General features: G+C 39.0%; 2 protein-coding genes across 7 annotated transcripts in view; one reads left to right on the forward strand and one right to left on the reverse strand.

The window, feature by feature from the left end:
- The window catches only part of LOC122649902 (anthranilate synthase alpha subunit 2, chloroplastic-like), an 11,629-nt gene extending 4,356 nt beyond the window's left edge, over positions 1–7,273 (reverse strand). Inside the window, exons 1-5 of one of the 5 annotated variants that reach the window (XM_043843159.1) lie at positions 7,163–7,273; positions 6,895–7,079; positions 6,594–6,783; positions 2,091–2,278; positions 1,434–1,623 (exon numbers count right to left, since the gene is read on the reverse strand). In XM_043843159.1, the coding sequence (XP_043699094.1) occupies positions 1,434–1,623; positions 2,091–2,278; positions 6,594–6,666 (451 nt within the window). In that variant the 5' untranslated portion in view covers positions 6,667–6,783; positions 6,895–7,079; positions 7,163–7,273. Of the gene's footprint in view, positions 1–1,433; positions 1,624–2,090; positions 2,279–6,593; positions 6,784–6,894; positions 7,080–7,162 lie in introns of those variants that run through there. The other 4 variants (XM_043843157.1, XM_043843158.1, XM_043843160.1 and 1 more) reach the window with 4 other exon arrangements.
- A 36,661-nt stretch (positions 7,274–43,934) lies between these two features.
- On the forward strand, positions 43,935–60,363 carry LOC122652626 (2-dehydro-3-deoxyphosphooctonate aldolase). 2 transcript variants are annotated; one of them, XM_043846417.1, is made up of 13 exons: positions 43,935–44,034; positions 44,558–44,655; positions 44,788–44,884; positions 45,133–45,198; positions 45,456–45,515; positions 45,647–45,721; positions 46,595–46,679; positions 54,717–54,775; positions 54,909–54,953; positions 59,032–59,130; positions 59,404–59,451; positions 59,624–59,671; positions 60,077–60,363. In XM_043846417.1, exons 1-13 carry the CDS (start codon positions 43,999–44,001, stop codon positions 60,137–60,139), a joined length of 879 nt encoding a protein of 292 aa, XP_043702352.1. In that variant the 5' UTR covers positions 43,935–43,998; the 3' UTR covers positions 60,140–60,363. The 2 variants fall into 2 exon arrangements, with proteins under 2 accessions (XP_043702352.1, XP_043702353.1); XM_043846418.1 differs by lacking the exons at positions 59,404–59,451; positions 59,624–59,671; positions 60,077–60,363 and adding an exon at positions 59,222–59,377.
- The last annotated feature ends 585 nt before the right edge of the window (positions 60,364–60,948 follow it).

Consider the following 60,948-nt stretch of genomic DNA (forward strand, 5'->3'; position numbering starts at 1 on the left):
CAATATCTTGCAACTAACAAGTACGTATATTTATTTGATTATTTATACTCTTGTTTCGTACTGCTTTTTATGCTTTTATTACTGTTTGTATTCTTATATTGTTCTGCCCATAGTCTGGTGCTAACAAGATTTTAATATATGTCACCAGTTAATTGGAAAAAAAAAAAACTACTCTGATATAGGTTGTCAAAATCATTTATAATTTTGTTATCTATTTAAATTGATTATGTATATTGCTGAACTATGAAGCTGTAAACTAAAAATGTAACAATGTATGAGAAATTTGAAAGGCAGAATTGCTTATAATGTGTTTGATAAGAGACACTTTCATACATTAATGAGGATATATGGTTTCAACATTTCCACTTTATAAGTAGAGAACATAGCACTAATCAGCTCTTCCAGAAACAGCAAATTCTATTGTTGGAATCAATTGATCAGGCCTATTTAATCTGATCCCAAACTAAATAGGGTCAGCTCCATGGATCCTTGCCCTCAAATCAGCTCTATTCAAGGTCATACTTGATAAAAGGCCTATGCAACGCATGTTTTTCCTCACCACTTCTCCTAAGGTTATTTTAGGTCTGCTCTTAGCTCTTTTAATTAGTTCCTTCAATCTGAATCAAATCACTCTTCTATACTGGTGCATCCTAAGGCCTCCACTGAACATGGCCATGCCACCTCAAACGACTTTCTCGTAGCTTATCATGTATTGGAGCTACTCGCAAATCAGCTCTAATATGATCATTCCTTACTTTATCCTTCCTAATTTTGACACTCACCCATCTCGACATCTTCATCTTTGCTACATTGATTTTATCAATATGATAATTTTTAACTGCCCAACATTCCACATCATATATCATAGTCAGTAGTAGTATTATCCTATAAAATTTTCTTTTAAGTTTTAAAGGAATACGTCGATTATAAAGCACTCCGAACATACCTCCACTTCATCCATCTTATTTTAATTCTTTGTGAAACATCATCCTCTATATCACCTTCTTTATGGTTTCTTGTTTCTCTAAGATAATTCCCTTGTGATTGAGTTTTCCCACACCCATTGTCAAGGGAGACCAATAGGTTGGTATCCAAAGGATATGGGCATAGTGAGGGGTATTATCTACCATTCGTAAATAGTGGGGCACATATTTATGACCATTTGATGGTTGTACTTTTCCTACACCCACAGTGCTGGAAAACTTTCTTCATTCCCTTAAATTATTAGTTAGGGGAGAGGATTTCCACGCTACCAATGGATCCCATATTTTTTTAAATAAATAAAAATAAAAAATACATGTATGGGGCCCTCTCTTTGTGCGAGAAAGCATGAGAAAGACTCCATACATGAACAGTGTGCAAATCTTTCCCCCTAAAAGCTATTAGAGGTCGACTTGGATTGCAACAAATTGATTGAGGATTATTCTCCTTACCACAAAATGCCCCGGGTAGCTCTTCGATCAATTGTGGTTTCCAACTTTCCATGATCCTCTGAGGAATTACCATTGGATCCTCAGTGATCTCCTTTGTCTTAGTCCCATTCTCATGATCCATGACTGTAATTGAATTCCCTGTAGCCACCAGTTCTAGCGTTGGCTGAGCTCCAACCACACTATAACGTCCCTAATACAATTATAATACTCAAAACATTAAAATACACAGAAGAGAATGGAACAAGTTGGAGATGTAATGGGAGGAAGAAAACAAACAAAATTTAGGATCCGTTTGATTGCAATTAAGGGAAGAAAAGTGAAAATTTTCAATTATTAAAAAAAATATATAAAAAAAATTTTTACAATCATTATCCAACATTATTGGAAAAATTAGATATGTAGTAATGTTTTTTTTTTTTAATGTAATTTTTAATTTTTTTCTTTTAAATCCAAGGGATTAAGATCCAAAGTAAAGTGATATTTAATAATCAAACATGGAATGATATGAAATTAATGATAGACGCATGTGGGCTAATAATTATTACAAAAATTTCTATATTATGTTTGAAAATTTCACTTCAATTCCCTTTAATTTTCCCCGCAGTCAAGCGGAAGGAAAGATGAAAAGAAAAAGGGTATTACGAGAGGAGGGCGTACCGCGGTCGGAGGTTGGTTGTTTTGGTCGACTGATTCGAACAAAAAGCTTGGATCGTCTCGATCATTCTCTCCGACCAAACACCGGTAAGCCAGTACCGGAGTCAGGTGGTCGGAAAATATGCAGCGATAGAGCGGAATTATGTTTCCATTCTTAGAAGCTTCTGCAAACTTCACCGCATCGTTGTGGGCTGGAAGAATTGAAACAGAAAAATCACATCAAAGAAAACGAAATTCAATGTTGGAGATTTCAGAAAAGCACTGTGTGTGTGTGAGAGAGAGAGAGAGAGAGAGAGAGAAAGTAAGTAAGAAAGAGAACGATATCAAGAGATACCCAAAGAAGCTGAAGCAGTGAGAGCAGAGCATCTCAGAGTACGGAAACACGAGCGTGTGGTTGTTGAGCTTCTGGTAGAGAAGGAAACTAGAGGAGTTAAATGGGTACTTAATGACGGAACGAAATGGGATGAAAGGGATAGCGAATCGATCTTCAGAGAATTCATTAAAGAGAGTGAGATAGAAAATTCCTGCTGCTCTGTTTTGGATGTTGGTTCTTCTTCTTCTCCAGAACCACCGAAGGAGTTCCTTATAAACATTAAGGGGAGGGGGGAGTGGGATTCTCGCCATGTTTTCCGTCTGTAATGTCTATTTCTGGATTACTCAGTTTCATAGTCAAACATTTCTCTAACTTTTGACATTCGAATCCACAGAGACTTTTGAGTGAGTGAAAGAATGCCAGTTCTTGTTACATAGCGGGAATAACTATAAATATAAGAGCTCAACTGCTTGACCAGTAGGAACTATTGGTTTTCACTTTTACGAATCCTGTCATCCCTAACTGTTAAGCTCTTCCAAACCAGTGGATTTAGAGGTTACCTGACAGCCTTACACCATGTTTCTCACCTAATTTTAGAGTGATCGGTTGGAGTTCAGTTGCTCTCATGGTTTTAGAGCACAGTATCGGAACAACACAACGGGTATCATCGGTCAACTCGGAAACCGGTAAAGTATCGGATTGGTTTCAACAAGGATCGATTGTGTCGGACAAATTTGCCTTTATCCTCTCCTTTAAAAATAGATTTTTGAACGATTTACCCCCTTGTCCGTACCATTACACCTATATGATATCGGCACAATATCAAGATCAGCAAGGTGCAAAACCAATACGGATCGCCTAATACTTAGAGTGCTGGCATAGGCCACACTCCTGGACAGAAAACTACCTCCTATAAAATAAAACATTGGTTTTACCATTAATAAAAAAGAAAAATTTTACAAACACACCCCTGTATGTATATCAAATATTATAGACACCTCAAGAAAATAATAGGTTACAATCAGAAAAACCCCTATACACTAGGGCTACAACAGGGTCGGATTGGGCCAGGCTTTATTAAACCCTTGTCCAACCCTCAGTCCCCTTAGCTAGGCCCAAGCCCGACCCGACCCTAACTCAGGACCTGAAAAATCCAATCCTGACCCGCCCTCAGGGTCGGATCGGGCTGACCCTGATTGGCCCTAATCATGGGGAGGAGGAAGGAAATGCATGGGCTAGAATGGGCCGGAGTGAAAATTATCATTTTTATGTAAAATAACACTATAATAAGATGTATTATATCACTTATTATCTTCATATATAATATATATTGTATAACAAAATGTAAAATAACACTATAATATATATATTATATCAGTATATATTTTATATTGTAATTTAAAACAGGATCAGACTGGGCTGGGCCAGGCTTAACCCAAAGCCTCAATCCTAGCCCGACCCGACCTTGACTCAGGGCTTGAAATTTCCAACCCTAACCGGCCCTCAGGGCCAAATTTCTCAACCCAGACCCTGTTTAGGCTCAGGGCGGGCTGACAGGGCCAAACTTGCACCCCTAGATTTACCATTAAAAAAAAAAAAAAATTCACGGACACAACCCCTTATAAGTATATCAAATATCACAGACACCCCAAAAACATAAAAGGCTGCAATAAAAAAACCCCCAATGCACAGGTAAAACTGTCTCATTTGGATACTCTCTGCCCCTACCCTCCCCAACCACCACCCTTTCTCAGAAAGAGAGAGAGAGAGAGAGAGAGAGAGAGAGGGAAAGAAGAAAGATGATTGTGTCTCAGCAGTGGATGACAGATTAACCTCCCAATTTTTTGAATTAATCAACAACATGTCTAGCTATCTGTTTGTTCTTACAAAACAAACTCACAGAGACCCATCCATTACCTGAACGTAAAAGAAAAACTCAATTAACCGATTTGAATCACAAGCTGGTGTAATAATTATTTGTAGGGCTCATGTTCTCTGTGTCACAGCGCACGCTGTGCTCAGACACATGAGCCTGCCACGTAGGGGGGCAAGGTGATCATTGTGCCCACCCCATGTGTCTGGGCGCAGCCTGCGCGCTGACACAGAGAACATTGTCCCTTATTTGTAATCAGAAACAAAAATTAAAGAAAGAATAGAAGAGAATCAGAGAAGAAACGACGACTAACCTTAAAGAGTCTCTTTAAGAATCGACTCTTCTGTAGGATTAATGAATAAGGCTTTAACCCCAAAATCTCTGAAGGGTGTCTGTTTCAGTGATGGCAAGACGTTTCTAGGATTCAACTTCCACTATAGATAATTTACCGAAAAGGGAAGGTGAGGGGGGGAATCAAAGGGATTTTGTAGGTGGATTTTACGAAGACACATGAAAAGAATGGTTTCTAATTTGGGGTTTTACCCTTAAGGGTATTCTGGGAAGTTCATCCTATGACAAGGGTACTTTTGCCATTATAAAAGAGTTAACAACGATTTAACTGCACAGACCTAACGGAGTGGACTAAGTCGAAATAAAGTCATAAAGTAAGACGTGTATATGATATTTTGACATTTTTTACGATGTCCATGATATTTGAAATACTTACAGGGCGTGTTTGTGAAATTTTCCCTTAAAAAAACAGAACGAATTTTATATCCTATGAAAAGGATCTTTAGAGCAGCACGCATATAAACAACATGGAAGATTTGATGGGAGTGAAATTATCCAGATAAGGAAATCCCAAAAGCCTATGCAAAAAGGTTCTGCATATGGCTAGTGTGCCGAACACTTTTGCCCATCAACACACAAAACACTGTAACTCGTCTTACGTCGCATTCTCTCTCTCTCTCTCTCTCAAACCTTCCATTGAAAGATTTGAAAGGGGAACCCTCCTTCACCCAAATTAGTACTTGAGCGTCGGAGGAAACCCTCTCCCAAAATGGGAGGTAGTTTTCTATGCAGGAGTATGGCCTACATCAGCCCTCTCATGTGTCTATCTCTCTTCTCCTTAAAACAAGGGGGTAGAGATGTCTTTTATATAGAAAAGAGAGATATAAATTCATGGGAGTGCGGGCGTAGGCCACACTCCTAAATAGAGTTCTTTTTTCCTTATTTTATTTATCACAAATATGCAATTAGATGATAGAGTGCAAACACACTAAAAATGTCAATTTCGGACCAAAATCAAGAACTATCCCAGAACCGACTCAAAATCCAAAACTAATCCATCTTGTTACTAAATGGGAAGATTCTTTGAGCTGATTTCGAGACTCATTATTAAATGGGAGAAGGCAGTTTCTAAGATGGATTTTCAACATGTCCAAAACTAAAAGACCAATAAGGATTCAGCTAAAACGGAAACTACTTGGACTTGTTTAGGATTAGTTAATATTTAATAGTTATAAGTTATATAATTGTTGTCTAAATTATAAAAAAAAAAAAATAATGATTATTGTGATTTAAGTTCATTACCCACGAATTAGATTAATTTCATATCGTTATTTGTATATTTTAAAATTTTGGACTTAATCGAGTGTTAGAGATTTTGAGTGCTTAAAATCATTAAGGACTGTACTGTTATTAAGAGATCCAATCGTAGTTTTGAGACCATTTAATAAACAAGATGGTTTTTTTTTTCAGGTAACGAGATGGTTTTGATATTAACCCCCTTGGTACCGAATGACCAAGATCCTTTGCAGTACTGGTGGGGATGACGATATATATCTGACGGCACAGCAGAGGCCAGGTGACACTTGGAATCCTTAATTGATGGGTTCGAGTGTTAGTAAAGTATAGGGGACCAGGGGGAGTTGGGGGGTATGGGCAGACATTTATGGCCATATGGTTGTACTTTTTCTACCTTGTCCTCTAAAAAAATTTTCATTATATATGAAGGGAATTTCCTAACTTGTCATGTATTAATGCGTCAAATTTCAACCTCAAATTCAATCACTTACTTACCCTCTAATTCAACCATTTGAGTAAATATTTATCGATCAATTCCAAAACCAATATGATATTGATTTGTATCAACCGATATCGGTTGAAACGGACAAGAATTCAAAAAAAAAAAAAAAAAAGAGCACCTTTTAACGATACCAGTGATACATATCGGTGTCGATCACGGCCGATATGATACGATACCTAAAACCCTGTATAGCAGTTCCTCTATAGCAGTTTTTGTATAGAAAAAACTTACCACAAAACGTATCAGGAAGCTGGTGAATAAGCTGGGGAGTCCATCCTTCCATAATCCTTTGAGGAATCTTCATCGGATCCTCCGCGACCACCTCCGTCCTCCGCCCTTCCCGGTGGTCCGTTACGAACACCTGATTCTCCTTCGCCACAATTTCCAACGATGGTTTACACCCCAACACACTGTAACGTCCCTAAACAGAATTAATTGAAAAAAAATAAAAAAAAATTGAAGCTGATGACACAACAAAACCCAATAAAAATGCCGTTTTTTTTTTCTTCTTAAAAGCGTGTGTTAATGTTACCAAAATCGAAGCTTGGTAACCATGTCCAAACGAATCGAACAGAAAGCTCGGAGTTTCCCAATCGTCTTCTTTCACAAGACATCGGTAAGCGAGAACCGGAGTCAGGTGATCGGAGAATATGCAGCGGAAGAGCGGTACAAGGTTTCCGGTCTTCGAAGCCTCAACGAACTCTGCAATATCATACGCTAGAAAGGAAAAAAAAAAATCGAACAGATGTGAATGCATTGGAACTTGGAAGGAAAAGAGAGAGATGAGAGTTAGTAGATACTTACGAAGTGATGGAGAAGCAACCAGGGAGCATTTGAATCTGGAAACTGAAGAACGGGAGCTGAAGAGACAGGGGAAGCTTCTTCTTCTGGAAAAGGTTTTGCTGTTAAAAAATGGATATTGGGGTGAAAGTGAAGCATAAACAGGAAGGTATTCCACCATTGGTTCTATCTGAGTAGGAGAACAAGAGCAGAGATTTTAGAATTTAGAGTGGAAGGAAAGGAATTGGTGATTCTTGATCAATGATTCCTCACTGTATTAAATCGGGCAAGGCGCTCGGGAGGGGTAAGGTGATCATTTCATGTTTTGTTGTGTCTGCGCAGCATGGCAAGACGGGGTAACTCGATAGTAGAGGATCCAAAACTCGAAAGCAAGAGCAATAAGACAGGTTTCAAAGGTAAGTCGCCATGGAACCCTAATCAAAACTTGAAAGCAGCTGTTTTGATGCTCACTCATTGTCGAGAATACTGTTGGTGATCATAAACAAGAATAATCTCTTTGCATTGCAACCAGATTTTTTAGAATTGGGAATGGATAAATGAATCGGCCATGATTGATCCTGATTTTCACTGATTCGGTTTGGTCAATTCACACCCAAAAACCCTAGAATTTTTTGTCTTTTTTTTTGTTTGATGTGAGAACTGATTCTAGGGTTCTCGAGCACTGATTTGGATCTGATTCAAATCCGATCCAATCCAGGTTAGAATCACCAATGACTAATTCCATCCCTGATTCCGTGTTTAAAAACCTTGATGCTAGCTAGCTATGAAGGAACTGCAGGTAGCCCCATTATTATTTCCTTGTGATGTTTGGTAGAAGGATAAGTCTACCACATGATTCCTCTTTGAGCATTAAAACCGCACCTAGCAGGAAGAAAGCATTTAACACCTTAACTTAGGGGGCGTCTTTTTTCAGTTTTTTTAATTTTTGAAATAATTTATAGAAATAGTTTGGTGGTTAAAAATAAAAATTATTTGATTGCTATTGATGAAAATGTATCACCCCAAGGGGTCAGCTCAGTTGATAAAAGATCGACCAACTCCTCAAATAAGAGGTCACGAGTTCAAATCACCTTGGGGCCTATGCCTGTCCCCTACGCCCCGGATCTTTATCCTCTCAATTATACACTGCTTGTACTTGACGTCAAGTACATCTAACAGAGGAGGCAGAAATGACTATCCTACCCCCTACTTAAGGTGGGATCCACCTCCCTCTATTAGATGTACTTGACGTCAAGTACGAACAGTGTAATTGAGAGGATAAAAATTCTACCCCCTATTAAATCTCTCCAATTCCAAAAAAAAAAAAAAAAATGTATCACAAAATGAAAAATAGATTTGGCATTCCTATTTTTTAGAAAAATTTCTGCAACCAGTGGAGATCTACATGGTTTTAGTTAGGGGTGTCAATAGGTCAATTTGGGCCGGTTTTTTTGATTTCGATGTGGTTTTTAGGGAAACCGAAACCAAACCAATAAAGATTGTTCGATTTCAATTTTGGTGCAGTTTGATTTCATATCGTTTCGATTTATGATAACGGGTTGATAGCGATTTGGATACGATCGGTACTGGATTTTTTTAAACGGATTAGGTTCGACTTTGTTGTATACGATCTCAGTATAGGTATTTGACTGATTAAAGAAAATGAAAAGCAGCCTCTAAATAATCCTTGCACAAGTTGTTGCAGAACAGAAAATTAAAAAAGTAAAATACTTGTTTCTTCCGTAGTAGGTCAATTCAACCTGGAAAATATGATAGTGAAGTGTGACTGGGCCAAATTTCAAACTAAAACTAGGGGGAAAACACATAGCTTAATCATACAATTTTCTAAACCATGTGCAGTTCTAATCAGGAGTATTAGAGAGGATACACATGTAAGAATCAAGAAATGTTGGAAAAGCAATTTCTATGGATCTAATTAACTTGAACAAAACCAATGCCGATTAAATATACCAGAGAAACAAAAAAAAAAAACAAAAAAATAAAAAATAAAAAATAAATAAAAACCTTAGCCCTACACCTCAATGAGAAACTCAGAGATCTTCTAATAACTAAATAAGAAATAAGATGTAACCATGACAATATTAGATTCCATGATTAAAAAACCGAAGACATCAGAGTATTCATCTTGAAATCTCACATTCCGGGTGTAAAAGTAAAAGGTTGAGATGGAAAAAAAGGGAAATCAGAACTTGTTTGTTTCTATGATGATACTTTGGTACTATCGAGTGTTGCTGCCGGTTGCCTGAGTGCTGTTGAGAGTCGTGAGTCGAGAGTCAAGAGCCGATTGTGCGTGTGTCGTTGCCAGTTACCTGAGTGTCGGTGCCTCTGAGAGTTAGATTCGAGAGTTGAATCTTGACTCCTGATTGCCGCTGAGAGTCGAGAGTCGAAAAGATGAAAAATGAACCTGGAAAGGGATTAGTTGATTAGGGCATTTAGTCTTTACTAGGGTTTGTACCAGGTCGGATTGGTTTGGTCCGGGTTTGGGTCTATCAATCAGGTTCAGCGGTGCACCGTTGATTTAGACCGAACGGAGCCAAAATCGAATGACCCCTAAACACACAAACTGAAGTCAATCCAATAAGAGGTCGGTCCGACATGGTTCGGTCTCGTTCGGGTCAAATCGGTTTAACCGGTTCGGTTTAGGTATTGACACCCCTAGTTTTAGTAATCGGTATCAGATTGGTTGGACTGGACAATTCATATTGGTATTGACTGGGGCCGATACCAATTCTTATTCAATCCAATATTGGTGGATCGGTATGGACCAAGGGTAAAGTGGTAAAAATTTGATTTTTAAATGAAAATAGGGGCTAATCCGTTTGATATAGGACAATGATCGGTATCAACTAAGACTAATACCAGTTACTAAATTCCTTGTAGGTAGATATAGGGGTGTCAATTGGTCCGGTCTTGGACTATCAGTCCGGATCCTTAGCAATTCCGGCTCTAAGGTGTCAAGATCATAACCGGACCAATAAGCTTACCGGATCCAATTCTGAGACCCAGGACCATTAACTAATGGGTGGTCCGGTTCCAGTTCCTAATCGGTTCCAAACATTATTGAACCCTAAACAAGGATAATGAGAGTTTCTCTAGGAAAACGGAAATAAAGAGACAACTTTAAGAGTACATAATTTCTATTTCAAACTCAACTCATTTATTGATGACTTAACGAGCAACAAAAGAGCGCCAATTAAAAGTCCCAAGCAAGGTAATAATATTAATAGGTTAGGGTTTGAAGCCTTTTAGGGTTTTAAAATTCTGATTTCCCATTCAATTTGTTTACATATCATCTAATTCCAACGGTTCCGGTGCTACCAGGTCCTTAATGGGTTATCGGTTCTAGAACTGTTGGGAGACTGGGACCAGAAACAGTCCAGACAATAGTATATGACTGGGATCAGATCCGTCTCAAGAAGCTATTGGGTGGTCCAGTACCAATTTCTATCGGTCTGGATCAGTTCCAATTTCCAATTCTGGTCCTAAATTGACACCTCTAGGTAGACAGATAAATAGATAGAGAGAGATAGAACATATTCTAGGGATGCATTTGCAAGATCATTGTCCCTAATAAGGAGAGAAAGAGATATATATATTGGAGAGAACCATTAATCAAGCATGACAAACTACACATGCTCATTAAAAGTATCAAAATGACAATTATATCCTCATTAGTTACCCTATATACATATGTCCATTAACAGGTTTGAGGAAAATAAACAAAAACAGTTGGGGAAGGTTTTTGTGCACAGCCGTTTTTGATGAATGGACGATGATGATGAATCAAATAGAGGGGTCTTAATCATTTCGGCCCTAATTTATCCTCATCGTTCGAACGCCCATGAAGCCGGTCGTGCAAGTGCACGTCCGTGCATAGAAACTTTTGCCAAAACGATTTATGGCTGACAAATAAAATAAGCTCATAGTTATTTTTTTGTTAATAGAATTCAAAATAAACAAAAATACGAAAATAAAAGGCAGAAATCATACCGACCATGGGGGTACAGAAATAGAAAGAGGCTAAAGAATCAGAAATCTGAATTCCAAGTATGAAATCAAGATTGCAAGAAATTCCACTTTTAATTTTTGAGCATTAAAAAAAGCACCAAACCCGAGGAAAGCATTTAACACCATAACCATATCCACTTCCCAGATCAAGAGTACTTCGAGGAGAGGACCAATGCACCGCCAAGCCATGTTGGAAGTAGTAATGACTAATGAGGAGATGTGTTGTATGGGACCAATGAACTGGATCTCACAGCAGCAACCATTAAATTTCTGATCCTTTCCGCCCAGTGATTTAATCTCTCTGAGCTGTATCGCAAAGATTCAGGTGGGTGGGGATTCCCCACTGGGGATCGTACGTGGGGTTTGTATAATGGGAATGCCCCATTAACAGTGATTTCTTTTCCTGTTTGGTTAGAAGTCATGTTCAGGTGTCAGCAGATTTTGATTCCATTTGAATAGAAACTCACTTGAATTAGTCTGAAAAAACCCTAAAATTGGTAAGATTCAATGTATTGCTTGAAGATTTGATCCGAGCTCTCTTGTGATCGGGCTGACCTGTACAGAAGAGTAGAACTAAGCAATGGGGTGCTGATTTGAATCAACAGGGTCACTTTGATGATTAAATTAGATCTCTTGCAACAGATAATTCTCAAAGCAAAAAATAAAAATGAGTTGGAACCTTTTTACCTAGGCTATGTTAGGGTTTAGGGTTTAAGCACAAGGTTACTTAAAGCATTACATCCTGTGTATCAAGTTTGGAATACCCAGGTTACTGCCTCCAGCTAGTATTTATAGGGAAACTAGAGTTTAGGTTAGATGGATTACTCACAACCTGAGCCATAATACAATTAGGATTATATTAGAACATATAAAGAGATATTAACATAATACCCTTATAGGATAAGAGTCACTAGTTATAGAATTGCGATGGTAGATCGGTCTAGAATTGTTCTGATGATAGACCTTTGGAGAGTGTCCCTTGTTTGATAGGTGGCGCCTCTCGAGTAGAACACCTATTAGTTAGGAGTTCATTCGTGATGCATGACTCCATTCGAGAATGTTCTCTTATCGATTAGGGTTTCTTCAACTAAGGTTATCTCTTGGGTTAGATTATCTCCCTAGTTTGGTTGCTTGTTGGTTAACTTGTATTCCTTGTTGAGGTGGTTGCTTATTAATAACGAATCCTACGTGACGTGGCAGTCAAGTCAGGCAAATGTCCGAATAAGCTCAACAGGTTTAGCTCGGTAATCCTGACAACGGTCTAAATGGCCAAGCCCTATGATTGAATCCCCAAAGTGTACTATAGTGTCTAGGACCTGGGGCAACCTCAAACTCATGTTCTGAACCAATGAACCAATCTCTGAGGTCAGTTCATTCCTTTGCTGCTATGCTGGGTCGTTACTTGGTTTAATCTCACGGGTCGGATCAGTCAACTGAAAGACGAATGCCATGTGTAGCCATATAATTGGTCGGTATTAATTTGACTCATCACAATGAATATTCCAACAACTTTGGTATTTTTATTTAGAAATTCATCGTATCAAATAGTCAAAATTCGAGATCGATGACTACCAATACGGGTTTGGATCAGTCTATTTCGGAACCATGAGAAGAAGATACACTTGAGTCGGTGAAAGTAAGGCTTTAAAACTCTGGAATTGGGAACGGAATTGGTCAAAGAGGATTTCGATCTGAATCGGATTGGAATTGGCCGGAATTCGATTAGGAATCACGAATCTAAGTTATTTTTAGTTGGAAATAATTTACAGAAGTAGTTTGTTGCTCAAAAATAAAAATTGTTTGGTTGCTATTGATTAAAATGTATCACAAAATGAAACGAGTTTTGGCATTCCTATTTTTTTTAGAACAATTTCTGCAACCGGTGGAGATCTGTACTGTTTTAGTAATTGGTATTGGATTGGTTGGACTGGGTGATTTGTATTGGTATTGAATCTATTGACAAGGGCTGATATCAGTTCTTGTTCGATCCAGCATTGGTGGTTTGGTATGGACCAAGGTTAAAGTGGTAAAAATAAATCGATTTTTAAATAAAAACTAGGGGCAAATCCGTTTGATACCGGTCAATCATAATTGATATCAACTGATACCGATTTTATATCCAATACCGGTTACTAAATCCCTTGGAGAGAGAGAGATAACATATTCTAGGGATGGATTTGCAATGATAATTTGTCCCTGTATCGGAGAGAAAAAGATACATATATTGGAGGGAATCATTAATCAAGCATGACAAACTACACATGCTCATTAAAAGTATCAAAATGACCAGTATACCCTCATTAGTTAACCTTGTATACACGTTCATTAATAAGTTTGAGGAAAATAGACAAAAACAATTGGGGAAGGTTTTTATGCACAGCCGTTTTTTAGAAATGAACGATGATGAATCAAATAGAGGGGTTTTAGTCATTTTGGCCCTCATTTATCCTCATCGAACGTCCATGAAGCCGATCGTGCAAGTGCACGCCCATGCATAGAAACTTTTGCCAAATCAATTTATGGTTGACAAATAGAATAAGCTCATAGTTATTTTTTGTAAATAGAAATCAAAATAAGTAGAAATATGAAAATAAGGGGCCGACTATAGGGGTACAGAAATAGAAAGAGGCTAAAGAATCAGAAATATGAATTCCATGTCTAAAATGAAAATTGCAAGTGATTAAAGACATGTTTCGTACATAGCATGAAGACCACCAATGCACCACCATGCGGATTTTTTTCCTCTAAGGTTCCCTGATCATACGGTTGGTAAGGTTCTCCTTAAGGATGCTCGACATATGTCAAAGTTGTATCCAACGGTTAGCTTTTGAAATACAATCGGAGTGCTGGTTCCCTATGAACCAGTGACTCTCTCTCTCTCTTCTCTCTCCACTCTTTCCTCAAAACCACTCTCTTCTCTCTCTTCTCTCCTCTCTCCACCTTCCACATTTGCAACTTCTCAAAGAAACAGCAAAGTGCAAAGACGTCTCCTCTCTCATGTCTCGTCTCTCTCCTCTCTCTCTCTATACTATTTCGAAAGAAAAAACGAAGAACTAGAACTAATATTGAATGACAACACTTGCTGTGCCTTTTTCCATTTCTTTCTCCCCTTCCCCACCTCCAACTTTTTTTTTTTTTCTTAAGAGGCTTTGTACTGTAGCCAAAACCAAACTCCACTTGCTTGTGACTAAACTTTTGATCAATTCATATAAACAAACAAAAGGCAGGTTCCAATAATAAGGACCTTGAAGCTGCTGATGAAGCTTCTCAAGTCCACATTGACAAATATTGAAATCGAAGAGATGCAACCCCTAATTCAGGCATACTGTCCCAGATTGAAACCAACTCCTTTCAAGTGTTGTGTTGTGTTGCTTCCTGGCTTATTATTCTTCAATGTTGTTTCTAACTTTACATAGAAAAGCTAGAATAGGTTGCAATGGGAGTCCTGATGGATTGAACCATCACCTCTTGGGACATATGTTGCTATAATTCCTAAGTGCTCTACCTGTTTGAGCTAAGGGCCCAGTTATATATTGAATGTTGATGTAGCCACCGATTGGAAAACCCCACACTAGGAGAAATATAACTAGATAAATAAAAATGGGTGGATTAGTGCCTTCCAAGAATAGTGCAAGCACAAATAAATTGATGTACAAAGATACATGTCAAGTGAGAAAAAAGAGCAGTGTTAAGTTATGATTTTCTCTTTCTAGTTGGGCTTAAGGGACACTTTTTCATACTTGAAGGTTCATGTAGTACTTCTCTTCCACTCCAATCTTACAATCTCTCTTTGGTGACCGGTGAGTAACATACTACAGGGTTTGCTAGACACCCAAACAACTAGAATGAAGTACCACCTCAACGAGGTTGTCCAAGTGAACAGAAACAGGACCTCACAAATTTAATTCGTAGCACACATAATTTATGTGTAGGTTGATGATGCTAACTGTTAGGAATTTTTCAAATTGCGACGAGTGGGCTTAATTAATTATATATCGGGTCGATCATTGATGGGGATCAAGAAACACAAGGGCTCACGTGGCCTGCTACTGTTTTATTGAGATGGACCGGACCGGCCTAACCCATTGTGGAAGTGGGTTAGGGTTTTGGGGAGTATTATAAATACTAATGATGGGGTCCTTGCAGTCACTATTTTATTTCTCTTTTTCTCTTTTCTCCGCAAGAGAGAGAACTCAGTGGGAGAGTCTAGGAGACTGTAGAAGACCCCCATCGCGGCTATTTGCAAACATCAACTGACTGATTGCTGTTGTTCGTGGTTTCTTATCTCTTCTACATCAACAAATGTTGTGCAAGGTATGCCTTACATTCCCTGCTCTTTTTTATTCAATTGTGTTCTAGATATCTGTATGGGAACGGATTCGGGTTATGACAAAACCCTTGCATGTTCTAACAAGTGGCATCAGAGCCAACCAGACAAACCTAGGATCGATTGATTGTCAGTTTAAAAATATGAATCGAGATTTTTAACGGCGAAAAATGGATTTTTTGATCGGATTTTTGGCAAAATTGTACGTTTTGGCCACTGCTGGATTTTTCCACCGGCGAAAATCAAAAATTTTTATATGGATGCGCAGTGCTCGTCGAGACGATCGCGGCGATGTGTGGATCGTCACCGCCGACGGCCGAACGCGCCGGCCGAAGCCTCGAGTGAGATCCACGCGCCGGTAACGGTTATTTCAAAAAAAAAAAAAAAAAAAAAAAAAACCATAGCGATTATGACGTCATAGGGCTGACGTCAGCAATTGCTTGCGGGTCACGTTTGACCTGGTCAGAGCTGACCCGACCCAGGTCAAACTTGACCCAGACCCGGTCAATGTTGACTCGGTCCGAGACCCGAGGTTCAACCCATTTTTTCGTCCCGGTGACCCGATTGGGTGGTCCGGTTCAGGTGAACTAGGTTCGGTCCAGTTTGGTTCACTTGTTCCGGTTCGGTCTAGTTCAAACCAGTTCGTTTTGCCTTTAAAACAAACAAAAGAAGAAAAGAAAAAAAAAGGGAAATTGACCAGAAAACTTCAAATGGACCATGTGGGTTCGTTTGGATGAATTTTAAGACGCGATTTTTTCTGGTATGTCAGTTTTTTTGTAATCTGCGTTTTGATATGCAATTCGGCATATGTTGTATAAATAGAAACCATGGTTTTGGCAGTTTTTGTGTTTTCTAATAATCTTGAATGCATGGTTTAATGGGCGTGGAGTATCGATTTAGGCTCCGATTGGTCTTATCTTGTTCGTATTTTAAAACCAACCTGTTTGTACCTGGTTTTGGGACGTTTAATATTTCCAAGGACCTGTTTTAGACGATTATGCTACTTTAAGCATATTTGGACTATTTTGGGTTGATTATTGCCACTTGAATGTGTACATAGACGATCAATGTATTTACTTCCACATATATTGCTGCATATCAGGTTGAGGAATTATGAGAGGGTAAAATGGTAATCCACCAAAGTGGCCCATTAAATCCTTTTATGGTTTTGTCAAGGCAGCGGAATAGGTGACATTAGCCCAAAGGCGATGTTACCAAAGATTGACGAATTAATATGCACATAAATTGGAAGGGATAGTGGTCTAAGGGTTCCAGTTGCTCAAAGGTGCTGGAATTTCTGAAAACTACTAATCTTTTCATGAAAAGGCAGTGTGTCCATCCAAAGATAGTGTACTCAAAGAATTTGGACTGCGTGGCCTAAGGGTTTTCTTACTACCCAGAGGTGGAGGAAAATTTTCAAAAGTCATCGACATCTCGCAATAATTGCAGTGCGATAAATCATTATGAAATTGAGGTATATAACCTAGGGATTTCTCTATCATCCAAAGGTGGAGGGAGATTTTTGAAAGTTGTTGCTATCTCGCGGTACTTGCGGTGCGATAAAGACGTGTTGACCCAAGAGGGCAAAATGCAATGTGATGATGATCATTGGTTGTGTTTGCTAGTAGTTTGTATGAATTGTTTGCATTTGCTAACTGATTTAATATGATCATGTTGTTGTTGGAATGTATATATATCTTTGTTTATTTGCATGAATGAATTTTCTCCCACAGGATGTCTCTCCCAAATAGTCTTTTGGCATCTATTCCTGTTCTTTCTGGGAACAATTACAAGAGGTGGGTAGAGAGGACCTAGAAATTAATCTGGGACTGTTCGACCTTGATGTAACTCTTTGAGAACCAAAACCAGCTGATCTGACGGATGCGAGTACGAATGCTGAGAGAGCTAAAATGGAAAAGTGGATGACAGCTAATTGGAAGTGCATGCTGGTTATAAAGAACTCCATTCCTGAGTTGTTGCGTGACAGTGTTGAAATAAAAGATACTGCCACAGAGTTTCTGAGTGAGATAAAGGTTGTTTTTGAGGTGTCTCAGAAGGCTGAGAAAGGGGATCTGATGAATCAGATTACGTCGGCTATATTCGATGGTACTGAGAATGTTAGAGAACATTTACTGAAGACGACTTCCACTGCGAGCAAGTTGAGGGCTCTTGGGATGCCTATAAAAGAACTTTTGGTGCATCTTGCACTTAAATCTCTCCCAGATGTGTATGCAAATATAAAATCTATGAATGCTGCTCAGAAGGACAAATGGACCATGAAAGAACTAATATCTATCTGCGCACAAGAAGAAGGAAACAAGAAGAAGATGACTATTGAGAGTGCGAACCTGACTGAGAACAAAGGAGCATCTGGAAGTGGAACAAAGAAAGAGAATCTAAGATTTTTCAAGAAAGATAAGTATCATCCATACAATAAAGAAAGGAGGAGCATTGGTGAAATTTCATGCTACTGGTGTGATCAGAAGGGACACATGAAAAGAGATTGTAATGCAAGGAAGGCCTGGCTAAAAAAGGACGGTGCAGAAGATGGCAAAAAGGGAGAATGAATTTTAGTTTAATTAAATTATTTCATGCAAGTACTTTTAGTTGAATGTTTGTTTTCAAACCTTTGATGATTTGTTTGTTTCTGCTTGATCAGTGGGAGTTTCGTATTATTTTATTTGATATGCTTGTTGAGTGGGAGTACTTAAAGGATATATGTTTCGTTTTAATGATAATGCTTCTGCTTGATGTGATGAATAGCATTTACATGCATGCATATGATTGATGTGTTGAAGGCTATTTTGGTCTAAGGATGTTCGATTGGCGACGAGCCAAGTCGTTCGGCTATTTCTAGCAATGGATGTTTGATTGGTGATAAACCAAGTCGTTAGATTATCGACGAATATGACGATATTCAAAGGTAATCTATGAGTCGTACGATGCTCATGATGCGTTCGAGGACCCACAAGGAATGATGATGATATTTATGCGATCACAGACGTGTACAACATTCCTTGTACAAACATTATCTCAAGACGGTTCATGTTAATAAGTAAATCCTTGTTTGTAGCTGACAGAAAGTGATATGTCATATGTTGAAGTGTATTCTCTGCTGTTGCTCGACATCGATATATTTGCTAACTGGATCACGGTTTAGCATTATTGTTGTATTGAGATTCCATGGCCACATCTGATAATGATGACCTTATAATTAATCTAGCCCAAGTGGAAGATTGTTAGGAATTTTCCAAATTGCAACGAATGAGCTTAATTAATTATCGGATCGATCATTGATGGGGATCAAGAAATACAAGGGCTGACGTGGCCTGCTATTGTTTTATTGAGATGGACCAGACCGGCCTGGCCCATTGTGGAAGTGGGTTAGGGTTTTAGGGAGTATTATAAATACTAATGATGGGGTCCCTGCAGTCACTATTCTTTCTCTTTTTCTCTTTTCTCCACAAGAGAGAGAACTCAGTGGGAGAGTCTAGGAGACTGTAGAAGACCCCCATCGCGGCTATTTGCAAACATCAACTGACAGATTACTACTGTTCGTGGGTTCTTATCTCTTCTACATCAACAAACGTGGTGTAAGGTATGCCTTACATTCCCTGCTCTTTTTTATTCAATCGTGTTCTAGATATCTGTATGGGAACGGATTCGGGTTATGACAAAACCCTTGCTTGTTCTAACACTAACAACTAATGGATAACAAATACTAAATGAGGCCACAGACAGATACTAAATTATCAATCTTTGTGTAGTAGAATGAACTGTACAATGTAAGCCTTGTCCTGGGTGCAACGATTGTGAAGAACTAAACATGAAAATAGCAATCTTGAACTCACCCTTCCCATGAGATTTGTATGGGACTTTCAGGTTCTCTTTCCATGCAAAAACTTCAACCATGGATCCATGACAGCCATTCCTTGCATCTCCAACTGTGAAAGTGCCATTGTAGACATTGACTAGAACTGAAAGAGTGAAGATCAGATTATGGAGGGCCGAGAGTGAAGGTTGCAACGCCTTCGTGGTATTCGCCGGTGTTTGCAGAGGTGACCATCGGAGTTTCTCCAAGCTCTCTTCGTTTTTTCTTTGGAAATAGTATATGGAGAGGAGAGAGACGAGAGAGAGGAGACGTGAGAGAGGAGACATCTTTGCACTTTGCTGTTTCATTGGGAAGTTGCAAATGTGGAGGTGAAGAGAGGAGAGAGACAGAGTCCCTAGTTCATTGGGAACCAGCATTGCAAACCGCATTTAAAAAGCCAACCGTTGGATGTAGCTTTGACACATGTCGAGCATCCCTAAGGAGAACCTCACGAACCGTATGGTCAGGGAACCTCAGAGGAAAAAAATCCACCGCGATGCCATTGCGCCATGAATGAGAGATGAGGATCCAATTCCTGTAAGTAATGGAGATCTTTGGAAGCAATAATGAGGAGATGTGTTGTATGGGACCAATGAACTCGATCTAACAGAAACAACCATTAAATTTGTGTTCCCTTCCGCCCAGTGATTTAATCTTTCTGAACTGTATCGCAAAGTTATACTTCAAGCCTTCAAGTGTGTGGGGAATAGTGGGGAATCCCCACTAGGAATCAAACGACGCGGATAGATGTAGCATAGCTAGGTGTAGTGCACATGCGATGCGGAGAAGGATTGAAATCCTCATTTCCATCTCAATCCGCACCGTCCGAATAGCAACTAGGCCACATCTCGACACCTACTGTCACGCTTGACGATCTCCACTCGAGGGTGCGTTGGAGAGGAACCCAATCCCACTAAGAGTTAATTCTTTTTTTATTTGGTTGGAAGTCAAGTTCAATTGTCAGTGCCAATTTTGATGGACACAGCTTCTCTCCAGTGTGGGACAATGTCTAGTGCACATCCAATGTATGGGCTGGCACAATCCACACGCCAACACACATCCCAATGTGGATCGTGCCAGCCCATCCATTGGATGTATGCTGGAGAGGATCCAAGTTCGATTTTGATTCAATTTGGATAGAAATTCAGTTGAATAAGTCTAAAAAACCCTTAGAATTGGTAAGACCCAATGAATATTCCAACGATTTTTTATATTTTTATTTAGAAAACAAATCGTATCAAATAGTCAAAAATCAAGATTGGTGACTACCAATTCTGATTTGAATCGGTTTATTTTTAGAACCCTGAGAAGAAGATACATGAGTGTGGCTCAGGTCCTCTTATGAGGACGGTCCTTGGGACATGAGCACCACCCATATGAAATCCAGGCCGGACTCAAGATACACTTGATTCAATGAAAGTAGAAGTTGAAGAATTAGTATGGATGTAGTATTGTGATCCAGATCTGTTGCACATGGATCTTTGTCCCCTCCAGTTCCCTATCCAGCCCAATTCCCCCAGTGCCTGTAATAAGGGGGGCGCTTGTCTGAACACTCTACCTAGGTGGGGTCTATCCCCCCCCACCTTATTACACGGGCACTGGGGGAACTCAGCCGCGCAGGGAACTGGAGGAGATAATTTTCCACTGCACATACATGCACGCTACATGTACACAGCAGAGAAGACATACTTTTCCAAAAGAAAGTTCTGTGGGAGAGTGTACCATCCACATCCAAACACAAAGGAGATAAAATGACCATTTTACTATGAAAGATAGAAATCCCATCCCATGATGCCAATGTGTGCATTCTCATTGGTCTCCACACACGCACATAGACCACGCTCTCCCATAGAGAGCACCAACCCTATTTTTTTTTTCTTTCAAAAATATCCCTCTTATGCCTTTAACACTTAATAGTAGCGGATGGAGCATATGTCATCAATGAAACCAACGTGCAAAGACATTCATTTCAGATTCCAATTGATTATCCCGAGGGTGAGGAATGGGTATTGTCTTCTCTTGACAGGGAGATAGGGGTACTTGCATGGATTTGAGTCATTTGTAGAGTGACAGGGTTTGTAGCATACTATCCAATGGCCCGCAGTGCTCGAGCACGCAGCCCAACACACAGGCGGGGTGTTGGGTTGCGTGCCCAAGCACTATGAGCCATTGGATGTGCACTACACTCCCTATTGTGCAACAGAGGAACCCAACGCATACTTGCACCATTTGTGTAATTTCCTTTATTTTTCGAAGGGAGCATGTTTGCTACACGAACAGTAAGCAGTTTCGTGCCTTAGAGGTGGGGCATTATGGGAAAACACTAAAGATAGGGGGGTATATGAGACATTTTTACAGAGGTATATGAGTGTTATCGGTGCCTTGCTTGCAATTTTAAAATTAAGCGGGCATTGTACAAATTTTTTACCTTTTTTCAAAAAATGAATCTAGAAATTAGGTACCATTTGACAACGTTACTAGTGTTTCTGTGTCGTTTCTAACAAAAAACGTATTTTGGTGTTACTGTTATCAAAATAACATTACTGGTTTCCTGAAAAGTGTTTGATAAACCTGTTCCAGAAACGTATCCAGAACACTATTAATACTGAAAAGTGTTTGATAAAACCTATTTTTATAACAGTTTTGTCTTGATTAATATAAATTACAAAATTTCCATTAATAGTATAATACATATAAAGTCAATGATGTTAGGACATTAAAATTTATTTTAAAGGAAAAAGACAAAAATGCACTAATAAGTTACTATAAATTACAAAAATGCCATTAACACTATAAATTACAAAAGTTTATGGATCGATTAGACATACAAAAGTTTTAAAGAATACAATTAGGAAATGTCTCATTCGTTTTTGCATCTTCAAAACCAAAGAAGCAACAAAATTCATTCAAACTATCAACAAAAAAAGTAAAGAAAAAAAAACACAGAGAAACAGACATTGTATGATGCTCATGATTGTCTTTTATGAACAGTTAAATAAAAAGGGTCATGGTGGATTCGAACCACCATCCCCTTGGAACATGCTTGACACATCCTCATGTTCCAAGTGCTCTACCAATTTGATCTAAAGACCCAACAAGTAAAGTTTGAAATTTACAAGGAACCATGAGACCATGCCACAAACCATGCTTCAATGATAATACCCAATTGAGACCTTGCCACAACCCTTCCTAATGTTCTCACATTTATTGAACAAAACAAGAAAAAAATCTCAATATCTGAGTAAGAGAGAGGGAAGTACCTTTTTTTTTTTTGGACTTTTCTAGGCAGAATAGGCATCTGAAATTGTTTCAGATCTATCCATTAGCTTTGCACACTCCCTGTCATAGAGAAGGATATAAATACATTATACAATGAAAACACACATACACAGTTTTGGTGCAATGAGAAAGAGAAGAAGAAGAAGAACATTACATAAGCTATGCTTCTGTGTAACCAATATGCAATTTAAGCATTTCACTCCACAGAGGGGTTTTGCTCAGTGTGCATCTAGCAGCATAGACTGCTGAAGCTGCAACTATAGATGGACAATACATAATACTTGCATAACACACCAGACCAAGTTCAGCAAGAAAGAAGACCATGTTTTCCATCTATTTTGAATAAATAAAACTTCATGAACATCCAACTCAGTAGAAAATTGGTTAAAAAGAACTCTGAGCAGAGGAAAAAGTAAAGATTTATTACCTCCTGATCAGACCCAGCAGCCTTCATAAATCCGACAAGGAAGACATGAGGTGTTGGAAATTTCAATCTCCATTCAAGCATGCCCAAAATTGCCTTCTCCATCTCCAATATCTATTCTCTAGTGTATGCCTTCTCTAAAATGATAATAAAGTCATTGACCTGCAAAAAATCACTAGTAGCCAACATGCACCTCCCTTTCATAAGGCTGGAGGTACCCCTTCATCATGCACCCTCCTGAGTCCTAAATCCATTTTTTGCAGTTTGCCCAATTCAAGACATTCGAATAATCACCAAAGTGGTGGTTATTCTTTAAAACCAGGAAAAAAATAAGTGGTCAAATTCCTAGGAGCTGATGGGACCCAATCACATTTGCTATTTTAATGGACTTTTGATCAACTTGATTCATTACTTTGGCATAGACTTTATCACCAAGCATCAAGGATTCCGGATGTGCAAACAAAATCAAAATCTATACTCAGTTTGAATATCAATGATTCTGAATGAGTTTAAACTTACAGATTTGGCTTCAAGAGTGTAGGGAAAAAAAATTCCAAAATGTGAACGCACTCAATATCCTTTCCCTGCAAAAGAAAACCCCAATTCCATTAGGCAACCCAAAATGTTGTTGCATCCAAGTAACCATTTCACAGGTATGATTATGCTAAGGTAACAGGAATTAGAAATCCCCCAATTTTTTTCCCCTAAAGAAACTGACCAAATGATAATGGAAGTGAAGAGTAATAAACGGAAAAAAAAAAAAGATCAGTTGAAGAACATCAGAAATTACCACTAAAGGAAGTAATTTACTCATGAAGAATCAGATCAGTTGAAGAACATCAGAAACAAAACAGTAAACAACGAGATGCAATTGAAATAGGCATAGCTATGACTATTATAGCATTACAAGAGAGAGAGAGAGAGAGACTCATGCACGAAATCTATTTGATGTAAACATTTCACATGCACCACATCAGTGCCCCACCACACCTCTAGGTCTTAGCCTTATTATTTTCTCAATTTTGATATACTGAGTTGGACCAAATTCAAAGTGCTTGAAGGCTCAAAGATTCATTAGAAGAAATAGATCCCCAATCTTTTTTATGAGGGAAACTAGCAAATCAAAACATCTGTTACTTTGATCAAATGGAAAGTATAGTAGATGGTTGGATTTATGGGGTGGGGGACTCACACAGCAAAACTGGAGAAAGGCTCCTTGGACAACTAAAGAAGACAAATTGCTAACAGAATATGTTACTCTGCATGGGGAAGGAAGATGGATGTGGATTCTCATCAGCATGAACAAAAGCAACAAAGAAAATTAAAATTTACATGAATCTATGACCTTACCCAATCAAATACTAGTATGTTTTGGCTTTTCCAAGCTGTAGTTTGAGTTCCAAGTCAATATATAAGTATTAGAGGGTCAGTTTATGAAGTCTACATATAGATGTACTGGCCTATGGCCTTACCCATTAGATTTCTGTGAAAAATCTGATTTCAGTCATTTTTTTTAATGCTCTATATATTCAACAACCTAGACACAGGGTTTCTGAATTAGTTGCAGACAAAATTAGATACTACATGAGTAAATCCTAACCATCTTTAGATATACAAATATTACATGTTAAGCTTTATGCAAGATCCATATAATTTCATGAATAATTAGCCTACTAAAAGGTGTAATTGTAAAGATACAACAAGGACTGATTACCTCCAACAGAATCTGGTCTTATGATCAATATCCAATACATTAGGAAATCACACCATTGGACTTCCAGCATCAGTGGCAAGTTTCCTGGAAATATGCAATTGGGTTCTGTAACAGAACTGAAGATAAAACCTAACCTGCAGCAAGACAACTAGAAGAAGAAAGCAAAGAAGAAAGAAGAAGATCTGAGAAGAGAAGAGAGAGTAAAACCGAGAGAGAGAAGACTTCTCACGATTTAGTTGAATGACTAAATCGTGAGAGACATGTTTATTTATAATAAAACTTTAAGTGAATTACAATAGAAAACACCCAAAATACCCTTGAGACATAAAACTAATTAGAACTAACTAGAAAGAACCAGAAAAGACATAAATAACCCCAAGCAACTAAACACGATAATCTTAACACTCCCCCTCAAGCTGGAGCGTAGACATCACCAAGATCCAGCTTGGAATAGCCACTTGCAAACTGTGGTCGAAACAAAGCTTTGGTAAACATATCTCCAAGCTGAAATTGGGATCGAACAAAAGGAGTAGTAATCAACTTCTTTAGAACAGCATCGCGAACAAAATGACAGTCAACTTCAATGTGCTTGGTTCGTTCATGAAACACAAGGTTGTTGGCAATATAGATAGCAGCCTGGTTATCACAGTACATCTCCATGGGCTGATCACTGAAATAACCAAGCTCATGAGTAAAGGAACGAACCCACATCAATTCAGCAGCTGTGTGAGCCATAGCTCTGTACTCAGCCTCTGCACTGGAACGAGCAACAATAGTCTGTTTCTTGCTCTTCCAAGTAACTAGGTTACCACCAAAGAAAGTACAATAACCTGTAGTAGATCTACGATCACCATCAGAACCAGCCCAATCGGCATCAGAAAATCCAACAATGCTAGTGTGTCCATGACGGCGATAGACAAGCCCCTTGCCAGGAGCACCCTTAAGGTAACGTAAAATACGACAAGCAACCTCCCAATGAACTTGCTTAGGCGTCTACATGAACTGACTGATAACACCCACAGCAAAAGAGATATCAGGATGAGTAACTGTAAGATAGATAAGTCTACCGACCAGGTGTCGATACTGGTGTGGATCACTAAAGGCTGTGTCATCAGAAGCACCAAACTTGACATGAGGATCCATAGGAGTATCAATAGGTTTACAACCCGTCATACCTGTCTCATCAAGTAAATCAAGAACATACTTCCTTAGGGACAAGCTTAGACCGCAAGAACTGCGAAAAACCTCAATGCCAAGAAAATACCTGAGGTTACCCAAATCCTTAATCTGAAAATTGTCAAGTAGCCTAACCGACTTTTGACCCTACACCAAATGAACCAACTGAAATAAAGAAGTACTCCTAGACTCTGGACTTAAAGGAAAAACAGTACGATGATGTTTGCCAAGCTCACAAGCTCCACACTCGATACAGGAGACAGACTTGTAGCTGGGAACAAGGTGTTGCAGCTTAGATAGAGAAGGATGTCCTAGCCGATAGTGCCAATATAAAGGAGATACGCCAGGAGAAGTAGCAACCGCTGCAGTAGATGTAGTTACCAAATCAAAGTAATAGAGGCCTCCCTTCTCATACCCGCCACCAATCTTCGTCTTTGTTGCAAGATCCTAAAAGACACAATAAGAAGGGTGAAAGGTTATAGAACAATTCAAAGTTTTAGTTAATTGACTAACAGACAAAAGATTAAGAGGAAGCTTGGGAACATGGAGAACATTAGTTAAAGATATGTCAGAAGACAAGGAAACTTTCCCATGACCAGTGACTGGTATAGAGGATCCATCTGCAATAGAAATCCGAAATGACATAGAAGGTTGTGTGTAAGATGAAAACAAATTAGGCTTATCGGTCATGTGAGAAGATGCTCTGGAGTCAATGACCCACGGAGAGGATGAGGACACGAAACAAACAGTAGTACCTGAGTGGGCAAGGACAGATGTAGATGTAGAAGAAGAAGCCTCAAGTTGCTGGACTCGTTGTACGAGTTGAGAGACTAAATCATTAGAAGAATTACCACCATCAGTAGAGGATCCCGGGGCAGTGTCGGAAGAGTGCACAGAATCAGCCCCTCCATCAGATACAGCAGAGTTTGCAAATTGCTCACGGGCCCACTGTGGTTTGCCATGTTTGAGCCAACACTTATCAATAGTATGATTAGACGGATTACAATGAGTGCACCATCGAGAACTAGCATCAACAGAACCAGAACCAGCTGTGTGAGACATAGTCCCACGACCTCCAGAACCAGCTCCACGGCCACTCCCAAAAGTAGAACCACGACCGCGAGAAGAGGTACCACCACCACCACCACGGCCACGCCCTCCAGTAGAAGTGAAAAGGGCAGAATTATCTTTGTTGGTATGAGCGGAATCAGACTTCACCACTGAAGGGGATATAACTCTCTGGAGCCGACAATATGCTTCATTCATAGAGGGGATCTTCTCTCCAGTCAACAATTGACTCTTGACGGATTGAAGATCAGAATCTAACCCAGAGAGAAATTTGGCAACCAAAAATTCAGATCGTTGGGACTTTATTACAGCAGCATCAGTAGAGATAGGTTGGTATACATTAAGTTCTTCCCACATCCCCTTCAATGAACTGTAATACTCACCAAGGGATTTTCCATCTTGCTTAAAAGAGAAGAATTTCTCATAGAGATCATAAATTCGGGACAGATTGTATCTCGAGAGTAGCTTTGCTTGAATTCTTCCCAAACACCCTTGGCAGTTTTATGAAACATAACATTAGAAGCAATGGAGGGTTCCATGCTATTCCAAAGCCAGCAAAGAAGGGTTGCATTCTCAGCCTTCCAATCATCATATTTGTCATCAGTAGATGTTAGAGGTTCCATGGTAAGGTATTTCATCTTCCGACGAGCAGTGATATAGACCTCAAAGGCTTGAGACCAAAGTAGACAATTAGAAGCACCATTCAGCTTCACACTGGTAATTTGAATGTTAAAGTTGTCGGTAGAAGACTTAGTATCAGCCATTAGGGAAATTAATAGATGCAAACACCAATGTCGATAACAGCCCAAGAGAAAAGAAACAAAAAAAAAAAACCCTGATCAAGGTAAAATCGAGAGCCTTGAAGAATAGGGCATAACAGCCCAATACAGAAGTAAAATCTTTGATGATAACCAGCAATAATGATGTATAATCACTGTAAATCTAGCAGAAGAATGAAGAAGCAGATCCAGAAAAAAACAAATCGATTTCCACGAATTTTGGAATATCGATTGTCGTGGTTTTAGGGCAAGCAAGGAACCAATCTTCAAGGGCTTGAACACCAGCGAGGACATACACAAGCGATTGCAAATAGCGAGAGAACTCTAGTCCTTCATGAATATATGACTAGAGTTCGATCAATATAAGCGACATATGGTTTGTAGACCACGATATAAACAAAGAGGTGAAAAACCTTCAAAACAGCGTGAGCAAGGAGAATCTCGTGGATCGAATTCAATGCTCGATACCATGTAACAGAACTGAAGCTAAAACCTAACCTGTAGTAAGACAACTAGAAGAAGAAAGAAGAAGATCTGAGAAGAGAAGAGAGAGTAAAACCGAGAGAGAGAAGACTTCTCACGATTTAGTTGAATGACTAAATCGTGAGAGACATTTTTATTTATAATAAAACTTTAAGTGAATTACAATAGAAAACACCCAAAATACCCTTGAGACATAAAACTAATTAGAACTAACTAGAAAGAACCACAAATGACATAAATAACCCCAAGCAACTCAACACGATAATCTTAACAGGTTCTACCACTAAAGGGATCAAAATAGGCAGCTGTGGTATACAGATCATAGGCTTTCTAAGGCTTTCTAAGGCTTTCTTATTTAAAGTTTACTTATATATATATCCTAGGCAGACACTAACAGGATTTGAATGGTGAAGTAGTGGAGATCCTAACCCTACCAACGATACTAGTTGCCTCCCGCTCCACCATTATACTCAAAGGCCAGCACAAATGGACATGTTCAGCCCTACTTGTAGAGAGTGTAACTCCAACCTAGCTGAATCACCCTCACCTATTGGGCCTAAGAATGCTAATAACAATTGTCCTACATCCTTCCTGATAACTGCTCCAATAACCAAGGGTCCAGAATTTTCAAAAACATCCATCAACATTTAGCTAGTTCTGCATTAAGCATCAATATCTTCCTAGACATGGATAACCAAAAAGAAATAGTTGAAATGGTCATTGTTGGTCATCTCTATAATGTGTCACCAAACATCATTATGTTCATTCTTAATCCAACTTATTCAGAAAATGTAGAAAACTAAACAACTTTATTTGATTCAAAACTCTCTAATCAATTGGTACAAATGCTATGGACTTATTAACGACAACTAAAGTGAACCCAAATTAGATCTAGACCTCAATATTATTTACCTAGATGCTACCTATAATTCAACAATGCTATGGTTTTTGTCCAATCTCATATCTCCTAGCAAGGAGGTAATGCAAAAGGCTCCAATATAGAAGAACCAAAATCGAAAAACAGAACCAGGATCACCAAAAAAAAAAAAAAACAGAACAGCCTACTTTTATGGTCGATTGTTCTTCCACAGCAGTAGAATTTGTCTGCATTATGAAAACAGAGCTCTAGATCGGGCAGCAAACACAAATCCTAGTTGTACTAGAAAAGCTAAAAGTTGTAGGTCTGGAACTTGAATATCAGCCAATAGTGTTCAGAACTCAAGAGATCAGACAACTAGAAGCAGAGAAGGTAGACAGGGAGAAAGGAAGAAAGAAACCTGCAAATAGGTAGTCCTTTGTATGCTTGGAGCACCTCCGACGAACGATGAAGAACTCGAAAGCAATGCAAATAGGTAAGAATCAAAATCAGTTAGAAAGATTAGTTTTTTAAACCCTAAAATCAAATAGTTAAGAAATAAATTATTTCCTACAATTGATTTTCATACCGCCATTATTCTGGGGGTTTCTGAATCAGTGATCATGAACTAGAGATATAGAGAGGTTTTTTTATGGGGCGAGTGTTGCAGAGATTACAGAGTACCTGGACGGTGGAGGGACAACAGCGGTGAGCTCCGGTTGGACAGCAGCGGTGAGCTCCTTTGTCTTCTCACTGAAGGTGTAGAAGACGATGAGAATGGAATGAGAGCTTGTTGGTAGACCATGAGAATGGAGTGAGAGCTTGCTGGTTTTTCCCCTCCAGGTTCGTGAGGACGAGAAGAGAGTATGTCGAATGAAAGAACCCTTATTCACCCAAAAAACATCGGGCAACAGTTTTTCACTTTGGACCTCAAAACAGCAAAAACAAGTATTTGTTGTTTCTACAATAACGTTTTTGTTGGTATAAATTATAATAAATTTTGATTTATGGTACGTAACAGAAACACATGAAACAAAATAGGTTTATCAAACGATTTTTCTGTGTCATTTGTGTGTTGGGAATACAAAGAGCACAGAAACACCAGAAACATAACGTTGTCAACCGATACCTTAAGTTTCTTTAACAATAAAAGCTTCTTAAAAGATAGTTAGGAAATCAGGTTTTGATTGGGGGCTGGTCATTTTTTTTTCCCGGTACTAGGGGCTAGTCATATGAGGCGAGTTAAAATTATTCAAACTCTGGTCAAGAATCGTGTTGACTAGGTTGGGTAAAAAACAACAAGAATCGGTCATTGCACAAATGTCTAGCGCACTTGGTAGCTTGTGGTGTGTAAAAGCCCATTGCTATAAAGGGGTCTTGGGTTCAAGCCTCCTGATTCACATCTTTCCTCCCCCCCTTAGCTATAAGTTTTCTATAAAAAGGTCACAACTCGTCTGAGTCAAATGAGACTTCGTATTTTCACCCGAGTCACAAGCAAAGTCGATGAGTCTAGTCATTTTTAAAAATCACATTAAATTGTTCTACTTGAGTTGAGTGAAATGGTATCAACCCTCGAACCCTCTTGTTCGATAATTCGTGATGTTTCCTTCTCTTCTTTCCAATTTATCAAATTATCCCTGAAATGAACATTGTACAAAATGAACCTGTATAGAACCTATACTACAAGAGAATACATACCTATTTAATCAATCGCATTGGTTCTCATGAAGGAACACCCACCCTTTTTTGAGGGGTGGGGATGAGGGAGAGGATTCCATTTCTGTTTTCCAATTGATAAACCACTATTCACTTATGACCAAAAAAATTAGATGAACACTCAATCGTAACATATACAATAGAAGATTCAAGAAATTTCTACCAAACTTTTCAACAAAGAACAACAAATTCGTGATGTGTTTTTTCTTGTATTTTTTATTTTTATGATTTATCATACTTTTTGTATCTTTACTAATTTATATATATTCATTATATTTATAAATAAGAAAAAACGTGACTTGCCTTGACTAGGATTGATTGGGCCGTGTCACTAGGTTTTCTGAAAGCCAAGTTGAGCTATAAAACCTGGTTTTCCAACTATACTTAAAACTAAGGGCCATGAACTCGTAAGACATGATATGACATCCCATAAAAAAGACCAAATTCGATTCAAATTGAGTCGGATGTATTAAATATGAAGGTTTGATCAATAGATTTTCCCCCAACTTTTTTGTCCCTTTTGTTAATAAGGGGAAATTGCCAAATCCACTAGATAAGAAAATTAATTACAAGATAATAGTTTATCTTACACAGACTAGTTTTGATTTTGAAAAAGATTTACTTAGTTCTCTTTGATATAGTTTAAATTTATGATTATCTAACATATAAACATAAATAGATGTGTTTGATATGATTTTATGACCCCTATTTTTTCATTAAAATAAATCAATATAAGCATAAATTCATAAACAGCTCAAGAGGGATTTATGATTTATCATCATAAACTGTTAAAGTTTGTTTATGTGGGTACCATTAATGAACATGTGCAGAATTACTATTTAAGTGGGGTAAATTGGTAAAATTAACGAAAATTAGAACAAAGCCTCTCTTTTGTTCCTCTTTCTCTCTCCAACCCCCACCCCACCCCCATCATAAAACATAATATATTCTTCACTTAAGCGTACCAAACCTATTTTTCATTATATAACATATTACGTCTAATAGTAACTTAATGATTTTTGTTTATAACCCATAACCTATTATCATAATTGATTATTCATAAATATATCATAAATATAAATATAACCTATGCCAAAGTGAGCCTTAATCCTTAAAAACCAAGAAAACAAAACTCAACTTCCGAAATACACTAACATCACTTCATCTTCTTTCTATGTTTTTATTTCTTTTTTACATTTTATATTTTTATTCAATTAATCAATTCTATCATTTTTAAGAGGGTAGGCCTTGGTGCAATGGTAATGTTGCTCCATTGTGACCAAGTGGTCGTGGATTTGAGTTTGGAAACAGCACTTCTGCAAAAGCAGGGGTAAGACTGTGTATATTATGACCCTCCCCAAACCCCACAGTGGTGGGAGCCTCGTGCACTGGGTACTCTTGCTGGGTATGGGCCTTATTGGGTCTATCCACATAATATGGGAGGGTGGCATATACAGGCCCCACGTGAATTACCTTATGATAGATGTAATTGTTGGATATTATGTCCAACAAATCCAAAATGAATTATTTAATTTTAATTAATTCACATTTATGGGTGATAACGTGTTCGGATGTATGACTCGACTCTCAAGTGAGGTATAGTGGTTGACAAAGGGGGAATTGAAAAAGGTAGCGGGGGCTCAATTTTATGGGTCGACAGAGATGAGACACCGAGAAAGGAGTCCTTGGTACAAGTTTTTTTTCCTGCATTGATAGAAAATTACAGTCATTCTGACATGTTTTTTAGTTTTAAACCTTTTTTTTTTTTTTGGTAAACTTTTAATTTTAAAACTTGGAATCTTCTTTCCTCACCGTCCGAACGTCAAGGAATCCATACATAATTTGTACGGATTCTTTTATTTACTACCCAACCAAACAGAACCTAAAGTAGTTGGTTAGTAGACAGAGTTTTGGTGTAAATGACTCGATTTGGTTCGATGCAAGATTTTTTAGGTAAAATCAAACCGAGTTGTTTAGTAAATTGTTTTGGTTTATTTTTTATTTAAACAAATTATTTCTCTTTTAAATTTTTTTTATTGAAATAGATGTAAACTTAATACTAATTGATTTGGTTATTATTTATGTTTTCGTTTTAATAATTGTACGGATTTTTTTTTTTTTGGGAAAATTACACATCACCCCTTGGTTTTCAATCGAAACTCCAAACACCCCCTAGTTTTTGAAAAAACTCAAATTACCCCCTCTACAGTAACAGTGTTACTGTGTTAGTCTGCTGTTAGTTATTGGTGTGAAAGAACTATTTTACCCTTTTGACCACACCCATATGTGTTGATTGTGTGCCTATATCCTAGATTGGACACCCATGTGTGTGATCCGTTTGTGGGGACCACCTAAGTCTAGTCAATACCCTTAATTGAAAAGGGGCTAAGACTTGTATCCGACCGGGCCAACCAATAAGAGATGGCAGGCATTGATGACTGTCGTGACTCTCCTCTAACCTAAAAGGGAGGAGAGTTACTCTTGGGGATGAAGATCTTTAGGCCCTATGATTTGAAGGACCCAAACCTTTATGAATAGGCAGTCTAAATCTGTGGGTAGGTATTAAAAAGGAAAGCAATGGGCTGGCTTGGACTGGTTTATTTGAAAGAGCCATAAAGGCCACGTGTACTGGAGGTCATTCATGACACCTTAAGTTAGTGACGACTCTATTTGTACCTTACTTGGTTCATCCAAACCTTATTTATACTCATAGAGGGAGTCCAACACCGTGAGTTGACCCTCCAAAAGGAACTTAGCAGATCGTACCTGAGGACTTTTGTTCTTGTGGATTGACCTAGATGACAGATATATCTATAGGATTATGAATGTAATTCTTGAAGTTTTGCCTATGTCTTGGTGTGATATATATATATATATATCCCTTAGGACCTTAGACTTGTGTGACTGGAGTAATTCACTGGTACTACAAGTATAATCTTACCTTGACCTTACTATGATCGCTTAGTTGAGCCCAGACCCTTGGTCATGTTGATCATGGGATAATAATTAATGAATTTAACCATGACTGGGTTGGTTAATTGTTAAAATTTACTAAAATGAGTTGACTTAGACCCTAACCATTGGAGGTTGTTTGGCTCCCGAAAGGGGACCATAATGGACTTTTCCCTACTGAATAATTGTGTGGTAGGTTTAAAGGTTTTGAAAGTTGAAACTGAAGGATGTAACAAGACCTTCTCCAACAACAGATATGAATGGGGTAATGGATCACCAAATGCGTTCCCTCCGTACTGGGAGTGAACAATAAGAGATTCCATCAATATTCCAAATCATTTTAGAGTTGGGAGAGGTAATGGGATAACCAAAAGTGAAAGCATTCAGAATGTGAACCCTATGTTGGGAACTGGACAGGTTAAGTCCTGTAACCCAAGTGTGACTATAGTAGTGAAAGTCAGAGTGGTACTTTACATATTAAACTAAGCCACCAGGAACAGAAAGTACCCTAGGTTTTCCAGATCAAGTGATATCCCTCTAACCTACATAAATGTTGAGACCATCGACTCTAAAATCAATTGGAGCCAGGGTTATTGTGGCCACATCCCTGTGCTAATGTGACCTTATGACTTGCTATGTCATGTAGGCGCTGCCTCATCTTAACCCAACCTCTTGACTCAGCCCATGCACTGGGTAAGGTGAGGTATTGTTGTTCAACGAACCCTCACCTTGGGGACCGGGATTGCCTCAAATTTTGGGAACAAAATTTTTAATAAGGTTGGGGGGATGTTACATCCGCACCCCAAATATACCCCTATACCCCGAGGCAGTTTAGACCTTTACCAAAGGCAATGCCACGGTGGCACTAGCCAACACCTGTAACCTCAGACCTAAAATATTATTATAATTATCCCCTTGAAGCCCTGGAAGTGTGGGTCAAAGCCTTGTAACTTTCCTTGAAGTTTGGGCCTTGACAGCAGCACCGGAGTCATGAACGGACTAACTCGAACTGAATTCGCTCGAGGATCTGCCCGTGCTGTTGCATGCCCTTTTGGTAATTTTTCCTGTGGGACCCACATACCCATGTCCCGGACACTATAATTTGACCTTTGGACCATGTGGACCCCAGCCCTTACCATTAGTTGGGTGAGTAGGCCATGAAAGTAGGGCCCATAAGGCCAAAGTTAAAAAAATAATGGGTTTTATATACCCCAACTAAGACCAAACAGACTTTAGAGGACAATTGAGTCCTATGGACTTGGACCCCACCCAAACATGACCTAACTAGTTAGTTGGACCTAATGGTCTAAGACTTGGGCCAAACATCACCTAAGACCTAACTCAAACCCATTTAAAAACCTAAGGGATTAAAATGTATTCTAAGGACCCCTCCAAGCCAAATCGTGGAGGAGAAGAGACAAGAGAAGAAGGAGGAGGAGGAAGGAAAGGGAAGAAGTAGAAGTAGAAGAGGAATGAGTGGGGAAGCGAAGAAGATGGGAGCCATGTCAAGATGGTTGGCTGCCCCACATCTCCTCCCCCAAGTTGACCAGCCAAGGGAGAAGAGAAAGAGGAGGAGAAGAGATGGAAAGGAAAGGAGAAGATCAAGGGGCTCACCTAGCCTTGGATCTTGCCTCTCCATTGGAGCTCCTAACCAAGGTAAGACTCCAAGCTTGATACCTCTCTTTCTCCATTTCTTTTTTATATTTTGATTGATTCCTTGAGCTTGGGCTGACCTAGGGTTCCATTTGGGACTCAAGGTGGAACTCGGTCCCTAGTTGGAGCTTTAATGGAGCTGACCTAGATCTGGTTTGAGCTCCCATTGAGCTGCATCTGTAGCCATTGCTACCTAGCCTTGGTTTTGGACCTTGAAACCCAACCCTTGGACCAATTTGAGACTAATCCTTGTTGGATCTTGGATCCATGAGGTCAAGCCTAGGTTGTAGTGACCCTAGGAAAGCTTAGACACCCCTCCTATGTCCTTGAGAACTTGGGGCACTCCAAGCATCAAGCTGGAGCAAAAGCCCTTTAAAATCTGGGACTGGATTATCGACGGACGAACGATAGGATCCACCAATCATAGTACCGTCAGTCAGCTCACCTAGTACAAACCCTGCGAAATGGCCTGAGCAGACGAAGGCACGGATTCACTTTGTTTGCCTCCGCCCGAGGCCAGTTGCTCTCGGGTAAGTCTCAGGGATTGAACGAATGCAGGGGCGGGCCCAAGAAGCACATCTGCCCATTATTTTTCTCCCTCTTTGGTGTGCCTCAGATGTCGAACAGATGCACGATCGGATCCAAGTAAGATGTTCTGCTCGTGGGTCCGCTCACTCTATTTTTACCTTTTGGCCTGAATGGAGTCAGGGGCGGATTTAGCTCTGCTGAAACCGTCCGTGAGTCCGCTCGTGCTGTCTTGGTTGGAACTTGATTTTAACCTTGGGGGTTTATCATGGGACCCTTCTATACTTGTTTTAATGGTTTCTTTTGTATGTCTAGGCTGGTGCACCGGTGAGATTCATGTAAACCACACCAGATGGCACCCGATGCTCAGGGAGATTCATGTCAATCACTTCGGGTGACACCCGAGTTCGGTGAGTGGGTTCTGGGTGATTTTGTTGGGTTTGAATATATATAATATGCAAATCTTAAGCATGCTATTATATAATTATAAGCATTAGCGCATTGCATTGTTATTTAACTATGTACTGTTGTGAATGTGATAGCATGCTCATCATTGTATCGGGCTATGGTGCCGAGTGTGCCGGTGCCGAAAACCCAAATTTATTTAATTATGAAAACTGTTATATGTCATCCTGGTCTATATGTGCCGTGCCGTGCCGTGCTGGTACCTGGGTACTAAATGGAATGAGACGTTGATGCACCCGGAATACCTCTCGGGACGATAGGACCTGCATATAGTATATCTGTGGCTAGGATGGTTGCTCCCTTATGCTACGACCCTTGCCAACAGTGGTTTATGTGTTGGATAGTCTGAGCACCTGATGGCTGCGGAGGCGGGAGAGGCCAGGTCAGGGGTAGTGATGGCTATCGAGGTCTGCCACTGGGTGGTCATGATGGCTTCTACAGACGTAGGTCCCCTCGTGATAATTGAGGTTTCACTAGGGCGATAGGATAAGTGACCCTCAGTGTCTCCCGAGTTATCACAGTAGCATATACTTGACCGATAGAATTGTGTGTGTTAGGTGGAAAATGAATATAACATTAGCATGCATCATTCTCCTTGATATTGATTGTGTGACGTATGCGCATTCCCCATTGCTCTCTCACTAGCTAGTGTAGCTAACCCCGTTGTATAACCGTTTTTAGTTTATATGCAGATAACCTCTTGATGAGCACCATTGGATGCGAATCAAGTGGACCGATGACTGTGACTTGGATGTAGATGTACACCTAAGAGTGTGGTGCCCTTGGGGCAATTAATTATTATTTAATTCATGTATTCATCCCACAATCATGTTTAAATTGTGTGTTTAAATTATTAGGAGAGATTGAATGGTTACGAACATCGATATTGTACTATGTGGTATCATTAGAGAACCGATGCTCTATAATTTCACATAATCTAATTTAATTTTGCTTCCACTAACTCTGAAATTGGAACGATTTATTCCACTTGATACGTTCCTTTCTGTCATCAAAATGTGATGATAGAGTGGACTGTGGCTCGGGACACTTCATCTGTGATCCTGGTAGATGTTGGGATGATGTGTGATTGTCCCAGTCATACCCCTATGTGGCAAAATATCTTATATCGGGATAGGGGCATGACATTGATCGCCACACAGAGGTTGGGAAGCTTTTTCGATCAATTAACCCCAGGATTTTGATCACTGGGATGAGACAGATGTTTCGCCGGGGGGTTTGAAGGTAGGCGGTTGCCTGTGTTGGCCGAGAACAATGGCATTTTTTTTGAAACCATGGCAAGGGTAATATTGAAAGTAGTGGAGACTCAACCTTCCACAGATTGGACTAGAATGAAACTAGTGGACACTGATCACTCAGATATTAATTTATGAACTTCACTTTCTAAGATGGGAGTTACATACATGTGGAAATCTTTTCCATTTCCTTTTACTAGTTGCAGGTTTAAATGCTTTATTTGTTACCTAATCATTGGTAGTTGACTTGATTGACGAAGAAGAAAAAACATTTGTGGGTTATAGACTTATGGAGCTTTTTGTGAGAATTTAGGAGAAGGGTATTACGTAATGCTTGTGGAAGGTTACAGAAGAAAATAAAGGCCCATCTCAATCTCGGTGTTAACATTTATGCAATTCCTTAGCTGGAAAGATAAAGCCGAAAGAAGAATACAGTAGGTGAGATTAGCAGTTTCAGCTAATTTTCCCCCCAAATTAAGCCATGATGAGGACAGAAGAATTAGAAGAGAAGAAAGAGATTGAGAGATGGGATTTAGCTGAAGAGTAGATGGAGGAGGCTGGAGAAGAAGAGGAGGAGAAGTGGAAGAAAATGGCATTTTTTTTTGTAACTCGCAAGGGTTTTTGAAACCCCTGTAAATCGCAAGGGTTTTTTTCCGGTATCCTTCACCGACGTACTGGTCGCCGTATGAGTTTATCCCTTTGTCGGGAGTTGTAGAGCAGGTGGCCACTTCGGTTAACCGCGATTTGCAGGTTTCTACTTGCAATTTTGAAACCCTATATCGATTCTTATTTTTTTGCATATGCTTGAGATTGAGTTGCAGGTGTGAGGAAGAAGATGGAATTTGGGGTTTTTAGTTTCAAGGGTAAAATTGTAAATCAACATTGGTCAAGGGTAGTTCAGGAATTTAAATTTATTTAACTGGCTGACATCATCACTTAACAGCATAAAACTAACGGTAGGAACTAATTTGTCATATTGGGGTCTAAATCAGGGGGTGATTTGAGTTTTTTCAAAAATCAAGGGGTGATCTGAGTTTCGATTGAAAATCAGGGGGTGATGTGTAATTTACCCTTTTTTTTTCTCCCTCTATCCAACCAAACACAATCTAATATTGGTTATGAGATGGAGTTTTGGTGTAAATAGCTCGATTCGATTTGGTGCAAGATTTTTAAGTAAAACTAAAATTGAACTGTCAATTTACCTTCAGTTTAAACGATTCGATTTAAACTGCCTATCTAGACGGTCTCAATTTTAAAACTAACATCGAACTATTTATTATATGATTTCATTTCGATTCAATTTAGATAAACAATTTCGATTTGATTTTGACACAATATCCGTGGTGTGCGTGAAGAGCATTTACTCTCCTCGTACGCGTAGATGATCCGACTGTTTAGGATCTCCAACATTTGAAACAGAGAAAAAGGAAACAAAGGCAACGGGGTGAAAAAAAAAATAAAATAAAGGAAACTCGTTTTCTTTCTTCTCTTTTGAATCTGTCTGCTGCGGCATTCGTAATCCCGCTGTCGGTGGATTTTACTTCTCCCGACACTTTTTCTCTCCTCCACTGTCAATCTAACCACCAAAGAGTGGACGGCGACAGGGGCTAATTCTTCCTTTCTGCATCCTTGGAGATCATCGCAACTGGTAAAATTATGTATTTTCAGTTTCAGATATGCTTAAATTCATTCGAACTCGAGATCCAGAAAACCGAATTTGTCTCTCCCGTGTTCCTTTACAAAACCTTTTATTCACTAGCTTACATAGTTCTCTTTGAAATTTCATTGTTGATTCCGAAGGTGAAGGTATAATGTTATCTTTCAAGAGATAATGTATGACTTCATCTTTTTCAGAAGTTAGCTTTTTTCCTTTGTTAAGCTTTACTCCGATCTTTGACGTATATGATACCTTCGTAGCTTCTTCAATTCAGTAGTCTAGCTGCATTTCTATCAATTTTGCATATAAACTATATATTGTTCTTCAATTTTTTTAAGCTACTTGCATGGTTGTAACAATAGTTAATAAAAATTCCAAAAAAAAATAAAAATAAACGCTAGAATCTCCTCTCTAAGGCTGCGTACATTCTTCGGAAACGATTTCATTGATCATTGATTTCTTGTTTTTGCGGAGCAGATTGTGAGTAGAATGCCGTTTGTCACGTTGGTTCATTTTTTTTCCTCATAGTGAGCAGTTCTGGTTGAGAAAATGCTCGATCAACAATTTTGACAGAACATTTTTTTTTTCCATTTTGCCGCTCCTGAACAAATTGCGAGAACGAAAACACCCTCGAAAGATGCACAAACTGACACACCTTTCTCTCTCTCTCTCTCTCTCTCTCTCTCGAATATATTGGCCTCTACTCGACTCGACTCGACTCGACTCTCTTACACCTTTCTCTCTCGACCAGGGTTTTGAAACCCGGAATTTTTAAACCCTGCTCTCGACTAAGATGCACGAACCCAGGTATGCCTCCGCCATGGCCTTCATCCTCCACCTCTCTCTCTCTCTTCTTCATCTCCTACTCCTTTCCCTTGTCTGCGAACCCATTATTGGTTTGGGTTTTCAATCCCAAACCCTAGAACCTTACAGATTAAATCTCAAATCGAAAATAACCTTACCCCTCAACCGCTTACTTTTTTATTTTTTATTTTCTTTCCGAGTCCATTGCAACTTTGCATTCTTCAACATCTGCAACTCAAATCGCAACATGTGTTCTCCAGAATCACCATTTTTTATTTCCTTTTCTTTCTCTTTCCCTGAATTTCCCTTCCTTTTTCTGGCTGTGTGGGTTCCGTAAATTATTTTTTGTTTTCAATTATTTGGCCTATGGGTTACAGAGAGATCATATATTTTTTTAAACTAAGATTCTTGTGCAGTGATTATTGCTTGTATACTTAATATTGAGATTTCTTGTATAATCAAATATTTGTTTGGCCTATTGGTTTTCAGAGTATTGCGTGTATACTGCTCGTAGGGCTTGTATACTGAGATCTTTGTTTGGTCTATGGGTTTTGAGATTATTGCTTGTATACTGAGATGTTATTTGGCCTATGGGTTTTCAGAGTATCATCCTAGGTTTAGGGTTCAGTAAATCCAGAGTGTGTTAACAAATGCAGCCAGACAAGCATTTTTTTGTTCACAAGCCAACTGTTATGATTATAACTCCTTTATGTACTATCATCTGAATTCAAGAAAAACTTTGATACAAATTTTGTTGAAGTGTATGTACTGATGAGAAGATTTGGGCCAACTCTGAATGGATTATTCTCTTTAGAGATATTGGAATATGCATTTTGTTTAACGTAGGAGATGTACAGAAATGAGATGTACTATCGTTTAGTCTTTTGTCTATATTGTTGGAAAAAAAAAATCTTTCAAATTGAGATTGGAGAATTATCCATCCAAACCCACTTCAAATTTGTTGGTTTCTGATCTCAGCAGAGTTGGAAGAATTCATGAGGCATATTACGTGCTCTATGTGCTTTCGAACAAGGGCTTTTTCCCTTCTTAGTGCAGTTAAAATTCGCTTCTTTGGGCTTTATACAAGCCTTCTCAGATGAGTCCTGCTTTGCCATTGTTGTGTTCTCTGAAGAAGAAGAAACTTATAAATGAGTCCTGCTTTGCCATTTATGCAGTTAAAATTTGCTTCTTCTGGAAACAGCCTCTCTGCGAAAGCAGGGGTGTAAGGCTGTGTACATTATGACCCTCCCCAGACCCCACAGTGGCGGGAGCCTCGTGCACTGGGTACTCCCTTTTACGCCTCATATACAGCTTTGGTTCACAGGTTTAGTAGGGAAAAGCTATGGGAAGAAACTTTTCATCATCTTTTAGAAGCGATGCTTATGTCATATGCTCATCTGAACAAAGGAATGTTGTACCCAGAGCTATATGTGGCAATTTCATTTTTTTTTAATTATGGTAATTATGCAAGTGAGATGTTATGGTGGCATTTTCATAATTATGCCCACAATTATTGGTTTAATGGTGCTATATTAGAGTTATTGGGATTTTTGTAAATATATAATTGAATAGTATTTTAGTAAATATAGATGAATGTTGGAAGTGATTCTGTAAAGTGCCTGCCAAACACCATTCTGTTTTTTTTGTTTTTCCGGAAACACTTTTTTCTCCTGGTTACCAAACACCAATCTACTCCATGTAATTACCCTCTGAGCAGAAATAGAAAAATGTACTTATGAGTCAAAAGTACTTTCTGAGAGTAGAATTGTTACCAAACGCAGCCTAAGTTTTCAGTTCTCTGGTTTTGGGGCCCAAGTCCCCTGTCCCCTTTTTCTTCTCCGTCTCTGTTCCTAATCGAGTGCAGCGGTGGCCAGCGAGTTCCCAATCAACTGCTGTCTCTATTCCCAAAGGGTATTGGCTGCTACTGTCAAATAAAACAGAAAAGAACAACCTCCTTTCCTTTGCTTTCCAATGGAACCCAACTTACGTTTGTAAAGGTCAAGAAAAGTAGCAAACACAGTGACAGAGGTCACTCTCTCAAAGAAAAGCTCAAAATCCTAATCTGCTCCCAAACCTTTCCTGGGTTTCTGGGCATTTTAGATTTTGATAATGTAGTCATTTCGATAGAACACATATCCATGAGGTCCATAGGTTTACCATTTTACTTTTTATTTAATTTTTTTCACTTATCTATGGGTTAACGTACCTGATATCTTCTCTTATGTGGTTGAATTTCTTTCGTGTTGCTATAAGCAGACTATAATTGCTATCATAAATATCTTCTTTATTCGAATTCATTTCCAGAACTAATACATAGTGAATTTCCAGAACTAATACATGGAGAACTAGATCAGACAACAAAAGTGAAAGTTTGTATTGAATTCATGAAAAAAAAAGCCTGTAGTCTGCACTGCTGAATTCAAATTGATTGCTATAATTAATTAAAAGAAGCCAAAAGAAAGAGAAATTTTATTTTCGAATACATCTTATCATAGAAGAGAAATCCACCATTGAAGCTGTGAATCCACATGGCTGAACTGAAAACAGAACGTTGTATTGCTTAGTGTAAAACTTGATGGTTCTATTGATTTTGGTAATAATATTGGGCCCATGAGTAGCATAATCCAACTAAAATCAACATATTTTTTATTGAAAGTTCAGCAGAATCTACTAATCATAAACATAACCTACGCTAAAAGGATGTGAAACCCAACTACTAAAAGGGAATGAAACTTGTCTACCTGTACAATTCAGAAGCTAATAGAAACTTGAAATCCAGAACGAGGTATTGGGTGGAACGAAACCAAGAAATTTATCCCATGAGCTGGCATGGTTGGCGAAGCTGGTTTCCCTCTAAACTGAACTGGTTCATGCCTTCTCTCTCTTTCCCTCGAGCTCACGCATCCTTTACTTCTTGACTCTTATGACCTGAATCTTGTACATCTGAATCTGTTTTCCTCTAACTATTTGGGACTTTCTGCTTTTCCTTGCAGCTGATTCCTATTTCTTAATCTGTTCCTCAATCCTAGCTGCCGAGTTCTTTTTGTTTTCACCTATATAGTCGATAATGTTTCTATTTACACTTATTCAATTGATTTTGGCAGTTAGTATAGTTCTGCCAGCTTAAAGGGTGTAACCAGTACACGAGGCTCCCGCCACTGTGGGGTCTGGGGAGGGTTATAATGTACGCAGCCTTAATCCCTGCTTTTGTAGAGAGGCTGTTTCCAGACTCGAACCCGTGACTACTTGGTCACAATGGAGCAAAATTTACCATTGCACCAAGGCCCGCCCTTGTAGTTTTGCCTGCTATGTATTTGATAAATTCCTATTCTGATAGGCTCATCACAAATGATGTCTGGCCTTCATCATGGAGTGTTTTCATGGTTAGTGTAGCCCTAGCTTTCAAGTACACTTGGCATTAGGTGGTGCACATGTCCATTTCATAGTTAATATATGCCTGTATTTTTGCTTATAGAGAAGCTGTATTAAACACATACTGTATCATTTCCCTACGTGTATTATTGCACTGGAGTTTTGAAAAGTATTATTGCTGTACGTATCCGTACCCGTTTTATTGCTGTTCCTGAACTTACTATGGTTGTAACTGATTCACTTTTAGAATCTCCTGTTGAACATATATATCTTTCTGTTTTAAGCTTAAGCAACTTCATGTTTTTTTTAAAGCACAGACACTTTACGTCTTATTGTTGTTTTATTCAAATTTTTATGAGTAATTGTTGTTCTATTTTTCATTGGTCTGAACAGTGTTTTCAACTCACTGTTTGCAGCCTTATTTGACTTCCAACTAGCGGCTGAATTCAAGAGATGGATTCTTCCACGGTGCTCTTTAACCAACTGAAGGTTTAATGCTACTATTAGATTTCCTTCTTTCTTGGAACTTTTTTCTTTACTTTTTACAAATTATTTGCATGCTATTTGCACATTTTCCTTAAATGAACCACATTGTTGTGTTGAGCTAGGTTTTTGTGTCATTCAGAAAATTCTTTTAACTCTTCAGAATGTAACTAGAGCATTATTTTAACTAATTCATACAGGTGGTGAAACATGAATGGACAAACTGATCTATATTTGCTATTGTACAATCTTTCAAAGCCCAAGAATGGGTTGTGTGATTATGGTTTGGATATAGTATCAACTGTCAAGAAATTAACTAATTCATGCATTTGATGAGACAGGAATTGGAAAAACTTCTGTATACTTATTATTGGATGATCTTTTAAAGCCTAGGGCTGTGTTGTGTGATTATTGTTTTAAGTTAGTGTCAAGAAATCAATTAGATAAGTAACTCTCTGTAGACTGCACATTTGTTGATTGTGACATGGAATACTGATAGGTATGTCTAATTTGCATTGACACCAAATAGACAGCAGAGCCATTTTTCTTATTAGCTGGCCCCAATGTGATTGAATCTGAGGAGCACGTTCTACGAATGGCCAAAAATATAAAGAACATTACCTCCAAGTGAGTTCCATCTCTTCCAAACTGTGCCTTAGTTTTGGTGAAATATGTGGTTGAAAAAACACAGTTACATTTCCTTTTTAAACAATAAATGTAGCATGCTTCTTATCAATATTTTTATATCTGTTTATTCAGAATCGGCCTGCAGCTGGTGTTCAAGTCAAGCTTTGACAAAGCAAACCGTACTTCGCTCAAGTCATTTCGTGGTCCTGGTATGGTTGAAGGCTTGAAGGTAGAATTTTGTTTCTCTACTTTGGATTTTGTGTTGTTCAAAATATGAATTCCATTTAATACAGTCGTGGCCATTTCTGAAAATAATACTTTAATTAATTGCTACAACTATGTAACTATTTCTACTTCATCAAATATTCTACAAATTTAATTCTGCAATTTAGTAGTTTTAAATTATTAACATTGTACAAGCAATATGCTTGTTCTTTGATTTCTTAGCTGTTCTTATTACTCCTTTTTTTAATACAGATCCTTGAAAAGGTCAAAATGGCATATGATATCCCAATAGTGACTGATGTTCATGAGGCTAGCCAGGTATATTCTGCTCTATTCCTTATAAACACCCAACTGTTTCGTGTTGAATCGGTCCTTTAAGAGCATATTATATAGGTGAAGAAGCATTTATCACTCTGTATGCTACCACTTGGTCTTTTCATTTCTGTTTCCCATCTTTTCAGTATTCATTCTCTAATTTGTTTTATTATAAACTCCAAACACAAATAATAATAATAGTAAAATAAAAAATGAAATTAAATGTCTCATTTCTCTTTTGCATCTTCCTTTGCATGCAGTGTGAAGCTGTTGGCAGAGTTGCAGATATTATTCAGATCCCAGCTTTCCTATGCCGGCAGGTTACTATCGAGAACTTCCTGATCAATTTCTTTTTAGCCAATCTTAGAAAATATTTTATCAATGAATTTAATGACTCATGTAGGTTCTAATACTTCTCACTTTTTTTTTCCCCTTTTCCCTTTTATTACAGACAGATCTCCTAGTTGCAGCTGCCAAGACTGGAAAGATTATCAATATCAAGAAAGGCCAATTTTGTGCTCCTTCAGTAAGCATTCTGATCAACTATGTTGCTTTTTAATTTTCAGGAACCAGAAATATTTAAATATGTTGTAGTTGTTTTTCACTAATCCTTGGCCACTTTCCGTTACAATAGTAGAATATCAGCAGTTCCTAATTTATGGAATTACAGAAGTACTTTGTAATGCTTTTTTTATGGGTTTCCGTTAATTCCCGAATGCAGAAACACATTGTACTTGGTGGAGCCATGGATTGAGGTATCGGTATCGGATCGGCCAGATCGTATCGGTATCCGTCAAGGCCGATACCGATACCTGGTCGATCTTGGATCGGGTATCGAATTGACTGATCCGGGTCGATACCGGCCAATCTGGATCGGCATCGGCACAGACCAATTCCGATACCGATACCAATACCAATATCTCAATCCCTGAATGGAGGAGGTTGGACCAAGACTATTGCAACTGGGGTTAAACCTTTGTTATAACTCCCTGGACCTGGAGCATTGCACACTGTTTGAACAGAAAATAAATTTATCTTCATTAACTTTTTGGGTACCCTGGCAGTGATTTTGCTGAATGATTGGTAACAGTGATTTGTATTTTCATTTCCTGAGATGTGATAATGATTCATGTGCTCGATTCAGATCTTGAACTGGAGATGATAACTGATGTTTAATGAGGATTTTGTGTGCTGAAGTCTCCTCCCCTTGAAACACCTGATTGCAATTTTTATGTGGAACAAACATAAAAAACAAAGAACTATTTGTTTTTTGGCTCGTCTTCTGGACTGACTCATGTTATGCTAGAGCTCATTATTTTGTTCAACTTGGATATACAAATTTTTTTTTTCAAGCTTTTCCCAAGCATTGGGTTAATTAATAACTATGGGTATTTGTCAGGTGATGGTAAATTCTGCTGAAAAAGTTAGATTGGCTGGGAACCAGAATGTCATGGTCTGTGAGCGAGGAACAATGTTTGGCTATCGTAAGTCTTGCTTTTACCGTATCTTCAGAAAAAGAAGCTTCTAATCTAATAATTTAAGAAGTAAGAGTAACAGACTAACAGATGTATAAATTCATTACATCTCCGAAGTCCATCTTTGGAGGCTTTGAGATGCTACAGTTTATAGGCAAAGACAACAGTAGAAGTTGTTTTCAAAAGGTACCTTTGATAAAATTTAACCTTCCAATTTTTTGAGGTTAGGTGCTAACTAAGGCTGTTAAGATGCACAGACAATGGGGTTGGCAGGATGAAAATTGCTCCAGCATTGTACTATGAACATCCAAATGGCCCTTAGTATGATAGGGCTGTTGTTGGCTCACTTTATCTCGTTAAAGCATGCAAGGAATGAAGATACCTTGCACAGTTGGTCTCTTTCACAAAATGGTTACCCAGAACTCTGATATATACCAACCAAGCTACCTATCTCAACCAAAAAATAAAGTTCTGCAATGCCATCAGGCCTAGGGCCCATATTATCCTTCATAGCAAAGAAGCATTGCTGATTTCTTGTGGACTCTATGTCATGATCTGATAATTCCTTACCAAGGTATAATTTATATTTCACTTGTTACTCGATAAAACCATAGTTGTCACGGCATCTAGGCGACACCAACAAGGTGCCCGCCTAGGCAGCCAAGGTGCCTGGACGCCTAGGCAACGCCTTGACAACAATGGATAAAACACCAAGATTATCCTGAGCAATCTATTTTCAGCCATAATTCTGTCACCAGGATTCTCTGTAACTTTGTTGCCGTGCTTATCTTTTAGGCCAAGTATGCCTTTTATGACCTTGCCTTGAACATTAAGAATTTTGGAAGAATCTTTATTGAATTATTCAGACTTGAGCTTATTGACACAACTGCTGCTTCATGTATGCTTCACTGTCAGTAGCAGGAGTCCTTGAGGCTGCTCCTTGTTAAGAGTACCGTTAGAATTAGTAGTCTGGGGGTATTTTGGTCTGTCTAATGTCTGAGGTTTATTGCTGTTTCTGTTTTATTTTATTTTCTGTACTTGGGGTATATTGGGTATTTCCATTGTAATTGGGATTAAGTGATATAAATATTATGTTCTCCGCTCACGATTCAATTAATTAGAATCGTGAGGGAAGTTCCTTGCTTCCTAATTGATCTCCCTTCTTCTTCTCTTTTCTTCTTCTCTGCTGATTACAGTTGCTGGTCAGAATTGTTACATGGTATCAGAGCATTAATTCTGATCCACATTCTTACTCTCTTCTGCTGTTTTGAAGTTTTTTTTATTGTCCCCTCTTATCGTGGTCCACAGCAACCAGATGCTGTCTTATATGCCCTGAACCCTAGTCGTATTATGATGAAGGACTAGGGTTCCCTGCTATGCTGAAGATTGGCTGTCTATACAGTCTGATTGTTGGAGTGCTGTCTTTCCCCTGCTGAGATCGATCTTCCAAAACCCTGTGGAAATCGATTTTTTTGTTTCTCCTGGATTTCCCTGCTGAGATCGATCTTCATTGGCTGCTGGTCTGAGATATTTTTCCCTGCTGTTTGGTAATTTGTTTGGCCATAAATTGGCTTCTCCTTGACTATTGTCTCACGCTTATCGGATTTCTTGTTTTTGCCCTACTTTGGGTTTTGCTGTGGTTGAAATCGATTTGGCTTGGTTCTTCTATCTGTTTGCTGCATCCGTCCAAGCTTCAAGGTGTTGTTTATGTGGTTATCATGGCTGATTCCAAGCCTTCCACAGATAACTTTAATGTTCAGATCACTACCATCAAGTTGAATGGTGCTTCGAACTATCTCCTTTGGTCTCAAGCCTTTGAAGTATATGTTACTGCTCGCCGGAAGATGACTTACCTTACTGTGACTCCTCCAGCCTCTACTGATGATAAATATGAAGATTGGAAGGCTGAGAATGCAACCCTCCTCTGCTGGCTTTGGAATAGCATGGAGCCCTCCACAGCCTCAAACGTAATGTTTCATAAGACTGCCAAGGGTGTTTGGGAAGAACTCAAGGAGAGCTATTCTCAAGATACTAATCTCTCTCGGATTTGTGATTTATATGAGAAAATTTTCTCCTTCAAGCAAGAAGGAAAATCCCTTGGCGAATACTACAGTTCTTTGAAGGGCATGTGGGAGGAACTCAATGTGTACCAGCCTATATCTACTGATGCTGCTGTGATTAAGGCTCAATGTTCTGAATTTCTTGTTGCTAAGTTCCTCTCTGGGTTAGATTCTGATCTTCAATCGGTCAAAAGCCAATTATTGACTGGTGAGAGGATCCCCTCTATGAATGAAGCTTACTGTCGCATACAAAGGGTTGTCTCTCCCTCCACGGTTAAAACTGATGCTGCCCGTGCCTCTAAGGATAATTCTGCCCTGTTTACTTCTACTGGAGGATGTAGCCGTAGTGGTGGTACCTCTTCTCGTGGTGGCCGTGGTTCTGGAGCTGGCCGTGGCCGTGGGGCTGGTTCTGGTGTTCGAGGGGTTGGTTCGGACACTGCTGGTTCATCTTCTAGTGATGGTGGTTCTCGATGGTGTACTCATTGCAATCGTCCTAACCACACTGTTGACAGATGCTGGCTGAAACATGGTAAACCACAGTGGGCTCGAGAGCAGTTTGCCAATGCGGCAGTTTCTGATGGAGCGGCTGACTCTATGCATCCTCCGAACACTAATCATGGGTCTCCTACTGATGGTGGTAGGGCTTCTAGTGATCTGGTTTCTCAACTGCTCAAACGAGTTCAACAACTGGAGGCATCATCTTCTACTCCCACAGCCACTCTTGCCCACTCAGGTACTACTGCGTGTTTAGCCTCTTCATCCTCTCCGTGGGTCATTAATTCCGGTGCCTCTTCTCATATGATTGGTAAGCCTAATTTATTTTCCTCTTTTACTTAGTCTACTACACCATCTCGGATTTCCATTGCCGATGGATCCTCTATTCCTGTTACTGGTAATGGGGATATTCCCTTGTCCTCTGATCTTTCTCTGACTGATGTTCTTCATGTACCTAGGTTGCCTCTTAATCTTTTGTCTGTTAGTCAGTTAACTAAGTCTTTAAATTGTTCTATAACCTTTCATCCTTCTCATTGTGTTTTCCAGGATCTTGCGACAAGGACGATGATTGGTGGCGAGCATGAGAAGGGTGGTCTCTATTATTTTGATTTGGCGTCTTCACCAACAACGGTTGTTGCTACTTCTTCTGATGTTTCTCCATTACATTGGCACTATCGGGTAGGACATCCTTCCTTATCCAAGCTACACCATCTGGTTCCTAGCTGCAAAGCTATCTCCCGTCTTGAATGTGAAGCTTGTGAGCTTGGCAAGCATCATCGCACTGTTTTTCCTTTGAGTCCAGAGTCTAGGAGTACTTCGTTATTTCAGTTAGTCCATTCTGATATTTGGGGTCCATGTAGGGTTAAGAGTCGATTAGGTTTTCGTTATTTTGTCAGTTTTATTGATGATCATTCTCGGATGACATGGTTGTACCTCTTGAAGGATAGATCTGAGTTTGTATCTGTTTTTCAACAATTTATAATGAAATTCGTGTTCAATTTGGTGTTCATTTGAAAGTTTTGCATACTAATAATGCTTTGGAAATAGTTTAGCGTGAGGTTTTTTCATTTTGTTCTGACAATGGCATTCTTCATCAAATTAGTTGCTCTTACACACCACAACAAAATGGTGTGGCGGAGCGCAAAAACCGCCATTTGTTAGACATTACTAGGTCTTTAATGTTTCATATGAATGTCCCTCCTCTCTATTGGGCTGATGCAGTGTTGACTGCCTGCTTCTTGATTAATCGTATGCCCTCTTCCATTCTTCATAATCAAATTCCCTTTAATGTTGTTTTTCCGGAGCGGGCTGTTTTCTCTCTTCCTCCTTGTGTTTTTGGTTGTCAATGTTTTGTTCATATTCTTCGTTCTGGTCTTGATAAGTTATCACCTAGGGCTGTTTTCTCTCTTCCTCCTTGTGTTTTGGTTGTCAAGTGTATGTTCCTTGGATATTCACGTACCCAGAAGGGGTATTGGTGTTTTGGTCCTGTTTCTTGCCAGCAATTTGTTTCCGCTGATGTGACCTTCTTCGAAAATACTCATTATTTTGCTGGTTCTCCCGGTAATGTTGATCTTCCTATTGATACTGGTGTTGCTGGTCCGGTTGATGCTGCTGTCCCTCCACTTCCGTTAGTTGCTAATCCTGATTCCAGGCCTCTGCGGGTTTATCACCGCCGTACACAACAGCAGCCGCGGCCTGTGCTACCTCAAAATGTTGATGCTGCCCCTCTACCCCCACCAACTGCAACCTTGCTTGCGGATACCCCTTTGGATACTGATGATCGTCCTATTGCATTGCGCAAAGGTATTCGTACTTGCACTCAAAATAGTTCCCTTTACCCGATGGCACATTATGTTTCTGTTGCTCATCTCCCACCTCCTTATCATGCTTTTGCTACCACGCTGCACTCTACCTTTGTTCCCACCTCTTATACAGTTGCCTTATCTCACCCGGGGTGGAAACATGCTATGGATGTGGAGATGGATGCCTTGATATCTCGTAAGACTTGGTCACTTGTGGATCTACCACTTGGTAAAGATCTTGTTAAGTGTCGTTGGGTGTATACAGTTAAGTATAATCCCGATGGAATTGTGGAACGGCTTAAGGCCCGGTTGGTTGCGAAAGGGTTTACACAGACCTATGGGGTCGACTACTTTGAGACCTTCTCTCCTGTTGCCCGGTTGAATTCTATTCGTATCATTCTTTCTTTGGCGGTTAACCTTGATTGGCCTCTTTTTCAGATGGATGTGAAGAACGCCTTCTTATATGGCGATCTCCAGGAGGAGGTATATATGGAGCAACCTCCTGGGTATGTTGCTTAGGGGGAGGATAGTCTCCGGGTTTGTCGCCTTCATAAGGCAATTTATGGACTAAAACAATCTCCTCGTGCATGGTTTGACAAATTCAGTAGTGTTGTGGCCATAGTTGTCACGGCGTCACGGCGATCCAAGTCGGTGGAGGGGTGTCACGTTGATATATCGACATGTCGCTCGCCATGGCAATACCATGGCGAGCATGTCGACCATGTTTTATTTTTTATTTTCTCTATTTTTAATGCCATTTAGTATGCTATAGTATATATCCTATAACATAAAAAATCAGCATGAAAGTGTACTACTAATATACTATGGTTTAATTCATGAAAGTGTAATATCCATTAGTGTACATGAAAGTATGAAAACATAGATTAGCCTATCAAATAACTGTGTATGTGTGCCTGTGTGCCTGTGTGCAAGGTAAGAAGAAGAAAAAATATAAAAAAACACCATCTATGTGGTAAGCTGAGCAATCGCAAGGCAAGAAGAAGGAAAAAAAAAGCGAGAGAACTATCGGCTGTAATAAATCCCTCCACCCCCCATTCTGTCTCTCGACTTTCTCCCTGTCTTTGTGTGTGTAATTGTGTATGTGTGGCTGTGTGCGGGCAGAAGAAGATAAAAAAACACCTTCTCTTTCTATGTGCAAGCCTGCAATTGCAAGGCAAGAAGAAGAAACAAAAACCGAGAGGTCTATGATTGTGTGCAAGCTTGCAAATCGCAAGGCGAAGAAGAAAAAAAAAAAAAAAGCGAGAGGTCTGCGATTGTAAGCAAGCCTGCAACTACAAGGCAAGAAGAAGAAAAAGGAAAAAAAAAAAAACGAGAGGTTTGTCATGTGTGCAAACTCGCTAATGAAGTAAGAAGAAGAAGTTAAGAAGAAGAAGAAGAACGACGGAGAAAGTGAAGAAGATGAAGAAGTGAGAAGAAGCAAGAAGAAGAAGAAGAAGAAGAAGAAGCTGAAGAAGAAGGATCGAGTCGCACTCATGGGAGGAGACAGGTGGAGATTGGAGAAGAAGAAGAACCAAATAAATAAAAAATAAAAAATTACTTACCGGAGGTTGCTGGGAGGGGTTCAAACTTGCCAAGAGTTGCGGACTTGCGCTTCAGTTCTTCTTCTTCTTCTTCTTCTTCTTCTCACTTCTTCGTCTTCTTGACTCCTTCGATCTCCGGACGTCTCACGAAGTCTCTCTTCTGTCTTGACAAACTTTGCGATTTTTAAAATCCCCAAATTTCAATTCCAATTAGGGATTTAGGGAATACTACTAAAGTGTACTGTTTAATCTTTAATGATTTTAATTTTTAATGTTAATGTGATCAATACAAATGAAGGAAAAAGCATTTAAGCTTTAAAAAAAAAAAATTTAAAACCTGAGTTTTTTACACTTCTATCGACCGATATGCCCATATATCGTGATATGGCGTCCATGGCGATACCATGTACGCCATATCGGGCGATATTTATACATGAGCCATGTCGAAGGTCGATATGCCAGTTTCTCCAGTGCCAGGACGCCATGGCGGCGCCATGGCGACGCCGTGACAACTATGGTTGTGGCTGGTTATGGGTTCTCTCAGTGCTACTCTGATCAGTCTATCTTTGTTAGACGTCAGGGGTCTAAAGTGATCATCCTTGTAGTCTATGTCGATGACATTATTATTACTGGTAATGATGTTTTTGGAATTACACAGGTGAAGAATTATTTACATGATCATTTCTAGATCAAGGACTTGGGTAGCCTCAGGTACTTTCTTGGCATTGAGGTTGTTCGCTCCTCTCGAGGTCTTAGCCTGTCCTAGAGAAAGTATGTTCTTGATTTACTTGATGAGACAGGAATGTTAGGTTGCAAACCTATTGATACTCCTATGGATCCCCACGTCAAATTTGGTGCTTCTGATGACAAAGAGTTTGGTGACATACATCAGTATCGACGCCTGGTCAGTAAACTTATTTATCTTACAGTAACTCGTCCTGACATCTCCTTCGCCGTGGGGGTTGTTAGCCAGTTCATGCAAAATCCTAAACAAGTACATTGGGATGCTGCTTGTCGCATTCTAAGATATCTCAAAGGTGCTCCTGGCAAGGGATTAGTATATTGTCGCCATGGTCATACCAGCGTGGTTGGATTCTCTGATGCTGACTGGGCTGGTTCTGATGGCGATAGAAGATCGACTACAGGTTATTGTACCTTCTTTGGAGGAAATTTGGTTACTTGGAAGAGCAAGAAACAGACGACTGTAGCTCGTTCCAATGCTGAGGCTGAATACAGAGCCATGGCTCATACAGCTGCAAAGTTGATGTGGGTTCGTTCGTTCCTTATTGAGCTTGGTTATTCTAGTGATCAGCCCATGGAGATGTACTGTGATAACCAAGCTGCTATTTACATTGCCAACAATCCTGTCTTTCATGAACGGACCAAGCACATTGAAGTTGATTGTCATTTTGTTCGAGATGCGGTTCAAAAGAAGCTCATTGTCACTCCATTTGTTCGTTCACAATTTCAGCTTGGAGATATGTTTACGAAGGCCTTGTTTCGACCTCAGTTCTTGGATGGTTGTTCCAAGCTGGCTCTTGGTGATGTCTACGCTCCAGCTTGAGGGGGAGTGTTAAGAGTACCGTTAGAATTAGTAGTCTGGGGGTATTTTGGTCTGTCTTATGTCTGAGGTTTATTGCTGTTTCTGTTTTATTTTATTTTTTGTACTTGGGGTATATTGGGTATTTCCATTGTAATTGGGATTAAGTGATATAAATATTATGTTCTTCCCTCACGATTCAATTAATTAGAATTGTGAGGGAAGTTCCTTGCTTCCTAATCGATCTCCCTTCTTCTTCTCTTTTCTTCTTCTCTGCTGATCACAGTTGCAGGTCAGAATTGTTACACTCCTCATTTTTTAAAATTAGTGTTAGTACAGCTACTGAACAGAGGATGCCGAGTGGCATCTTGGCTTGTGGACAATGAACCTATCAATCTGATTTAGAAGTTAATTAAAGAGTTTTACTTCTCTGCCTGAGTTTTAGCCTTTAATGATTTAAGCAACATCTTGTTCATCAACTGAGGAAGGGAGAGATGTAACTTGAGCTTCCTAGTGACCAGATCAATGAGTAAAGATGGAGTTCATCATCCTCCTTTGGTTGCTTTAATCTACATGATTTGATGACCATATTAAATTTTAATGTGTAGATGATTTGATTGTCGACCCGCGCAACCTGGAGTGGATGAGGGAAGCTAATTGTCCTGTTGTAAGTGAATAATCATTGTTTCAAACTTCATTTTATGTCTGCTTATTTTCTGGTCATTTACGCAATCCTTTTTTTTTTTTTTTTTTGTTCCAATTAAGCAGCGGCCTGTTTAATGGAATTTGTTTCCTCACAGGTAGCCGATATTACACATTCATTGCAGCAGCCTGCTGGAAAGAAGGTGTGTCCCATTGTTTTCTATTTGAAGTTATAGTTGGAAATTCTGTTTATCCTTGACTACTACAAATACATACAGATACTCAATGAATTTATAACATTTCAATTGTCTTCATGTTAATCACTTTGGGTTTGAGTGCTGAAGTTGTAATTCTGTGATTAATGAAAAAGAGGCACAAATGTCCCCCTTCTTTTTACCTTAATGAAACTGAAAATGCATGAAGATTGTATATGTTATTCTGGATGAATTATTGAATCTATTATTTACAAGCTACCGGGAATTCTTGTGGTGAGATTTATAGGGGTAGTACCATGGATTATTTAGGAAAGGAACTCAACTCTTTAAGGATTCTTTCCACTCAACATACAGCTCTTAGATTTGATCAGAGTGGTCGACTGGGCTTCAGCATCTGACATCTTTAGGGGCTCATCAACTGACTCTTCAATTTGAAGATGTTGGTTGGCTCATTCTTGCCACCCATCTTTTGTTATTTAGGTTCCCTTGGTTCATCCTCCTTTGGTTGCAGTTAAACTAAACTTAGATGGCTGCTCCAGAGGCAATGGAGGTCCTTCTGGTATTTGATTTAAGGGATGTGATCAGGCTCCTCTGAATATTAGATGTTATTTGATGTCATAATCTGGTCTCATTAACTGATCAGGCTCCTCTGAATATTAGGTGTTATTTGATGTCATAACCTGGTCTCATTAACACTGCTACTGCCTCTCATTTCTTAAATAAGTCTTTTTCAGTTAGCAACGAAAATCAATACATTTACACTGGATGTGATTTTTTACCTGTTGAAAAAAAAAGGTGCTGATTCTGTGCCAGAATCAGGTTTAGGGTAACCTGCATTTTCTCTCTGTTTGTATTGTTTTGTTTGCAATGCTTGCAAGCTGTTATTCTCTTTCTCACAGAAATGTTAAATCATGGGGAAACGAAAAATAAATATCATATACCCTTATGTTCAGTTATGAAATGACTAAATTGTTTCCTGTTGCAACATTTTTTCCCAGTCATTTTAAGTATGCTTACTATGTCAATTTCTTTTTTTACTAACTTTTATTAGTTACTTTTGGGTTATATCTAGATAAATCTATTTCCTTCTTTTTACTTATTAGTTTCTGAAAGAACTGGTATTTGCGAGATCATGTTTACAAGCAAGGTGTTTGAAGGAGGATCTGCTTCAGAAACACCGTAAAGGTGTATGTAGTCCTAGATTGGTAGAGGACCAACTAGGAGCCTGTTGAGTATGTCTTGTATTCCAAGGATCAGTGTGATGCGGATCCGACCCGACCCGACATAGAAGGCACTTTTCTCTCATTCTAGGGTTAGACAAAATAACTTTTATCTTCATTTTGGTTAGTGAAAAGTTTGTCGATGCTCTTCCAGTGGACATAGGTTACTTGTGAAACTGAACCACGTAAATCTGTTTGTATTTGCGATTGTCTTGTTTGTTGCTCTCTTCGATCTCATATTTGGCCATCTTGTGCGATTGTGTTTTAACAGAGCCAATTAACCAGGATCTGTTATGAACAGGTGAAACGGCTAGGTCAAAATAAGGTTTTTGGTGAAATTGGGGTTAGGGTTTGATGTATGGGTTATGTCAAGTGGAGTTAGGGGAGTCTATCAGTGAAGCCGTGAAGGTCCTAAAATGTTTTGATGGATGGAAGTGTGTAAACTTGAATGGGCAGCAAGTTAGGGTCAGGGTTTCAGGTTTTGGAAAAGAGGAAAAGATGGATTTCTAGGGTTTGGCTGGACAGAAGTTAACCAAACTTGAATGGTTTGGTCAGATTTGTAGATTGTTCTGACGATTGGTTTGGGCTGGGCAGAAATTAGGGTTTTGGGTTTTGATTTGAGAAGGTGGGATGTTAGGGTTTTAATGGGAGATGGTGGCTGGGCTTAGGATCGAGTGGAGCTTGATGGTGGAGGAGTATGTGGTCTGAATTTGGGGTTTCATGGATCAATAGACAGGTCTGGTTCGATGGTTGGTGTAGTAAAAGTGAAAAATTAAAAAGGGGGATAACTAGGGTTGGGGTTGTAGAGGATTAGGAGAAGAATGATGGGGATGGGGATGCTTCCAACTTACTTGTAGTTGCAGAATTTTCCAGGAAGCAACTTGTTTGCTGGAGAAACTTGAATAAAAATTGAATCTTGAACTGAAATTTGAATAAAAATCAGATTTTAGACAGAAAACTTTATTAGAGCTTCAATAGAACCACCCGGGCTTCACACCACAATGTGTCGATTGGATCAAACACCAATCCCACCAGCTTTGATCAAACACAAGCAATTCTTCAAAGAAGAATCATAGTTGCAGAGCATCAATAGCATATTTTAAAAATTTCAGAGGTGAGAATAACTCCCCCACCGAATCCTTTATTTATAATGGCCAAAGGCCCAATTCCTATGCAGCCTAGGAATGTAAATACTCCTAGCCAGCTAACTCTGATATCACCTCTCTTGACTAATTCGTGGGAGATGTGGACCCAAAGAAAAACAAAATTAAATAAAATAAAAAAAGGTGACTTAAGTCACTTAAATTGAACCACCTGTTTAAACTAGCTTTGGACCCATTCAATTTAAAACACTAAAACATGAAATTAAACTAAGTATAAAGTTAATCCCGTATGCAACCTATGTACCCTTACTGTAGGCCCATAAAAGTGGCCTATTACATAGAAAACCCATGGCACCAGAGGCCCAACATGTATATAACCCAACTCTAAACTTATTCCTAATAAAACAGCCTATTTTGGTGATGAATCTTCATCAATTCTGGATGGTCTAAGTTATGCAGGAGAATCTTAATTTTTAAAACCATTTTTACCAAATAGTTTACGAGACAAGAAGTTCCAAATAATTGGTGTTTAGGTTATATCAGTGTTCCATCAATTAAACCTGGTTCTTAGGTTATACAATGTGTCTGCATCAGTTACCTTCAGGGTTTAAAGTATCGGTACGTATCATATCGGTACCGATGCGTCTCTTTTTTTTAAAATGGTTTGTCTCGGATTGTATTGAAATGTATCGGCCGATACGATATGATACGACCGATACATATCGATACCATCAATACGTCCGGTAAAGGGTTCCATGGGTGGTTTAATATACGGCTCGATACATTCCGATACCATCGATACATTTCATAAAAAAGCTCTTTTCACTCATAGACTTGATACTGCTCCTATTCTAACGGAAAAATGAAGGAAAACTGTCAACCAAGAGTCTAAAATCTTGCATTTATTCTTGGTTTTTCACACTTTTGGACTAAAAAACGAATCAAGGAGTGCTACAACATCATCCTTTGCATCATCCAATACTCTTCATGGCTATAGACGATTACAACATGTAAGAAACCTCATCTTTTATAAGAATTTCATTTAATGCACTTGTTTGGTTATACATTATTCTCCATTTTAGTGTTTATGCATGATACTTGTTATATATTGTTTTTTGGTCCAAAAGTGTATTTCCATGTTTATATTGGTCATTACTATGCGTATTTGTAGTGTTCGATACGTATTTCTGATACGATAGGATACGTCTCTTAAAATCACCCGACCGATACGATACCCGATACCGATACTTTAAACTTTGGTTACATTAATAACAAGTTAAATTGGTTTCTCTCACCTTTATTGCCTTGATAAAATAGACAGAGGTACAACCATTCTCAACTGATGTCTACAGAAATATAGTTAGCTTCCAAGATTCCCCTCCATGTTTACCATTTTCTGTTATTTAAATTTTTGTACCTTTATTTGTTTTGGTGCAACGGCCAAGGTTGCTCCATTCTGACCAAGTGGTCACGGGTTCGAGTTTGGAAACAGCCTCTCTGCGAAAGCAAGGGTCAGGCTGCGTACATTATGACCCTTTCCAGACCCTGCAGTGGCGGGAGCCTCGTGCACTGGGTACGCCCTTTTTTTATTTGTTTTGGTTTATAATTTTTATGTATTGCTGGTCTCTCCTATTGAACTTATACATCCACTTTCTGGTGTCTTAGTAGAGGTTCTTTTACCCAACTGCTTGACAATTTCCACTTTGTGAAAGTAGCTGACAGTTGTCTGCTTTTCTTAATTAGCTGGAAGGTGGAGGTGTTGCCAGTGGAGGTCTTCGTGAATTAATTCCATGTATTGCAAGGACAGCAGTTGCAGTTGGGGTGGACGGAATCTTCATGGAGGTACATGGCTAAAGTTTATGCGAATTTGTCATTTTACATTGCATTCTTTGATCAACTGTGTTTCTTCTTCACTCCTTGGTTTGGTTTACAGGACAATGGTTAAGAAAAGATAAGCACCAAAAAGTGCACAGCAAGTTCTCTTGTAGTTGTAATTAGTTTATAGGGAAAGTAAGCAACAATAAAACCATAGTTTCCAAACAGTCCTAGAGGAGCTTTTCTTCTCCACTTGCGCTCACCTTATGAAAAGCTAAAAATTTCCCTTTTGGTGATTAGGTGCATGATGATCCTCTAAATGCCCCTGTTGATGGTCCAACACAATGGGTATGTAACTTTCGATGCGGTAGCCCAAATCCCATTTTGTTATTGTTGGGATCATTCTTGCTATTAAAGAAACTTCCATTCCAGAAAAAAAAAGAGAAATGGATCTTGCTGCCAAAAATAATATTCAATTAAAACACATCTTTTGACATCTTCTGTTTCTTTATTGGAATAGCCTCTTCGCCACTTGGAGGAGTTATTAGAGGAGCTCGTGACAATTGCTGTAAGTATTTACCTGTGTAAGATGTAGGGAAATTACTTTCGGTGTTGAATACTTGCATTAGAACTGGAAAAAACCATCTCCATACCTGTGTCATCATATGGCAGATGTACAAGCTGTCACCCCGGTAGTTGTACAAGCATCTGTCATGGGTTGCCAACATGATGAACCATCAACTTAGATGTGGTGTCGTTAAGGCTGTTCTCCCTTACCACTCATTCCCAAAAATGCACTTAATCAGTTGGGGAAAGAAAAAAAAAAAAGGTTTAGGACCCCTACTTGTATGGTCTGGGAATTCAACAGCGCTTCCATCTTGCTGCAAGTATCCTCAAAGTTATTCAATCTATATCCTTCTATATTTGTTGAGATGGATTTTTACTCACGTTTCTTCTCTCTTTGTTGTCTCAGAGGGTGAGCAAGGGGAAACAATCATTCAAAATAGATCTCACACCTTTTCGTGATGAGCCTTGAAAATGTTCACGAGGATAAACATGCTATGACAACATGATGTGAAGCTAATTTGTTTCATTTGTAATATCAGATCAGATTAACATTTTGTCATATGCAGGTTATGCACTTTGCAATTTCAGATAGTGGAAATTATTTTCATGCATAGGTTATGAAGGATTTGACACAAAAATAAGCTTTCTAACTTCTTAGTTTTTTTCTAATGGTTCTGCAGACCTGTATTTGTACTCATCTTCATGACCTTAAACCTGTAACCATTGACCACCATCTGTCGAGCTTACTGAAGTAGAACCCACTCTCAGGAGGGAAAATAGGTTGAGGCGCTGGGGAGGTATATTCTATAACAAAGCCTGTCTGCGGGATGGCAATTTGAATTTGATCAAATAATCCCAAATCTGGTTATATCTACTCCAACAATGAGACTTAAATGATATGATCATTTTGGTTTTGGACAACCGCTCTACAAACTTCAAGTGTGAGTTGTTACTCATCAAATGGTGGGTTCAGTAGTTGAACCCTATCTTTGGCAATGGAAACTATATGATTCTGGTGAGAAGATATGTCAAACCATATATACCTTTCTAGGATTGAACTAGCTCTGGGTGAAAGTAGAGGTTAGTTCTCCAATTTATAAAACTATTAGGGTTTTCCTTTTTTCCCTCTTCCGCCGTCGTGCCTTCGAAACTATTTTCTTACCAAAAAACGATTAGGGTTTTCTTTTTTTTCCCTTTTCCATCGCCGTGCCTTCGAAACCATTTCCTTTTGCTTTGAACTTTATATCTCTGCCGGTATGGCATGCTACCTTCTCCATC

This window comes from Telopea speciosissima, chromosome 2 (assembly GCF_018873765.1).
Source record: "Telopea speciosissima isolate NSW1024214 ecotype Mountain lineage chromosome 2, Tspe_v1, whole genome shotgun sequence".
In the NCBI taxonomy this organism is placed as follows: domain Eukaryota; kingdom Viridiplantae; phylum Streptophyta; class Magnoliopsida; order Proteales; family Proteaceae; genus Telopea; species Telopea speciosissima.

Coding starts and splice junctions, on each gene's coding strand:
- LOC122652626 (XM_043846417.1), top strand. CDS start 43,999: ATGGATTCTTCCACGGTGCTCTTTAACCAACTGAAG. Junction 44,885..45,132: donor GTATGGTTGAAGGCTTGAAG/GTAGAATTTTGT, acceptor TTTTTAATACAG/ATCCTTGAAAAGGTCAAAAT. Junction 45,722..46,594: donor GCCAATTTTGTGCTCCTTCA/GTAAGCATTCTG, acceptor GGTATTTGTCAG/GTGATGGTAAATTCTGCTGA.